The following is a 72,089-nucleotide window of genomic DNA, read 5'->3' on the forward strand; positions in this document are numbered from 1 at the left end:
CTTGGCAGATATATGACGGTTTTCTCCATTTATCGCAAAACACAAATCTTTTACTTGAGAACTTGGATTGTAATTGCGCTATCGTTATTATCAACTATATGTATTGTTTCACAAGATTATTCATATAGTCACTTTGAATTGGGACCAGCTGGCATACCAAGCTTCAGTGATGTCCAGTTGGAACCAACTGTATTCCTCATGATGCCCAATTGGAACTTGGGCCTCCTATCATTTGGAACAAGTTGGGTCCCGTTGAAAAATCCAACTGGACTCAATTTTTTTTTACTGGGACTCGCACGCAAAAGCGTCTGTGTATGCGTAATTTATATGTAGCTACTAGCCAACTGCAAATGTTTTGTCACAGTCCTGTTTCAGTTACCTTTAAACGCATATCGTTACTGCAATCTTCCTGGCATACCCATGCTTGTACTCCAAGTGAAGGGGTTTGTGGTCATTAATTTCTAGACCTTTTCTGCTCGCAGAAACTAGTGTGTTAAAACTGAAGCACGCTTGCACGCATGTTGTGTTCTAGCTGTACTACTGTCACACTTATTTTAGCATAACACGCTTCGTCTACAGAGTGGAGGGTCCAGTTTTTGTAACAGTACTTCTACGTATTCTATACCGCCTGGCTCACATTGCCAGGCTGTGGACCACATTTAAGTGGTCACAAATGAATATTATCGAATCAAGAAAATTTTGACAAAATTCTTACAGCATAAGAAAATAAAAAGCCTTTAAAAGCTGCAGTTGCAAGTGTATGTGAGAATGTCTGAAATTCAAGATGCTCTTCATAGATTGCTTCTGCGCAGCAACGGGTATATATGTACCCATATTCGCATGTGGTTTTCAGTTGCAGCATAATTTAGGCTGTGGTGTAGGAATGTTACGTTCCTTTTGCGGCATTTCAGGTGCATCACAAAACTTTCAACACATTTGTAAATGTGGATGAGAACACCACACTAGAAGACAACTGCATCATTAGGGTTCTTGATGTATGCATAATTGCTGACGGATCATCAGAGGAAGCCGTAAGCCTGTAAGTCAGCATGCATGATTTTCATCCTATGATTCAGTCAACTAGTGCTTTATTTGCTTAGCATTTGAGTAACTTAAAAATCTCCACATTTTAATATCTACTACACAAATTTAGGGAATGCATGTTCTCTTTCATTGCTTTCTCATTAATGCATGTGTCCTTTGCACATACCTTTTTTGCCATGTTCACATCTAGCTGAGTGCACAGTGTGTTCTATAACATAAAAAATGAAGCATGCTAACATTGGCTGTGCATTACTTACACCAGAAAAAGAAAATACTGCTATTATCATTGCTTTGTTACCTTTGCCAAACGATGCCTGCTAATGGGTGTTGCACCCACTGATGTTTGAACACCTTTGCAAATGGGCATGTTATGCACTTCAGTTTACTGCAGATGAGTGATAAATATTTACATAGAAAGGACTGGCTTGAAGGCCCACATGCGAAGTGGGGTGAATAGGAGTAAAAGGGGAAGATCACAAATAATGGTTGATCCCAACTTCGTGTGATCCCGCTCCCATAGGGAGTGCGGTGTCACGCAGGCTTTATTGTCGTTGGGCATTGTCCAGTTACAAGTCCTTACTTGATATATCTGTTGAATGTCTAAATGGTTTATACATGTGACATCTATTGTTCCATAATCAGGGGTGGATTTTCTGTTAGTTTCCACCTAGTGGACTGTCCATTTTGGCTGCTACTGAACTGCTGATTGACTACACAAATACGAGGGTGCTACAGCATTGCTGTTGTATTATGTGTATTGAGTAATGCTGTGTGACAGGCATGTAATAATTGGACTTAATGCCTTTCTTTTGTGTTGCGCTCACTTTAGGAATTCCTCGCTCAGTAGTGATGCTATCTCATGCAATGAGGTGACCACTGTGATCTCCAGCTCACAATGCAACAGTGCAAAAGGAAGGCTGCAGTTTTCCTTTCCAAAGACACCCGTTGATATAGATGCTCGTCTGTTCTGCTGCAGACAGACAGAGGTCCCAGAGAATCTCCGACGAAGAATAGTTGATTGGTTATGGTTTGAACTCTCTCAGTACACATTGTAAGTCTTTTACTTCATCTAGAGTTTCATTTATTTGCGCGCCTAGTTTGACCTACTCATACTTTCCTTGCAGTCTGCTTCTCAGAGATGTGAATTGTTGAAGTTAGGTTCTGTTCAGGTAAACGTGTTCATACCATGATTCAGGAAATAAATATGAACGAGTATACAGGCATTCACTGAGCCAAGCATGTGAGCGTTATCCTACTCGTCAGACAGCGCTTGCTGAAATTTCAACAAATGCATTGGAAACAATCACCATGTCATGTTGATTTCGATGCAACAGCACAGCTACTTAATAAACTGTCACATGCTTGCCTGATGTATGCAGACTGTCACACTGGAGTGCCACAAATAGAAATAAAACAAAAGGAAGCCTCCTATTTAGTTATTTCGCTAGTGTTCTAGAATTCACTTTACATATTTTGTCTATGTAAGTGGTATCAACAGCCCGCGGCTCCTCCTTGTTTTTGTAAGTGCTAAAATGGCCAGGAGACTTTGGAACACATTCTACAACAATCCACTTCAGCGATACTATCGCCTTGGCCATCAGCCATATGCTGATTAGCTGATTGAGCAAAATCGAATTATGTAGTGCTCAACCAACCAATCGGTGTGCACCTGATGGCCAAGGTGATAGTATCATTGAAGTGGATTGTCGCAGAATACGTCCCCTGCAGAAAATTTTGTATGAAGCCATTGTGTAGTTATTGATTGTGCAGCTTTCAAAAGGAGTGGCGACTTTTTTCAGGAGGAACTGATGTGTGATAAAACACTTGAGTACTGACAGATTTTGCATTACTTTGTTTTATTATTAGATAGCTGCTCACTGTAATTACAATGTCATGCCAGAATTCTTTGAACGTATACCCTCTTTAAGTGTGGCTAGTTCAAAACGCACACCAGATGTAGCGTGGCTTCTTGGTGTAGGGTTAGTTTGCAGGGGTAGCTCTTCATGCCACAAAAATTAGAGGTAGTGGTCACACGGTATCACAGACCACTGGTGCACATGCCAGTCAGCCTCGCCCAATAGTGCAGTAGTAGCCAACCAGTAGTCCTAGTTCAGCTTAGTCTAAGAATGTCCATGTCGCTTAAAGCTGGATGCATGCTGCATAAACCATCCTCTCCTCTTTTGCTTTGTTCTTTTCTACATTCAACATGAGATAATTAGCTTGGTTTATCACTGTTGAATCTGTCACAAGGTAGTGACCTTTGTCCTCTTTAAGCTTTCCTCCTATGTTATACTTTTGGCAAGATAATCACGATGTGGCTTCATCTACTATGCCAACCTAAGCATCAGTGACACCATGTACTCCCCACCTCCACACCACAGCCCCCATTTTTTTGACATACGGAAAAGCCTTTGCAAGCGAACCTTACGCCAAGAAATTTGGTTGCTTTCTCAACTTTTGACATCAAGTGATGCCATATTTCATGATTGGTTGCATATTCGTGGAGTTGAAGCCTCATGCAGTTATTATAGAGTCCGCGGTTGTCGAATAAGGAAGGAAAGAGAGACAAATGTTTGTGTCGGTGCTCTTTAAGGATGTTTAAGGTGTAGTTGCTCATCTGAACATTGTTTGCAGATCCCATTTATAGTCAGGCGGTTGCTGTCATTAATAGCACATTTCTGATATTTGTTGTAGCTTTCAGATGCCTTAAAGACTACATTGACCAGAGGACAAAGAATTGCTTTATGTTTAGCAGACTGCACTTTTCAAAACAAGTTGTGATATTTGCAAAAATAGCCCCATACCCAGTAATCAAGAATTTTGGCTATGGAGCTGCCACTTTGTACAGAACATTTGACCCATATCATAGTTACACTGTTAAAACTGGGTCCAAGTAGTAGTTAGCATATGCTATACTTGGCTAGCATTTATAGCGGCTTTTCATCTACTACCACACCCAGTATGACTTGCGACAGGCAAGCAGAGCTAACAGCTTAGTTTGAGACTACCAGGAAATCCGGCATATATTTCAAGTTTCTTTTTTCCTATTGAAACTGTGTGCTAAACAAACGACACAGAAAGAAGACAGAAGGAAAGCGCTCGTCCTTGTGTCTTCTTTCTCTGTTACCGTTTGTTTAGCGCAAGGTTTCTAGAATCAATTCCAACTAGGCTGAGTTGCAGTGAACTTTTTTTATATTTTAAAATGCATAATATCAGTAGTATATTATATACTGATACCAGAACTTTTCATGTTTTTCCCTGTTATAGTTTTGATTTTGAAAGGTGGTGCAAAGCAGTAGGAACCTATTGTCATCTGGCAATGTAACGACTATAAAAACTCAAAACTGCAAATGCTCTAGCCGCTGTGCCGAAAGATTTGCTGAGGTCTGCATACCACATAACAAGCTGACTATATCATCTCATTTCGCTGTTACTGAGCTACGCGGTGGCAGCACCATGGAGGCAGTAAACGGAGAACAATTTTGGCTGCTGAAACTACCAGCAACAGTGGGCATGGCGCAACATTTAAAAAACACAAGGAAGCGGCTGGGTCTGGTTGTGGTAAAAAAAGAGCTTTTTGCATGCAGCAGGATGAGACGTAGATTCTAAGAAAGAAGCCTTTCCTGAAATCGACAACAACTTAGCAGCCTACACCGATGTAAAGCAGTAATGCTCTCTTGTCTTGCAGTGAATTTCAAGCTACTACAGCGAAACGAACTATTTGGAAAGTGTAATGATTGTAATGATATACAACGTCTGTTACAATCCTATGTGCACGATGATACAATGTCACCTGTGCCAATCTTTACCACTGGATGGTCCTTTCCTTTGGTTGCTCACAAGCAAGCCACTACAGGCCTTTTAAGTACTTTTAGTATTGAACACGTGGTTAATTAGTGTGGCTGTTTCAACACTTTTGTTGTGCTTGTTCATGTGAAGCATCACAGCACCGGGATGAATGCCTAAAGCTGTCAAGCACTGCATTATTCATTTAGAGAGACACTAAAGAGAAAAAAGATTTTACATGTATTTATTGACAAAATTTCATTCTACAATGCCGAAAATGCCACTCTTGCTCCAAGAAGAGTTTCTGCACCAAAAAATGTGCACAAAGAAAAAATAGGTGGTGACGTTGCCTTGAAGTTTGCGCACCAGCTTGCCATAACATCGTAAATTTTGACACTGTTAGCTAGGGTCTAGCTAATTTATCAGTAAACGTGGAATACATTCTTCTCTAAAGGAGCCAAACGCTAGAGATCCCCAGTTGGTCAAAATTAATTTGGAGTCCTCCAGTACGGTGTGCCTAGTAATCATATCGTCATTTTGGCATGTGAAACCACAAAATTTAATTTACGGTATTTTACGGATTTTCAGGTACCCTGGCCATCTGTATGATACAGCTGCGAGGGAGCTTGTTCAGCGCTATCCTCAGCTAAGAGATGGCTTTGGTGATGGACATGTTCGTATTGATTCTTTGTCTATGATATTTGCTCGTAAATAACCTTAAATGAACAGATGTGCTTAAGAAGGATATAAATGATGAAACTACCATAAAGCATCGCTAGGAAGATGAATTGGTGTTTTAGTACACACTTTGTGCATAAAAAGTCGATGGCATACAGAAAAGCAGAAAGCGTGCAGTCTACTATATAAGGTAGCGACTAGTTGCCTTGCGTAAACTAAACATTGTTCTCTGTAGTATGTTGTAGATTTTATAGAAAAGGGAGGTTTATAGTATATTGGGTGTTTAAACAACAATGTGCAAGATTCTCAAAACCTCTTCAGTAGTGCTAGAGATAATTTGTTTTTCTTGTAGGCATCAAGAATCAAGTACTAATAATTAAAGGTGCACAAATGCTCAACTTTATGAATACAAGTAATAGTTATCTGTATTAAATTTGCATTCAGTTCTAGTATCCACTATTTAAAGCTATTCAATATTTGTTTGTTTGAGCACAGGCAATTACTGTTAGTCTTGAGTGAGAGAGGTTGGTGCAAGTGAGGACTGTTCCGAATAATGTTGCCACAAGGGAACTGTGGTTCTAGGGCAAAGGCACCAGTTCCTGAGCACATGGACGAGAGCAGATAAGTTCTCAATAAATTCCAGTCATTCCATGATGTACAGGCTACATATGAATTTGTTTTGACTTAAAGAAATTTACTTGTTAACTGATCTTATCATATTTGAATTACTTTAAATCAATGTGCAATACTGCTGTATCACATTTTCAATGAAGACAACACTTCACATGCATCCGGCGATGCGTTGTTCCCTTGTTTCATTGTCATGGTGCTCCAGATAACTAAAAGCACTCATTTTTTATTTACAGGCTCCTAGGTTAATCGTAGTTCCAGTTGCAAACAGCATTACATGCATGTATAGAATAATGTAATTAAGTCTCACTATTTTTATCGGACAAACTCAATAACTTTATATTTCACTTTCTTAAAAAAAACATATATTTCATTTGATGTGCAAAGGTCATTCTTCTCAAATCCTACTATCGTATATGTTGATTTTATTGTTAGAACAATGCTACCAGATTTGAATTAATGAATGAATAGAAGATTTTTGGCATAGGCATGCCCTGACCAGGAGTAATTTAAGCTGGCTAGCAATCAAATCAGTGGTATTGGCAGTACAAACATGCTAAAGAAGTAAGATGGGTCGCACTCATACTATCTGCATGTTCCTTCTTAACACTATTAAAATGAACCGTTAGCAACCTGCTCAAGCATCAACACTTGCGAGCAATTGCTGTCCATCGATGTGTCAAGTTTGTTGGCCTAAAATCACTTGCACTATTACTGAATATCACAAATAACAGGAATGCTTTTCAGTGATGATAATGATATGCATTGACAAGTTGCTTACTGCGATTGCTGCAGATGTCATGGCAGACAGCATTAAGGTACAAGGGAAAAAACACGCGCAAGAAATTGCCTGCAGGCATTAAAGAAGTGGACGAGCTGCGGGAAAAAGCAAAAAGGCGCAAAGCTTCAAGCACGTGCGAGGAAGACAGCAATACTAAAACGGCCAAGGTCCACGTAAGAAAGGTAACAATATTTAAGTTTGTTGCTGTATGTTAATCTTGTAAGACTCTTGGCATAATTTTTGTTCCTTGACTTTGTGCAGACACTCAGTGTCATCTAGCATTTGACAGTGCATGCCTATCATGCAAGTGGCATGAGCACTGTAGGTTGTGATGAAAAAGAGCCAAAGGTCAGCATCAGGATAAAACAAGATGTGCTAAACCTTTACTGTGGACTGCGATCTATTATTCTTTCCCCCATTTCACGTCGCCACAGAGAAGTTTGGTGTTGTCTTTAAGTTAAATCACAATGTATAATGTACCATTACATGTATACAGTATGTCGCTATTATCACGTACTGAGCTTAAAAAAGAAGTATGTGTTATATTATGCTATTAAAACCAAATACGTAGTGTTCACAGCCAAGTTGAGCAGGCGCCAGTAATTACACAACAAAGCTTTCTTTGCAAACCCTCCAGGCCTTTGCTGACCATGGCTACTGCTACTGTCTTGCTGAATAGCTGCATGTATCATGTTGCATAGCATGTGTGAGAGCACATATGTGCAATTTACCAGTTTTAATAGTTAATAGTCAACATTACCTCTGTATTTTGCATCCTACTTCTCTAAAGACACCTCTCCTCACTGTTCTCCCCTCAACAAGTATTGCCTTCATCTTTGTGGAATTGCTGTTGCCTTTTCACAGCATTCACTTACAGGATTGGCTGTTTGAATTTTCGCATAGCTTATGCATGATGTACGGTCCCATTCACTGCTGTATGGAGTGCATGAGCAGATAGCTTCAGTTACATGGTCAACTGGGAGCGGCTACAGAGCTCTACATAGCCAATGCTTACCCTGCCTAGGGGCTTGCGTGTAAGACACACATGTGTGAGACTGCAAATGTTGCTTTTCAAGAGCGGCGACACTTGATCACCACCTTCATCATGTCAGAACAGGCCACTTGTGTACTCGTGCAACAGTGAACAGTACTGTACAACACATGCATTGTGTGACATTTAAGTTGTGACTTGTGTGGTGCAAAAACAAATGTTTCATGAGATGGCATATTGCATACTATGACAATAACGGAAGTTCTATAAATCGCATTCCGTTTTATTGCACTTAACTGCTTTCCGAACGCGTTGCTTCGTATAATTGTAACATGTGCATTGTGTCTGCATGGTGTAAAAAATATTATATTAATGTAGGTAAACTGAAATTATTAATTCAGAATTAACCCAATTATGAATGTGTCAATTAAGAAGCTGTTGGCAATTAGAAGTACCATAGAACTATTCGCTTGCTTATTTTTTCTGCTAAGCAAGGACCTGCTACACTTGAAAAATGCCATGTGACTGCACAGCTATCCACGCCAAAAAGCATTGTCCTCAAACATGCTCACATGGAAGGGCTCACAAAAATAAGACGGAGAAATTTCTGTAAGAGCTACCACTTTGTTGCACACTGCATAAACTGCATGGCCTTTTTGTTGGCATGCCATGGAAAGCGTGTGCGCAGTCATCTTTTGGTGTTGTGATACCATTTGCTCAATAACCTCCCTGTAGGCTTGTCTGAAGGTGCTACTTTGTTGGTGCTGGTGGTTGTGCAGCCACATGGTATTCGTGTTCCCCAGAATTTCTTTTCTAGCCAAAAGAAACAAGCAATAAAACAGCATACCTGCTTTACACATCCCAATCAATTTTTTTTAATTGTCTACAACTTCCTGACACCTTCATAACAGGGGATATGTGAAATTTTGCAAGTACACCTTCACATGTATCTCATTTGACCCACACATTATGGAAGTTGTTGCCCTAGATGTGGGATTAAAGCAGGAGCGCACAAGCTGTTGCTACTATCTTATCTGCCATCTCTTTGCTACATCCTTGCTATTTGCAAACCTATCTTTGGCTCAATGGTACTGTAAGCAAGAAGTCAGTCATATGGTTCTTGTCAACCTAAGAGTGTGGAAAATCATACTTTCAGTATTTTGTGTATTTCCTTCAGGACAGTAATTCACATGTTAGATAATTTATCATAAATAAAGAATTCAATGTCGTCAGGTAAATATTTGGGTCGGCTGCTCAACTAGTCTGTCAACAATATGTACTTGCATTGTTGCACAGACATTGATCCATCTCTTTGAAACCTTAGCACACGAAAGCAGGGACATTCTGCATATTCCCAATTTCCTCATGATTGCATATAGACCGATGATTTTTCAGAAAGTTTATTAAATGTATGCTAGGTGTGTATGCCATTAATACCTTTATGTGATGTGTCATGCGTAAGCTGTGCACTTTGTCCATGGAATTTTTCTAATGTTACTTCAGCAGCAATTTGTTAGAACCATATTGTGATTTCAACAAATAACAACATGAAGCAGCTACATTCATTGTGGCAGTTTACTGGTGGCAGCATTTCTTTTCTTGCTTAGGTATCATGTAACCACAAAGCAATTTTAAGATTTAATGGTTTCTGTAAGCAAAGAAATGTGAATACTAGAAGTTTATGTTTGCTATAAAGTAAATAAAGCATGCTTTTGCTATCTTGTTGCAAAATGCGCCAAAAGTAGCTGCAGGATGTCACCTACATTCCGTCAGGTTCTCCTTCACTTGTCGACATAGATAATTTCGTATGACATTTATTTTGCGGAGAGGTACCGTATTGTATCAATATTTCCCAGCCTGCCCGCAACTGTTCCCATGTCCAGTGGCTATCACGGTGTCCAGCGGCCGTCACAGTTTTTATCTCTTCAAAATTCACTTGACTATGTTAATGCCACAATCAAACTCACCAATGTTAATCTAATTTATTATTGACGAAGCAGATACCGTTTCAATGCCTGTGATGTACTCATGAGTAAAATGAAATCGCGTGCGGCCTGCTCTGTAAGCAGCTATTATTGTTTTGTGGTCCCACAGTATGGCAGAGGCAGCTGCCAGTTGGTTGGCCGGTTGTTATCCCACAGCAAATGCGTTCCCATAGTTCTTGATGTGATGCTGTCTCTGTTTACATGGGCAACTGAAATTTGCATTGTCCATCTCAAGCTAGACCGGCTTGGCACATTTGTTGTGATGTGCCTTTTGAGAGAATTACTACATTTACACGAGATGCAGTATGCTTATAAACATTAATATGATACGCTTCTGTCACATTAGTGTAAACGTGGCTTGTGTAGCTTTGGCTGACAGTTAGGCAGTGCAATCCATATTTCATTGTGTTGTACCTGTTATGTATTTCTTTTTGTGAACCATTATCACTCTGCCATTCATTAGATTGCAATTCATTAGGCTCCTAACATTTCTGTACTGTAAGCAGCATTGCTACACATTTCGTACAGTTCCTTGCAAGAAATGCATGTAAGATATCAGTTGTGCTGCAACAAAGCTGCAAATATACTATTGCAGACAAAAAGATATACTCTAGAAGAATGAATTGTTGGGCTCGTTGGTCTTTCATTGCTGATGATGATGAGGAAAATTAACACAAAGAGACAACTCACACGGGAGGAAAAGATAGAGTAGCACTTGTCTTTGTCTTTTCTTCCTGTGTGAGTGGCCTTTTTGTTGCTGTTAATTTTCTTCTTTGTTATATACAATAGACTTCTGTTATTTTGACTCCAAGTAATTTGACTTTTTGGTTAATTCGATCCCGACTGAAAGTCCCGACCGGTGCCCATATTGATACATGCATATTGCGTTTTTGTGGATGATGCACGCGGGCACCCCGACGAAGACGACAAATGCTCGCTGGCTCTTGCGCTGTTGGCTGAACTGGAAAGTGCTGCAGTTATCCTCTGTAAATATACTTTGTCTGCAATTCCTAATCCTTTGTTCGCGTAACATCTTGGCAAAGGGCGCCGTTCCCTGTCCTCACCACGGAGCTCCGCAGCGGCTGCACCGTCCTATTTTGTGCCATGGCTCCTGGTGACGAGACCTTGTCTGCTTCTACTCCTGTGACCCCGACAACAATGTATGTTACGGTACCAATTCCCGCGATCCTGGCGATCCTGGCGATCTTGGCATCCAGTCATGATAATGTCGACGTTGAGGACCGGCTCAGCCTGTATGAGCGTGTTAGCCAAAACAACCGCTGGGACCCTACCATTATGCTAGCGAATGTCCTCTTCTACTTGTGCGGAACTCCTCATGTCTGGTTCCAGGCACACGAGGACGAGATTTCTAGCTGGGATGCCTTCAAGGAGAGGCTCAGCGACCTCTTTGGAAATCCCACCGGTTGGCAGCTGGCTGCCAGAATAGAGCTTGCTAACCGAGTTCAGTGTTCTACTGAATCGTATCTGTCGTACATACAAGACGTACTCGCTCTTTGCAGGAAAGTGGACGAGAAAATGGCCAAGGTTGACAAAGTCAGCCATGTACTCAAAGGGATTGCGGACGACACATTTAACTTGTTGGTCTTCAACAATGTGTCCACCGTCAAAGTCATTGTCAAGGAATGCCATTGCTTTGAGCTCGCCGAAAGCCACCACATCATTCCACAGTTCTTCCTGCTGCCTAACACGGCTGTGATGTAGTCTTCTGTCGACTTTACTGCTTCACCACCCTTAAATGAGCAAGTCACACATATTCTTTGCCGGGAGCTCGAGGCTACAAGTCCTGCACCGTTCCATCCACGGCCACTTGACCCCACCATTGACCTACCAGCCCCAGCAATCTCTCTCATTCAGGCAGTCGTGCAGCAAGAATTTCCAAACCTCAGTTTTCCTGCTGCCTGCTCTGTCTCCCGACCTGACGGCCGACCTGTGCTGACAGCTACGCCTCACAGCGATCTGTTTTCGCCTCCCAGATACCGCAACCCTGCCGAGTGGAGAACTCCGGACGGCAAGCCCATTTGCTTCCGTTGCCTCCGCATTGGCTCTGTCGCTCGCCACTGCCGCATCTTCTGGACATCACCACATTCGAGCTCCTTTTCCCCGTCTCCTTGCCCATATGCCAACCTGCGCCGTTACTCGCCTAGCCGTATGCCTCGTACCTCGGACGTATCCACCGATGACAGTCATCCTGTTTGCTCGCCGTCTCCTCAGTGCCATCGACCCGCATCGCCCAAACCACGCCGCTGTTCGTCGCTGAACAATTATGGGCCCTCCCAGACAGAAACTGGAAAGCTCCTGAGGGTAGTGCTGCATTATCTTCGTCGTGCTAAAATCCTCCATTGATGCACCCAATGAACCAGGACTTGATGTTCACCTCGACGGTGTCCCTTTGACAGCGTTAATAGATACTGGAGCCCAGGTGTCCATAATGAGTTGTAACCTCCGTCATTGACTGAGAAAGCTTCTCACACTTGCTACTACACGAGCCGTACATGTGGCTGATGGCAGCACTATTGACGTCACTGGTATGTGTACTTCCTGTATAAGTATCGCCGACCGCCACGTTCCGGTTATTTTTAGTGTTGACCAATTGTCCCCATGACCTAATCCTCGGACTCGACTTTCTTACGGCGCATTCAGCTTTAATCGACTGTTCTGCCGGTACCCTTTGCCTTGAACTTCCTCTACTCGCACATGTTTGTGCCGAGCTGCCGAACAACTTTAGTACAATTGCCTTCATCCGCCTGCTGCCTTGACTTTCATCTATTTGCTATCATCCTTTCCTGTGCCTGATGGTGATTATGTCACCACGCCTGTTCCTGATGTCCTTTTTATGCGCAATATCACTGTGCCCCACTTCGTCGTCACCGATGCCGATAGCCGGAGATACCTCCCCGTCGTCAATTCCGGCCTGACAAAGGAAGTTCTACTCCAAGGCATATCGGTTGCAGCACTGCGTGCTGTAGCAGATGACCACGTCACAACATTTTCAGTAGACTTCTGCTCAGATTCTTCACCATGTCCACAGGATGCTATATGCCCTGACGCAACATTTTGTCCCATGATTACTGCGGACCTATTGCCTGAACAAGCAGCAGCTCTGTGTCAGCTTTTGATTTCCTACCATGACATCTTCGACCTCAACAATCGCCAATTGGGCTGGACTTCAATTGTTAAGCATCACATAAATACTGGTGATGCCAGTCCTATTCATCGCCGGCCATATCGAGTTTCTGCTTCAGAGCGTAAGGTTATCCAAGATGAAGTGAACCAGATGCATGCCAAAGGCATTGTTGAACCTTCGTCAAGCACTCGGTCCTAGCCCGTGGTGCTTGTTAAAAAGAAAAATGGCACATGGTGTGTCTGTGTAGATTATCGTCATCTAAACGGCATTACCGAGAAAGACGTCTACCCCTTGCGTCGCATTGACGACGCCCTCGATTGTCTCCACAGTGCCAACTACTTTTCATTTACAGACCTTTGGTCTGGTTATTGGCAAATTTCTGTGGATAAAAAGACCAAGAGAAGACTGCGTTTGTCACCCCTGATGGTCCCTATCAATTCAAGGTTATGCCGTTCGGTCTATGCAATGCCCCAGCAATGTTCGAATGTTGATGGACTCTTTGCTTCAAGGCTTCAAATGGCCAACATGCCTCTGGTACCTAGACGACATTCTCGTATTTTCGGCTACATTTGAGACACATCTTGAGCGCTTATCCACTGTTCTTCAAGTTTTCCAAAATGCTGGGCTCCAACTAAATTCATCGAAGGGTCACTTTGGTCATTGGCAGATTAGAGTGCTGGGCCACTTTGTCGACGGTTCCAGTATTCAACCAAACCCGGAGAAAATTTGTGCTGTAGTCTTTTCCTGTACCTCAGTCTGTCAAAGACGTCCGAACTTTTGTAGAACTCTGCTCCTACTTCCGACGCTTCGTTAAAGACTTCGCAGCGATTGCCCGACCACTTACTGATCTTCTAAAGAAGGACGTGCCGTTTACATAGGGCCTCGCTCAAACTGCCGCATTTGCCCACCTCGCCAACATTCTCACCACACCACCTATACTGGCCCACTTTGACTTGCCTTCTCCTACAGAGGTGCGTACCGATGCCAATGGTCACGGTATCGGAGCTGTCTTAGCCCAGCGCTAACAAAGTCAAGATCGTGTTATCGCCTATGCTAGCAACTTTTTCACAGCAGCAGAGCACAACTATTCGATTACAGATCATGAATGCCTGGCTCTCATCTGGGCGGTTTCCAAATTTCGCCCGTACTTGTACGGCATGCACTTCTCTGTAATCACAGATAAGTGCATGCACTCTGTCGGCTTTCCTCACTCAAGGATCTTACCGGCCGGCTTGGTCGCTGGGCTCTGTGGCTGAAAGAATATTTTTATGCAGGAAGGTACAAGTCGGGCTGATTACATCAATACGCAGACTGTTTATCACGCTATCTAGTGGACAAACCACCCGCCGACCCTGACCACGATGCCAACACTTGTGTTTTCTCCGTCTCTGAGCTTCTACACATAGCCGATGAGCAATGTCGTGATGCCACCTTGCGCGCCATCGATGGCTTGGAATCTTCACCTTCTGATTCGTCCCTTCACCTGTTTGCTCTTCGGGATGGTGTATTATACCGCCACAATGTACGCCCCCGACGGTCCTGCCCTACTCGTCATTCCTAAGCACCTCCGGTCAGCTGTTCTCAAGGAACTTTTCACGATTTACCAACGACAGGTCACCGTGGCGTCTCCCGCACCTATGACCGGATTCACTGATGCTTCTTTTGGCCAAGCCTTGCCCGCTCCGTCCGGAAATGGGCTGCGGCGTGTGAGAAATGCCAGCGCCAAAAAACACCATCGGCGCTCCCTGCTGGGTGTCTTCAGCCGCTCAACATCCCTTCAGAGCCATTCTTTCGCGTTGGCTTGGACTTACTAGGCCCTTTCCCTCTATCACATCTGGCAACAAGTGGGTCACTGTGGCGACAGATTACACCGCGAGCTACGCCATCACCAGAGCACTTCCAACAAGCTGCGCCACAGATGTCACTAATTTTCTTTTACGCGACGTGATTCTGCAGTGTGGTGTTCGACACCAACTGCTCTCTGACCGTGGTCGGACATTTCTTTCTAAAGTCATCGCCGACATCCTGCAGTCCTGCTCAACCAAGCACAAGCTGACTATGTCTTACCATCCACAGACTAATGGTCTCACGGAGCATCTGAATTGCACCCTAACAGACATGCTTGCAAAGTATGTCTCGTCCGACCATACTGATTGGGACCTTGCCCTACCCTATGTCACTTTTGCATATAATTCTTCGCGTCACGACACTGCCGGTTATTCCCCGTTCTTTCTGTTGTTCGGCTGAAAACCCACATTGCCACTGAACGTATTCCTTCCATCCGCCGCAGCAGAGACCAGTGAGTATGCACTTGATGCCATCACCAGGGCAGCCCAGGCACGCGAAATGGCCTGCGCTCACCTCCTGACCTCCCAAGAGAAGCAACGGCGTTAGTACGATTGCCAACACAGAGATTTTCCCCGACGAGGACGAGCGCTCGCTGGCTCTCGAGCTGTTGGCTGAACTGGCGAGCGCTGCAGTTATCCTCTGTAAATGTACTTTATATACAGCCACCAGTTCCTAATCCTTCGTTCGTGTAACAATATATTTCTATGGGACAAATGTTTCAGTGTTCCAATGCTGAAATTAGCCTTTGCTAGATAATTATAACTTGGCTGGTCATCTTCCACGTGTCTGACCCCAATGGACACCACAGTAATAATTCCAACAGTGGAAGCTTCTATCTTGGTGGTGTTTAGGGTACAGCGAATGCGTCTATTATGTGATCTCCTGTCGGAAACACCTATTTTCGGCCTGTCCCAGAAAGATTTTAAAGTGAGAAAGGTAGCTCACAGTAAATTATTACATTATTACTTGGTTCTATCGTATGCCTCTTTTCTTTTTTTCCACACACGCACACAAAAAGATTTGCTCGAAAATTGCTTGGGCAGTGCAGTCCAATACAAATCCAAACCATGTTCAGAGCAACATATGTTAGAGCTAGCCTAGCTTGTGTCATCACCATTGGCATCAGAAAATGGGAAACAGGGATAGTGACAGAGCTGTGAGTTTTTGCATACCATGACGACAAGGACACACTGCTTTCAGTGTTACTACAAAAGCACTATAAAGCGATACATTATTTCACATTTTAAGCTAGTGGCAACAATTCGCATGATGTGCTCTTAGCATTTCAGAGAAAGCAAGTGTTGAGAAAGCAAGCAAGCAAAAGAAAATGTGAAATCCCGTGCTTTGGCAGAGCATGGTGCTTCAAGCGGCCATGTAATCAACTGAGGGAAGGCACGTGTTCTTGCCAGGAAAAGAGGGCTATCTCGACGCATTTATCTTGAGTTGCTCATGATTCAGACTAAGCCACACACTCCGAACAGGAGTGATGGCAATCTGCTGTGAGTGTATGCGCACTGTCTGTGTCACATGTTCAAGACTATTTAAATGAGCTGCTCGAACACCTTTGTTTAACTTGTGAACAAGGCTTTCGTGTGGGAGCCGAAATATCTTTGCTTTTAAATTTTACTTTGGCCCTGGGTTTTGTCTACCTTTTCACCACTCTATAGACCGTATGGCAGACATGTTGTAGTTATTCATAGACAGGGATAAAGTGCTGTCTTGAGATTGATAACAATGGGCATTAAGTAAATAATTTTCCATTCCATGAAGGTGAAGCTTGCTGGTTTCACCTTTATTTTCTTGTCAGAATCAGAGGCATGCTACATTTTTCTTGCTGAAAATAGAACTGTTAGGTGCACAGTTGATTTCTGCTTTGCTTAGGAGCTCAATGCCATATTTAACTTAGTTTTCTGCTTTGAACTCAAAAAGTGGGTGCAAGTTTGATTCAGGGACGTGTTTGAGTCAAGGCAAATACTGCCAAAGAAATTAGCTGTGTATTTTGATTTTTCTTCTGCCTCCTATTTAGTTCAACTTGCCAGATAATTCAACCCATTTCATCTTGTTAGGGTCAAATTTAAAAAAAGTTTACTGTATTATGCATTTTGTATCTTCTGAGCTAAGCTGCCTAAAACGTTAGCACTGGGTTAAGCTAGTATACTAGCCTCGAACAATAGTCCTATTTCATTTGCACCACGTAGCCTGCCCATTGTACATGACTTTCAGTCCAGAATGTATCGCAGGTAAACCAATATAGGTCAACCATTATGTATGGAAATATCCATGTGCTGGTGAGAGAAGCTTCAATGATAACTGGAGAGGTTAGCTGAGTGAAAGGCTTGACATGCTACTGCACGTTTAATATATGATAAGAAATGAAAGAAAGAAGACAGATGTAAAACACTCAAAAATGCACTTGCACACATTCATAAATGTAGGCAACAGTGAGCAACACAAAATGAACAAGGTGTAGTGGAGCTATGTTGCACTGGGACTAAATATGTTTGCCATTACTGACCCCCTTTCAGTAGCAGTCCACATCCTCAAGTTCTGAAAAAAACAACTGATAGCTTAGAAACTTGGGTAAATAACTTTTTACATAAAACCACTATGTCATATTTTTGTTCACTATTGCATATTTCACAAAAAAAACTCTCTTCCACCCAGCCATTTGCCACAGCTGGGCTACAGCTGGGTGGATGACATTTTCCCTTTCATGAACCTTCCACCTTCTGGGCCTCTGAAGGAATAATTTTGCTACAGTGTATTTCAGTTGTGGAGGGACTGCAGTTTCTCTAGAACCATACTGTCCGTCTTTTTCATAATTAGAGGCATTGTTTATTGGAGGGATTTGAAGTTTAATTTCATTTAATGTTGAAGTAGCTAGAGGAAACATTCATATATGCTACTATACAGTACACATATAAAAAGCATGCCAATTTCTATAGCTCATAATTTTAACGTATAAAAAGTTAGGCTGCCATTTCCAGCAGTTTTGCATATCATGATATTTGCTAATGACTGATGTTATGAAAACAACATTGCTGCTACTTTGCAGCATAGGACTTGGCTTACTTTGACATGAATGATTCTTCAAGTGCTATTACCTACTTCTGACTTTGCAGTCTTCTTTCTGGAACGGTGCTTTCAATGAAGGGGAAGACGAGAAGAGCACTGAAGCACATATTAAGATAATGAAGAAGGAGATGCGCGTGGCCGGTGGGAATGCAGACAAAATCCGAGAGTCTATGCATAAGACTTTCCGCAAGCGTAGGACTTTCATAGAAATGGAAAAGCCAGCCGTCACAGATTTGCTCCAGATATACCCAGCATTGAGTCTTGAAAGAGAGGTGATTAAGCATTTACCATACCTTCTAAAGCTGTCATTGTGGAATGGCCCTAGTTCTTCATTGTTATTGGTCTCCCATCAGTGTGCTACTGCTGTGTTCATTAGGAAGGTAAAATACCAATGCTAGATAGGAAGACAATATATTTGTTGTTCAGTGTATGTAGCAATACTTAAAAATACTTAAAGATATCTATAGCGGCTCCACAGCCACCGTAGTCCTCCATAAAGAAAGCAACAAAATGCCTATTAAGAAAGGCGTCAGGCAGGGAGATACGATCTCTCCAATGCTATACACAGCGTGTTTACAGGAGGTATTCAGAGACCTGGATTGGGAAGAATTGGGGATAAAAGTTAATGGAGAATACCTTAGTAACTTGCGACTTGCTGATGACATTGCCTTGCTTAGTAACTCAGGGGACCAATTGCTATGCATGCTGACTGACCTGGAGAGGCAAAGCAGAAAGGTGGGTCTAAAAATTAATCTGCAAAAACTAAAGTAATGTTTAACAGTCTCTGAAGAGAACAGCAGTTTACGATAGGTAGTGAGGCATTGGAAGTGGTAAGTTAATACATCTACTTAGGTTAGGTAGTGTACGCGGATCCGGATCATGAGACTGAAATAATCAAAACAATAAGAATGGGCTGGGGTGCGTTTGGCTGGCATTCTCTGATCATGAACAGCAGATTGCCATTATCTCTCAAGAGTAAAGTGCGTAACAGCTGTGTCTTAGCAGTACTTACCTAAGGGACAGAAACCTGGAGGCTTACGAAAAGAGTTCTGCTTAAATTGAGGACAACGCAGCGAGCTATGGAAAGAAGAATGATGGGTGCAACATTAAGGGATAAGAAAAGAGCAGATTGGGTGAGGGAACAAATGCGAGTTAATGACATCTTAGTTGAAATCAAGAAAAAGAAATGGGCATGGGCAGGACGTAATGAGGAGGGGAGATAACCGATGGTCATTAAGGGTTACGGACTGGATTCTAAGGGAAGGGAAGCGTAGCAGAGGGCGGCAGAAAGTTAGGTGGGCGGATGAGATTAAAGAGTTTGCAGGGACAACATGGCCACAATTAGTACATTTTTCTCTTTGTTCTCATAATGTCATACCAACTAGCCCCTCACCGTACGCTTCTAGATTAGTACCTGACCGGAGTTGTTGAAGTATGGGAGAGGCCTTTGCCCTATAGTGGGCATAACCAGGCTGATGATGATGATGATGATGTATGTAGCAAGACCTTTTAATGTGAAGACTATGGATTGATGTATTATAGTAATGGGTGAAACATAAGCAGTCTATACTTCAGGTGTCTTGTTAGTGCTGAAGGGTACTTGCATAGGGCTTAGGGCTAAGCTTTAAAATTGATTGTAGCTTATGTGATGCAGCCTAGTGATAGGTGGGAGTTCCTGATCGAGTCACTATTCATCTGGGCCAATATGGAGGCTTCTCCGACTGCTTGTGGAAAATTTTCAAAAAGATTTTAGATAAAGGCTCGACACAGTTGCAAGTAATGAACAGCACCTAACCTATCCTGGAAAGGAAGATATAATTTCTGCCCATTCTCTGAGAGGGCTGAAACTTTAGAGGTTGGTGAAGGAAGTTGGAAAACAAGCCTAAGTTTGTATGCATCCACTGGAGCATGCATCAACATAAGTTTGGTTGGGCATGTCTGGTTCTTAATTTAGACAAAAAAATTATATTTTGGTAACCAAGGACAACGAAGGCAATCTTGGTCAGAAAAGAAAATGTATCTTCATAAAAATAATATAGAAGCACACAGTCAGTTAAAAAAGCATTCTGCAGATTTTGCCAAATCTGCATTTTAGTTAGCTTTCAAAGATGTGTGGTGGCTACTGCTCTAAAATATTTAGTGATAGACAGCAAGTCAATGGCATTGATTCTAACCAATTACCACGTATCATCGCTATGACATCGAAAAAGAATTGCAAGAATGCAACATTGCACAATATCAGCCTAAGTGCTATATTTTTTTCATCTACAAAGAGCACTTTTCTAAATTTCTCAGTCTGTTGCCATGAAAATTACTCAAATATGATGTAAATTTTTCTCTTGTTGGCACGAAAAATCTACTGGAAGCACTCGAGTCTGGGTAGTAAATTAGTATTGCCTTTAAAAAATTTTAAAGAAAGGGCCATCCTTGATTTTCTGTAATATCTTCCAGATTAAATCAATTTTCTTGAGCTAATACTGTTGTCACTCTTTCTATACCTGTCAAGAAGCTGCGCAATGTAATTATGAAAAAATTGAAAAAGAAATTGCAACAGTGTAGTTCATTCATGGTTGTAGTCCTAAGTATATCTGGTGTTGCAGCTGTTCATATTTTTAAAAATTTTTGCAGCTTCTGAACGAGTTCCATCGGCTGACAGGTTTAAATGCAAAGGAAAGAATAAATGCGTTTGTGGAAAAATATGGCCAGAGAATCTTGGCACTGGCACCCAAGAAAAAACGCCCACTGGAAGAAGACCCGGACGACGCTTGTAAGTTGTACACATAACCTTGATGTTGAGTGGCTGAAACGCAAACAAGTTCACAGCCACTCTCACCTTTTCATTCTATGCTATGTGTTACCCTGCAGTTAATGTACTGACAGACCTGTTGGAAAAGTGTTGCATGCAATAAGCGAGTCTTCAGTCTTGCAGTTTTGCTCTGCTACTTCTAAGAACTCTTGTGTAATGCTAGACATAATCACGGATTCAACAGTAGTAGTGTTTACCAGCACTTGTAGCCTTTTTAACACTGCCAAGTGTTCATGCCACATGCAACCCAGATCATGAAATTACTTAAATATGGTAGTTGTTTTTCTCCAGCTGTATTTTCTACAGAACAGGGGCTTCATTTTAGATATGTGCAGTAAAGTTCAGGAAGGCAATGATGGTGGGTGGAATTCAAAACAGTTTTAGTTTGCATATAATTCGATGATGATGTAGCAAAAAACATCACATCAGGTTTCCTGCATTTGAACACAGTCACAGCAGCTACATTTTGATAGGGGTGAAATGTGAAAACGTTTACATGTTTGTATTGGTGTGCATGTTAAATATGGTCAAAATTAATCGAGTCCCCCAACCCACTGCAGCATGCCTAATAATTGTAACGTAGTTATGCCACATAAAACCCCAGAATATAATTTTTTACCTCTATTTGAACAAAGTGGACAGAACTATGCTTCTGTTATTGATAGTCAATGATTTGGAAAATGTTAACTCATACAAGCATTGTAGGACCCCCAGAAGCTTCATTTTTGAAGCCATTAAAGGCCAGTGGCAATAAAATTGTGGAGTGCATAAGAAAAGATATCTACACATAGAGCACCATCTGTGAAAAAATTTTCTTTGAAATGTAAGGACAAGTTCAGAAAAATTTACATTTCTAATACCGAAAGTTTTAAAAATATATACGCTGCTATTACCATTTGCCAGAAAGGATCCAAACCCTGAAATGTTGAGAACCAGCAAGGCACTTGGGTATGACAGTGCATGAAAATGTTCGAAATGATGTTCCAGCATCTATCTTGTCTCTATCAACGACCAAGTGTCTGTTATCTATGGACTATTCAGTTTGTCATTAAAAAATAAATTATGCAGATTCTATGCACATGTTGGAATCTATGTGAAGTGAAGCTTCGGTAACTAATGAAGAGTGGTTTGGTTTGGCGAGTTTTATGTAGGAATTGCAGTGGGATGAGCCCATTGTGGAGGATTGGCCAAGAATGGGCATTGTTAGATATGGAGCTGTTTCCTGCGATTACTTCGAGTTCCCCAAACCACTTCGAGTCGCAGCACAGCTAATTGAGGAATGTCGAAGCAGGAAAGCACATTCCAGAGGAGCGGCCGAACAAACAAGTTTAAGGCAACAAGTTCACGTGCCAACAAGTTCGTGCGCCGCCGGGATTAGCAGGTGGGCCTCGGACAATGGAGCATGAGCAGCCCTCCCCTTCTCCTCGTTAGAAGTGCATTGCCAGTCTGCGAGGCAAGACCGCACAGAGCCGCCAGGTGTGACACCGCGACACGGGCGCCTACCATTGGCTGAAAGTGGCGTCATCAGAGCGGACTCTCCCATTGGTCAAACATGACGTGACTTACAGTGCTCGAAGGGTTTATAAGAAGCCTTCCAGAGAGACCTGAACATTCTGGGACAGTCCCTGATTCCCTGATTCACCTCTCTCGAACTTCTTGCCGCGGGCCGCAGCGTCCGAGTTGCTGCCGGCCCGTAATGTCTGTACGAATGTTAATTGACGCTCACCTCTCTGTACATAATGTAGAATAAAACCTCCCAAGTTTGGGTTTTCATCCCGAACTCCGTCCTTCAACCCCTACATCTGGTTGGCAGCGGTAGGATCGCCTCCGAATGCATCAGCTGGTGGCAGCGCTACGGATAAACCTTCGTCAAGAGAGATCCTAAGGAACCGGGAAGAGCGACGAAGAGAGAGCCTTCGTCGAAAGAGGTCCGAAGAAACTGGGAGTAGCGAAGAAGGAGCGAGCCTTCGACCCAGGGAGTCCGGAGGAACCGGCAACAGCGGACGAATGAACCGGATGGCAGGGTGCTGTAACCGTAAGTGAGCGCGTGGTTTTTTTCCTTATGATTCAGACTCAAAGGTTGTGTGTTCAATTTTGATAGTTCTGGGAATCGGGAGTTTGATGCACTGTGTATTTGCACAAATTAATTAAGGAAAACAGTTTTAACCACCTGTCGGGGCAGCTGCCATGGATCTTAGAAGGTTGACGAGGTTAGACTTGTTGTTGGTGTGCGACGATTTGGGAGTTGAGGCGGACGAACGGATGAAAACGCCAGCTATCATAAAGGCGATTAAGGATAGTGGCAATGATGACAAAAGCATTGAACTTGCTTGGGAAGTGATACAGGAGCCACGGGAGCGCGAGCGTCGTGTACGTTTGCGAGAGCGTCGTGAACTTAGGAGTAAGCGTCAGCGTGAAGAACGCGAGAATGAACGGAAGCATGAGCTTCAAGAAATTACTCTTAGGTGTGAGCGTCACGGACGTGAGAATGAACGCGAACGTGAGCGAGAGGAAAAGTATGAGAGAGAGAAGGCAGCACTGATCAAAGAGATACAGTATTGTGATCAGTTATTGGCACAGAGAGAACGGCTGTCTGAGAATTCTGTAGGTAGTACAGAGCGAAAGAATGAGGAAGTGTCGAGCGGATTTTCGCCAGAAGCCGACGAGAAGAGTAGTGCCTGTGAGATTAGCTGCAGATTCATAAGTAAAGGGAAAAGGCTAGCTGCTAACGATGCCTTAGTGGCAACAGAGGCCGTTAAAGGCCGTAGTGAGAGCGACGAGGTGCTGTGCCAACAGATGACTGTAGAGACAGCTAGGCCAGCTGCGAACAAATTGGCACAGTTACCGCGTGTGTGCGTCGCTGTTAATGTTAGCGAGGTTACTAGCGAAGGAAAGGGTACTTCTGACCCGACAGAAGCGAGCACCCATGTAGAGCCAGATGTGCGTGCAGAAGTGAAGTGCGAGCTGGACGATGCAGTTGAGAGTAGTTCTCGGGATGGCGAGCTCCGTAGTCCACGAGAGAACAACTGCATTGTTCAGGGATCGGTGCGGCTCTCCGCCAGTCTAGATGGCCTAGATAGGGATGATTCAGTTAATCATTCGGACTGTGCGCGTGAGACAGCGATCGATACCGACGGGCTGTGTGCCGATGCACAGCGTGAGCTGGGCAATGTAGTAGAGGGCAGTTCGCAAGAGTGCGAGTTGTCTTACTCGAGTAAAGCCTGCTGCATTGTGCCAGAGTCGGTTGAGCTGTCCGCCAGTCGAGGCAGAGAGAATGTTGATTTAAAGGAAAATCAATCAGACTGTGCGGGTAAGAGACCGATCCGGGCCGACGAAATGTGTACCGGCCAGCACGAGGCACGAGAAGGCGACATGAAAGTGAGTGCGAAGACAAAGCGCCGTAAAAAGAAGCGCGGTAAAGACCGAAAGTCGGTAATTAATGTAGCGCCGCCAAAAATGGCGAGAAACCCAAAAGGGCAGGGCGCGAGGAAGAAGGTGCGGTCGTCTAGGACGATGTTGACGCATCCAGAACGTTCGAGCCACCGGTCAAAGGGGGACCGCGAAGAATGTTCTGCACGGACGCGGACAGAGGGCACGAGGCTGTTAAACTCCTCGTCGTTCCGTAGTTCTTTTCATAGCTCAGCGTGCAGTTCGAAGAAACGTAAGGTGGCAGGACGAGACCAGGTGGGGAGTAGCGACGCGGTCAATCGAGTTTGTGTTGAAAGCGGGGCGCGAGGACGCAAATTGGCAGGAGACCGTAACGTCTTGGGGGAGCTGATAGTTAGTCAGCCCTTTTGTTGTCTCTCGGCAGCCAGAGTAGCTTTCAAGCCGCGACCACCGCGAGGACGGCTCAGAGTATGAGTCAGACATAAGCGTTTGGAAAGGGAGGCGAAGAGCCCTTCCGTAGAAATGGAGTGTCTTGTTTTTTTATTTTGAGCATCGGAAAGTTTTCGCGATTTGAGACTAGGATTTCTTTCAAGGTGTAAGGTATGAGCTTTGTTTATGTTTTCGTTTGAAAAGCTCCAAGATTTGAAAGAGGCGTTTTATGTAAACCGGTAGTCTCGCGAGATGTTCATCAATAAGTACATAGGCATTCTTTTTTTGTGTGTGTGAGTAACCTGAAGGTCAAGGTTATCGTTGAGAGGCCTACCGTAACGCGCGTGTGTTATTTAACCTTCTTTATTTTTAAGTGTTGAATTTTCTAAGGTTAAGCGCATAGATTTTCAGTGAGTGCATGAGTTGCACTGAGAGGCGTTCTTAGTTCCATTAGCGCGTGTCCTGTGTGGACGGAAGGAAGCAGATTTATGACTGGGTTGCTAGTGTGTGTTGAAGGCAGCCGTATTCTGACTTCTTTGGTGAGCGTGCGTGGAAAGAGTTAGTAGAAGACGCATTATTTTAAGGGTTCTGCGGAGTGTGTAAGTCCCGCAAGTTTAATTGTTCGTTTAAGTCACGTGTCCTGTAGGACTTTCAGGGAAGAAACGTGAGTAGGCGTGAATGCAAAGTTTGCCTACAACGCAAGTACGCGTTTTGTTTAGTGACCACAAGGCTAGTGCGCTTGTGATTACGTACTTGCGAGGTTGACCAGATTGTTCAGTGGCACAATTACGTGCGATAAGTACGCCACTGCGATAGATTGGAAACATGCTGTTCGTGTAGTTAGGCCACTTAAGTTATGTTCGGCTGTTTTCATTTGTTGTTTGCATCGTCAACGACCCTTTTGTTTTGCAACAACAATAGTACTCTGGTCTTGTCGGCAATCGAGGAGAAATGCATAGCTGTTTGGAAGGGTGGTTGGAACTGTTTTGTCAAAATTGGGGAAATAAAAGATCAGGGTTCATTTTGACTCAGTAATAGCCTGGCGAGTCAGGGGTGAAGAGCCTGCGCTTACACGTGGGGCAGCGCTGTGTTGTTTGGTTTGTTTGACTTATGTTCTCCAGGGCCTAGGATCCCGAAGTTCGTCAAACGAGGCTCGACCCCAGTACCCTGCAGCTTCTTTCAGCGTTCCTCATGGCCAGCGAATTGAGTTCACCGGCCATTCAGAACAACCGGGGCGAGGACGAGCTGTTAGATATGGAGCTGTTTCCTGCGATTACTTCGAGTTCCCCAAACCACTTCGAGTCGCAGCACAGCTAATTGAGGAATGTCGAAGCAGGAAAGCACATTCCAGAGGAGCGGCCGAACAAACAAGTTTAAGGCAACAAGTTCACGTGCCAACAAGTTCGTGCGCCGCCGGGATTAGCAGGTGGGCCTCGGACAATGGAGCATGAGCAGCCCTCCCCTTCTCCTCGTTAGAAGTGCATTGCCAGTCTGCGAGGCAAGACCGCACAGAGCCGCCAGGTGTGACACCGCGACACGGGCGCCTACCATTGGCTGAAAGTGGCGTCATCAGAGCGGACTCTCCCATTGGTCAAACATGACGTGACTTACAGTGCTCGAAGGGTTTATAAGAAGCCTTCCAGAGAGACCTGAACATTCTGGGACAGTCCCTGATTCCCTGATTCACCTCTCTCGAACTTCTTGCCGCGGGCCGCAGCGTCCGAGTTGCTGCCGGCCCGTAATGTCTGTACGAATGTTAATTGACGCTCACCTCTCTGTACATAATGTAGAATAAAACCTCCCAAGTTTGGGTTTTCATCCCGAACTCCGTCCTTCAACCCCTACAGCATATACAGATTGACTAAATCAAGGAAAATAATGCAAATTAAAGAATTCGTTACAAATAATTCACTGTTCCCGTGACAGATAGGTGTTCTTTAGGATACATGTGGGCTGACATTATATGTTCAGGCTTTATGTAGGAATCGAGTTTCTTGTTGCATAAAACAGCATACTTTTTCACCATGCAAGCATTACATAAGCCATTTGCAGGCACTTTCATACAACCTTTGTATTTGTATCCACAAATATACCCGCCGATATAGCAACCGACCCAACAGCCAGGCAGCTATGCCAAACCTGGGAAAGTAGGCAAAGAAGCTTTGCTTAATGAGAACTACTAGCCCAGATGCATTGATGCAAATTCATAGTGCGGAAACAAGACAAGTACAGGAAAATTATAAATTAACAAGGGCAGCACTTGTTATCATTTACATTCTTGTCGTCTTTGTTTCTGCACAGTGAATTTGCATCATATATCTTAACTACCCAGACCACATAGTGCTTTGTTTGTGCATACTACTAGTCATTCCAAAGTGAAAGTGAAATTTCATTGCAATTGGCCTCTGTGTTGGTTGGTAAGTGGCTGTGGTAATAAAAAAAACAAGTTGACAAGGTGTTCATACTTTCCTACTTTAAAGTGCTCATTAAATGTCAGCCGTGGACTTGAGCTTTTTTGTTACCATGCCTCCAGCATTAATTGGCCACAGATATTTGCATGGTGAAGCCAGTGATATTCGAGGAGTCCCAGCAGTTGCAGAACTCATTTAAACAAGTCTTGAATGCCGGATACCTTTGTACCATAAAATATCATTTCGTTTGACGAATTTCACCAGCCTTCTGTAGCTTTGTTTCCTTGCCTCTATGTTCCCTCTTTTTTTCAGATTACTATACTGTATTTGTGCTCATGTCCCTGCCTCGTTTGGCCAAGGAAGACCCCAGTGCCATAATTGCACAGCTGGTAGGCACACATTTTCGTAGATGTCTAGCCTCACTTCAACTATTTCTTCATTCACGTCTAACTTAATATGCTTGTAGGTATTCTCCAGCATTCATTGTTCTGACTAGATCTATTTCTACAAAGCACATTTCCATGAAGTCACTATCCTTACACGTCATTCTTTTTTGAACTTTTATTTTGAAAGTACTATCTTTACCTTGGCCAGAAACAAAACTGCTTTTTACAACATGCTTTTAAATGGTATTTGAGCCAACTAATGTAGAAAGCAAAACCTACATTCACAAAAGCATTCTAAGGTAGTTTATTTTCTTTTCAGTACATATTTTAAATGGCAGCTGTCTTAAACAGGACATTAAAGCTATAACAGCTCCAGTGTGTTGCACGCCTGACATTTGCATCATGTTGAAATCCTTAAATAATGATTTTAGAACACATGTTGCATTGAAATAATTGAAGTTGCTTTCTGCTAACGCACATGCCCTTAGTAGAAATTTTAGACAAACTAGTTTTAATAATTTCACTGCAAAATCTTGTGGCCAAACAGGATGTTTGATGAAATGAGCCCTCTTCCAGGTTGTTTGACATAATTATTGTTGTCCTTTTAATCTTGGCCTCTGTTCTCACCTTTTATGCCCAGGTGCCTGGGGAAAGCCACATGTACCAGAAGATTTTACACTCTGCAGAGCACCCGGCGACGTCCTCAGCTCTTCTTGTTTCATTTGAGACATTGCAGCTCACAGCTGTGGACGTGGTAGATGGGTTCGCCTTGCTTTTGGCAGTGTTCTGGGCTTTTAATGTCCAGTACACGCCAAAGGGAAGGCGAACTTGTCTTCTGTTGGAGGCCCTGATGGGCCTTGAACCCACCGCTGTTGCACCTAGCATCGTGCAGGTAGCAACCTCAGTCATGCGGGAAGCTAGCTAAGTGCCGTATGGCTCAGTATGGTTCTCATTGTCAGGGAGTGACAAACTTTTTGTCAGGGAGTGACAGAAATATTTATTTATTTATTTTTGTTCTGTATTCTGCAATAAAAGAAATATTTGTGGAAATAAATATGATGTTATTTTAGTCACACAGTTGTTTGGTATCACTTGTGTTCGATTTGTTTAAATGTTCAAGGGAAACTTATTAGATAAAGTTGAAATGTGTCAAAATCTTGCTTAATCTCGTATCTCTTCTAGCACCATGCATGTAATTTTGGCCCTCAGTAAAAATTTTGCCCTTTTAAAAAATTATTTTATGTAGCGATTCTACCACTGTAGTGCGAAGTACCCCACCAAAGCAAGTGTGCTTGGAACTCATTTGTAAAGGTTTAACTAGGCCGGTTATGCAAATAGTGGGGCTCTTTAATGTAATCAATGTGTGCACTGCTGCGACAAAATACTGGCATTCTGGGAGGAGTAACAGCACTCTGTTAAGAGGACTAACAGAACTCTGTTAGGAGGAGTAACACCACTCTGTTTGGGGGAATACAAGTACTCTCGGAGGAATAATAAAACCCTGCCTGGGAAGAGTACCGGTACTCTTTTTGATGGAGTGCTACTACTCTGGAGGAGTACCCAGACTCTCTTTGGTAGAGTACTAGTATTCTTGGTGGAGTACTGATACCCTGCATGGAGCACTGCTACCCCCTTCGGGGGAGTACTAATAGTCTTTTTGATAAGAGTACTGCTACTCTCTTTGGGGGAGCACCAGGGCTCTGTTTAACAGGAGTTCCATCACTCTGTTTAGGAGGAGTACTAATACACTGTCCGGGAGAGTTGCTGCACTCTGTCTGAGAGGGAGGTGTTTTACTCTCGAAAAGAGAGTGAAATATGGGACAAGCGAGTACTCCCTCAAAGGGAGTGCCCGGCACTCTCTTAGTTTTTAGAGTGTGCGCCAAAGCCCGCAGAAGTAGAAACGGCGGCAGCGTCAAAGATACAAAAGGTGTCGACTGGTTGAACGAGGCCTAGGCATTCACCGTGAAATAAAGGTAAAGGGCAGGCCGTGGGATTGTCGACGACTGTTTTCGTGACGCCACTGTGAAGAGTAAGGAGAGCTAAGGGCAGCGGAGAACATCGGCGGCGAATGAACACCTCAGAGGGCGTAAAGAGAACTGTGCCATCAGAAATAGCGGCACACGACACCAGCACAAGCAGGGAAGAGCGTGGAGGGACGGCATTGTCTTCGGACAGAAACAGTTTAGCACTAGAAGGGCCGTTTTCGATAGTCTCAAGGTCGGGAAGTGCAGAATGTTCGAGTTCGGCGTGACAACAGTCACTAACGGCGTTATTATTTGCAAGGAAGTCCCAGCCTAATATAATGTCATGGGTACACGAGCGCAGCATGACGAATTCGACGGTATATAGTAGCTCTTGAATCAAGACGCGAGCGGTACAGGCAGCGAGAGGCTTAATATCGTGAGCGTTCTCGGTTCGAAGAATGAAGTCGGAGATAGGCGTCAAAACCTTTCGTAGTGTGAGGCAGAGTTCGGAGGAAATTGCGTATACGGCGGGTCCTGATAAATAAATAAGTAAATAATAAGGCGAGTTTCGTGAATTCTTCTAAAAAGATCAACGCCATAAACATAAGTTTCGCTTGAGAGATGTCATAATTGAGGGTTTTCTCTCAAGTGCACCAAGTTTCATTAAAATAGGCCCAGGGGTTATTTGAGAAAAGCACTTCTGCACTTTACACGTATTTCAATAGACGGCGTTGGAGTAGGGGCCGAGGTAAAGCTTCCTCTTAATAGGAATTTCCAACGGAAATTCAGGCGTTAGCATATTCTGCGGCCGTACCATTCTCCAAATTGAACCGTGACCATCATTTTACGTGCCGATAAGAGGCGGCCTAAGATATAAATAAAATAAACGCAAATGATTGAATATAGCACATAGCCTGGCGCTTGGCTGCATCAAGTGATGATAAAAAATAACATGTCAGGACTGTCTAGTTTATTTTTTCTATTTCTAAGTATAATAAGAAACACAAACAACGTCGACTGTGCATATACCGGCATGGTTTGTATAATAATTACGCCAAGTGTGCTAAAGCTGACGATAGTTTATTAAGAAAAAGGAACTCTTCCGCAGCGTACAAATATTGCGCACCCGTAGAGTTGCAAGACATCTTGACGGAGCACTATATGGAGCAGGCTACGCCCTCTGGCAACTTGAAATGAACACAAAGTAAAAATGTGAGGAGAATGCTGCCCTCGCCAGCAAGGAAAAAATATGATGACGACAACACGACAGCGAAAAGGACGACCAGCTGTTTTGGCTGTGCGACGTCGATCACTGACGCAGACTGCACTGCTTCGGTAATCGGCTTGGTTACGACTGCCAGATTTTCCGGTACTGAAGGAACATTTCTTTACCTGGAGCTCAAAAATGTTACGCTCCAATCTTATGAGGAGTGGCATGCTTCAGGGAATTGCAACGTTACAGAGAGTAAAGTACAAAACCGCCATCATCGGAGAGCTCGATGCCAGATGAAGATGAATAACCATCGAATCGAAAATTCCTGCCATCACAAAGGCTACTGAGAGTAGTAATAGAATGCTGAGTGACCTGGATCGTAACGGTTAAGGAATATGTGTCATACTTGCCGAATTACGTACACGAGGTAAAATTCACTGTGGTGATTAATAAGGAAAATGTCTAATGCAATATGCGTAGGAGTTGCTTCAAAGCACGCTGAATTGAACATAAAATTGCTGCGAGACAAAAGAAGTCTGTCGCCTTAAACCAGCTTCGGTGAAAAAGACGTAGCAGTGACAATTGCAACGTTACAGAGAATAAAGTACGAAACCATAATCATCAGAGGGCTCGATGCCAGATGAATATGACTAACCATCGAACCAAAAATTCCTGCCATCACAAAGGCTATCGAGAGTAGTAATATAATGTTGAATGACCGGGATCGTAACGGTTAAAGAATTGGTGTCGTACTTGCCGAATGAACGTACACGAGGTAAAATTCACTGTGGTGATTAATAAGGGAACGGTCTAATGCAATATGCGTACAAGTTACTTCATAAAGCACCCTGAATTGAACACAATATTGCTGCGAGACAAATGAAGTCTGTTGCATTGAACCAGCATCGGTGAAGAAGACGTAGAAATGGCTCCTCACCATATTGGCTGCTGTGACTCCTCTGCTGCTCGGCTTATTTGTAAATATTTGTAAATATACGTGTTTTGTGCAAAATTTCTGATGGAGGTGCGGGGTACGCTGCCTGTTCATCATTATCAACCCAGCACGGAACTCCAAAGTGTCCCCCACGTTGTTCCCTCGCCGATGGATATTGAAGCACTCACAGCGGCGGAGCCTACCACGCCGCAGCCTTCCCCACCGTCTGTCATCTGATCGCTTCCAAAAGATCCAGGCACCTTCTACGGCACAGATGACGTGGACTATGAAAATTGAATTTCATGGTACGAGCGTGTAAGCAAACAGAGCAGGTGGGACGCTACCCTTATGCTGGCAAATCTGGTATTTTCTCTCAAAGCAACTGCACGTGTCTGGTACAAGGCGCCTGAGCACGATCTCACCAGCTGGGACCTATGATAAGAAAAACTGAACGGGTTGTTCGGAAAGCCATTGGGTCGTCAACTAGACGCTACAAAAGAACTTCGCTCTCGCGAGCAGTCATCTACTCAATAATAGATTTCGTATATTCAGGATAGTCTAGCGCTTTGCCGCAATGTTGACGGTGACATGTCCGAAGCGGACAAGATCGAGCACATACCCAAAGGTATCGCCGACGACGCATTTAACCTCTTGGTATTCAGGAACTGTGCTGCTGCGGATGCCATCGTGAAAGAGTGTCAGCGATTCGAACAAGCAAAATACCGCCGTATTCCGCAGCAAATCACCACCCCTCCCCACCCCCCACAATTCTACCGCATCGTCATCATGCGAGAGAGAGAAGCTTTTATTGACAAATGATTTACGTGCAGTGGTCGGAGACCCTTTAGTCCAAGGCCCCGCTGACCTCGGCCGCCCGCTTGACATGTCTTATACAGGATTGTTGGCCCGCCAGGTCTGAGCTGGATAGCTGTGCCTCCCATTGCTCCATTGTGTGGTGTGTTTTATAGAACGAGTGTAATTCACAATCCCAAGTAATGTGCTGTGATGTTGGTATGCCTCCGCACCCCGGGCAGTCGGGCCTGTAGCGAGTGGGGAACATCGCATTCTGGGGAATACCCCAGTCTAGAATTTGCACCAGCTGGCGGCTTCCTCTCCACTGTGTTGTGGGTCAGGGGGAGAGTATTTTTTTCTGGTTGCACGCTGATGAGCGAGAATCTCCCAGGCATTCGTTGGATTGGGGTCATTACAGTGGCTACCTGGGAGCGTCCCAATCGAGTCGACCCGGTTAATAATACCTCGGGCTAGCCAATTGGCCAGTTCGTCCCACTCAAGGCCTGTATGACCTGGACACCATAGAATCCGGTGATGACAGGCAAATTGCGTCGGTATTATTGAGTGACATCTTTTGGTCTCGTGGCCCCTGAGAAAAAGGCGACATGCTTCTTGTAAGTCTGTTATTATGGGGACGCTCTTTTGCGTGCGTTCTGCATGAACGAGGGCCATTGCCACGGCGAAAGTTTCGGAAGCCGCCGGACTACCTGCCTTGACGGATGCCGTAAATTGTTCCTGTGCTTTCGTATCGACGATTGCCACTGCGTACCTCCTGATGTTCTTTTGGGCATCACTGGCGTTCGAGTGTACGTTCGAATACGCTGCTGCGTCCGTGCATATTGTGTTGGACGTGGGATTATTTTCATACATTGTTCTGATATGTTGTGCGCGTACTTTTCGCCTTGCCTTATTGTACTCAGTGTGCATGTTTTTGGGTACCTTGAATGCGAAGAACCGCCTCAGACTTTACAATCGCCTGCTTCGGACACTTTGACACGTATCGTTCGTCATGAAATAGAAGCAATGTCACCATCTTGTGCACGACGTCTCGACTGCTGACCAACCTACGGTTTCCTTGATTCAAACCATGGTTCGACAGGAAGCCGTTAATCTGTGACTCTCCTCTGTCTGCACGGTGCGTGTCCCACCAGTTCCAATAGTCACACCATCAGTTCCAGAAGTCGCACCGAGGGGCCAGCCCCTCTATTCGTGATATCACAATCCCGTCAAGTAGAGGATGCCAGACGCTCGCCCACTATGTTTCGCATGCTCTCGAGTTGGGCATATTGCGCCGCACTGCTGGAGCGATCGGACATCACCGACTGGCTACAGCACCCACAACCCTTGTTCTAAAGGCTACTCTCGTGCAACATCGTCGCTCTCTTTACCGACGGACACGCCCGATGTCGACACTCGCACTAATCTGTATAGCAGGTCGCCATCACCGCACGACCACCGATCTCGCTTGCCGCAAGCCCGGCGATTCCCCTCGCCTTCGCCGCAAGCACGCCATTTTCCGTCGCCTGCAAAACCTGGACGCTACGCACCGGAAAACTAACCAGTGCAGCGCCCGGAGGTGACGCAGCATTCTTGACTCTTCTTCCAAATCCTCGTCTTACTGTCCCTACCCGCTCTTATTTGCTTGAAATCCAAGTCGACGGTGTTACTGTTACGGCCCTTATCGACACGGGTGCACAAATCCCTGTGATGAGCGCTGGTCTTCGTGAGAAGCTGAAGAAAGTCCTGCAACATGCATGCCGTGCAACATGCAGTAAGAGTCTCCCATAGAAACACACCTACCGTTATTGGAACATGCACTGCCCGCGTCACTATATCTGGCTATTGGACAAGTGGTCTGTTTAGTTTGCTTGAGCAGTGGCCCATTCGACGTGATCTTGGGCATTGACTTTTTAACCACATTCAGCCCTTGTCGACTGCGGCGCCAGTGTCTTTCAACTCGAACTGCCTTCTGTCCTCGATACTATTGCTGCCCGGCCTACGCAACTGTGTACTGCCGAGTTTGTGCGACAGCCGCTGCAATCCACTAACGTTGTTTTGACGCCCTCTCCTACTGTCGCTTACGGGGATTACGTTGCATCCCCTATGATAGACGGTTCTCGAAATTGTCGACAAAGAAGCTTATTTCTCTGCGCTCAAATTCGACTTACCCGCACATGTTCTACCTTCCGGAATTCCGCTTGCAACGTTGTCATCCCTAAACGACTGTCAGATTCCCAACCTAACATGCGAAGTCCCTTCACGTCCTACGAGCGCTGCAGGAACCATCAGCTTGCCCACCAGTGAACTCTCCTATATGATCACTGCGGACCTTTCACCTGCACACGCTGCTGATCTTTGCCGTGTGTTAGCGTCGTAGCGGTATGTTTTGACTTGGACAAGTGCCCCCTTGGCCAGACAACGGTTGTCATGCATCGAATCTACACCGGCGACGCAAACCCTATTCATCATCGCGTCTCTGCTGCTGAGCGGGCGATTATACATAAATAAGTAGACAAGATGGCAGAAAAAGAATTATAGAACCCTTGAGTAGCCCATGGGCATTTCCTGTTGAGCTCGCCAAGAAAACAGACGGCACTTGGTGTTTCTGTGTCGATTACAGACGCATAAACAACATCCCTAAGAAGGACGTATATCTGTTGCCTCGCAAAGATATGCCCGCGACTGCCTCCACTGAGCGATCGTTCGTCCATCGATCTGCGGTGTGGTTATTGGCAGGTTCCCATAGATCCTATGGAGCTCGAAAAGACCGCATTTGTAACACCTGACGGGCTATACCAATTTAAGGTTATGCACATCGGTCTATGCAATGCGCCAGCCACATTTGAGCGCGTGATGGATTCGCTCCTTTTAGGATTGAAATGGTTGACCTGCTTACGTTACCTGGATGACGTTATTCTTTTTTCAACGACATTTTCCAGCTATATTCAGCGCCTGTTGGGCATTCTCCAAGAGTTCCATAGCGCCAGTCTTCAGCTCAGCTGGTCCAAGTGCCACTTTGGTCGCCGCGAAATAAAAATGCTCGGTTACCTTGTTAATGGCGAAGGTATCCGACCTGACCGTGAAAAAAAATCGTGCCGTGACACATTTCCCCCTACTTTCCTCTACCAAAGACGTTCGCTCCTTTATTGGCTTATGTTCTTACTTCCGTCGCTTGATCGAAAATCATGCTGAAATTGCACGCACGTCCACTCACTGAGTGTCTCAAGAAAGATACGCCTTTTTCATAGGGCTTTCATACGCCGTTCTCATACGCTTTCTGCGCTTATCCGCCTTCTCACGACTTCCGCTCTGTTAGCGCACTTCGACCCTTCTGCTCCTACGGAAGTTCGGATGGGCGACAGTGGATATGGAATCGGAGCTGCCCTTGCCCAGCCCCAGCATGGTCGTGACTGCGTCATAGCGAATGCTAGCCGCCTACTCTCTGCCCCGGAGCGATTTTACTCAATTACTGAGCGTGAATGTCTTGTCCATGTTTGGCCCATCTCCAAATTTCGGTCGTACCTCTTTGGCTGTCCATTCACGGTAGTAACGGACCACCATGCGCTCTGCTGGCTTTGCTCGCTGAAAGATCCTGCAGGCCGTCTTGGACGCTGGGCTTTGCGGAATAAAGAGTACTCGTTTTTCGTCGTGCACAAGTCTGGCCAATAAAATCAGGACGCGGACTGCCTGTGCCGATATATCGTTGAATCGCCCGACAACACCAACCTTGACTCCAATGCCTGTGTTTTTTTTTTCTTTCTCGGAATTTCTTCATGTTGGCGCTGAATAGCTGCATGATCTGGCGTTGCGTTCCATCATCGACTGTCTCAGCTCAAGGGCCTTTGACGAGTCGCTCCGGATATATACTTCACATTATGGAGCTTTGTACCACCTTGCGTACTTGCTGATGGTGCCCTCCCACATGCGTTCTACCGTACTCCAGCAGCTACAAGACGATCCCACAGCGGTCACCCTAGCGTAACGCGCACTTATGACCGCGTGCGGCGTCGTTTATTTAGGCCGCGGCTTTATCGCTCCGCGCAGAAGTATGTTGGCAGCTGCGAACAGTGTCAACGACGCAAGGGACCACCGACGCTTCCTACCGGCCTTCTTCAGCCCAGCGATGTCCCAGTAGAGCCGTTCTACCACGTCGGCCTCGATCTGATCGGAGCTTTCCCTACATTAGCATCCGGAAACAAATGGGTTGCTGTCGTTACAGACTATGCCACGCGCCACGCTGCTACACCCGCGCCTCCAGCCAGCTGTGCTACCGATATAGCCGACTTCCTTCTCCGCGATATATTTCTGCATAACGGAGCTCCTCGTCAGCTCTTCAGCTATCGCGGTCCTTACTTCTTGTCCGGTGTCATCTATGACCTCCTCCGCTCGTGTTCCACAAAACACAAGGTCAGCACCGCCTATCATCCTCTGGCAAATGGTCTCACCGAACGGCTTAATTGCCCCATAACCGACATGCTCTCAATGTACAATGGCGCCGACCACCACAACTGGGATGTTACATTACCCTTTTTTACCTTCGCCTATAGTACGTGGGGCCCCGATACTACACGTTGTTCCTCGTTTTATTTTCGTTTTGGTCCTGAACCGACACTCCCCATGTAAACATTACTCCCATCAGCTCCACAAGAACCATCGGAGCACGCGCAAGGTTCTATTTTAAGGGTGAACGCTGCACGTCATGATGCTACGGAACCGCCACCACAGTGTGGCTGCACTGAGGAGAAGGAAGACGATGTGGCCACCACTTGATATAGCGTCGCCATCATTGCCACCGTTCGTCTACGCGTAAATATATTGTAAATAGACTCGTACGTCAGCTACACGTAACATTAATTTGGTGGAGGTGCGGGGTAATGGCGACGTAGGTCGGGGCTGCAGGCGGAGACGGTTGCGTAGATGAAGCGCCGCCAGCAGGAGCCGAAGTTGCACTGTCGCCGTTGCCACCGCTGCGAAGCTCCATGACGGGTACGGGGAACGTCCACCTCCACCAAATTAATGCGACATGACCGCCTTAAGATATCTCAGGCATCACAGAAGTTGCGTTACAGTTGTCGTCATAAGGATGTATATTATGCTATAGGACCCTTAGCGCTTCTCCCGCCCCCAACTCGACGAGTTGGTCTATCAGCGAAGCTTCTACAACGCCACAACGGTCGTTATCGCGTTCTGCGCCAAGTTACCGACGTGCCGTATGGTACTGTACCAGCAAAGCCAATGTTATGTTCTACGCCGGTCCAGATTGTTGTAGTTCACGTTACTCCGCTAAAGCTGTATAACTCGCCCGTTGCTGCTGCAGTCTAGCCTACCTGAATGGAGCGAGTGTTTTCGCCTGGGAGGTAATGCCACGAGACATAAGTCTGTTGCATTAGGCTGGCATCGATGAAGAAGACGCTGCTCCTCACAATCTTGGCTGCTGTGATTCTTGTGCTGATCGCCTTATAAATATTTTTAAATATACGTTTATTGCAACATCTTGTGGGCCCGTTTCCGCGATCCTCCAACGGTAATCGTTGGATTATTGTATGTGTGGACCACCTGAGCCGTTATTGTGAGAGGCAGCGCTGCCATTTGCAAGACCTGCAGACGTTTCTCTTTTCCTGTGATATTTCATAATTCTCCGGCAATGGCCTCGTCGTATTATAATCAGCGATCGTGAAAAATAGTTTACCGCAGACGTTGTCGAAGAGACCCTTCGTTTGTGTTTAGCTAGCTTCTAGCATTCGATGCCATACCATCCACGAACTAATCGCCTGGTTGAACACACAAACAGAACGATTACCAACATCCATGTATGTTGATTCTGCACGTTATAACTGTGAGTGTCCTCCTGCCTTTTGTCATCTATGCCTTCAAAACCACAAGACACCGATACCATCGGTTACTCACCGTTCTTTTTTATTTACGCTCGTGCGCCTCACTACACGCTCGGTACCATGTTTCCTTACTTCTCTCATGACAATGACTCTATTACCAATGTCCAGTGTCGAGCACAAGAAGCGCAATGACTTGATCGGGTACTCACCCTGGCTTCGCAAGACCACTCAAAGATCCGCTACGACGGCCCTCGCCTACTTGTATATTTTTATTGTTGTGATCTTGTGTGGCTCTAGACGCCTTTACAGAAGCGCGGCTTGTGCCAAAATTTCTTGGCCCACTATCTAGGGCCACACGTTATACTCAAACGCCTCAGCGAGGTTAACTACCACTTTGCACGCCTCAAAAACAGTAGACGATACTCAGCCAAAACCAGTCTGAGTCAAAAACTTTGTTTTCGCTCATTCTGGCCCATAGGCTTCACAAGTTGCCTTTGTAAAGTAATGCAGAAGATACTGAACAGTCGATTGTAATGGTGGTGTAGAAACGCGAATGTGCTTTTCGACTACCTGACAGGGTAGCGAAAACGGTGATGTACAATGGTTGCTGTCTTTGGCATTGTCACATGCGTCTAACGGGAAGGAATTTGTGGAAATATAGCAATCGTAGTATACTTTAAGAACCACACAACATTCAATAGTGTAAGTGGAAGTCATGTGCATGGTCTTGCTACATATTGGAGCTTAACCTAAGTGGCTGGTCAGGATTGATGGATTTCGAAATGTTTAAGTGAAATGGTAGCATTTGTACAGAGAAATGGAGAACAAAGAAAACGCTACAGTGTCATGCAGGACGTCCCAAAGGGCAGTCCGTTTCTCTTGAGTTGCACAGTGAAAAGCCTCCCTACTGAAACTACCACCTGGTTGGCTGTATTCACTGTGCGCATATGACGTCATTATTGTGTATAAGTCAGATTCAATCGACGTTGCAATATTCAGCCTTTTCACTTTCCTAATGGTAATTTTAATTCGAATTCTCTTTCTTATCCCACAAACCTTTCTCAAACAAGATCTTCGAGCCTTGGGTTAGCGTTTAAATAAAAAAGATTATCTTGTGGTTTTCAGGAGAATGAAAGCATGCCGGGACACATTAAAACGCACAGCTATAGCAAAAACAGATACACAGACATATTCCCAGGCATTACATGAACCTAGAGCTCGAAATTAGGGGAATCGAGTGACATAACCTTTCCTAGTTTTGTATGGCAGCTCATTGTGACCTATTTATAACGAATTCTGGTCAATTTTTTCTTAATATCGCTGCAAAAACAAATGTGTGTAAGATTCTTTCTTGTTTTTACTGTGTTTGTGATTAAGAAATAAAATAACTAAAGAAAAAATAATTGTGTTCCACGTCATTGTACCTAAGCAATGACGTGCCCTAGCGATTACTCTCATAAAGTGAAAAAGGTGGTGTCCCTTATGTTCGCATAAGTATGCCTCCTGAGTGCATAATTTTTGTTAAATTTAAACTATCTAAAAAAGAATGAAATAATTCTGCTGGCGCACTTCCTGCCGATATGCTATTGTAAATAAATAACAAGTCTTCGTAATATTTGTTTAAAAAGCAGAGAAAAATTGAGCACAAGGCACCTGAGATTGTCTACTCAGAAAATACGGCAGCAAGATTTTATTCAACCAAAATACTTCCGTGTGATGCTGGGTAACATCTGCAGCTCGTGGCCCTTTCGCTGTTGGGCTGTACCCTGCGTTACACTCTTTCAAGCTGTTGGTCAAACACTTTCACCTTTCGATGAGTTAGCAATAAATTCAGTTATCAGGAAGTATGGTTCATCAGGTTTCTCTGCGGCACCATAGTGACTCATGCCTAATATTACAGCTTCTGTGAAGTTATGCACCGTCTTCTTATAGCCAGCAAAGCCGTAGTACCCTTGATACGGTTTCCAAGGATAACGAGGTGCATTTCTGTAGTCATCTGCGTACGTCCAGTTCAACCTTCCATAATAATCTCGTTGGTTTACCGATGGAAAAAGTGCGTCCATTTGTCCGTTGTATAACAGCACTCTAGATTCGTTTAGCACATGTTCATTGAACACGCTGATATCTCTCAAGCTGTCGACAACAAAAGTCTGTAGCATAATTTCATTGATTATTTGAAAAGTGTTGTTCGCCCCAGCATGCAGCAATACTTTGGTTGCGCTTTGATTTAAAAAAACCGCACATTGTAGCATTCGAACTGGTCTGTGGGTGTACATTGGGCTTGCGTGATCACCGTATAGGGTCAGATTCTGAAACAGTGTAGGCGACGTATCATTTATAAATAAAGTGCTGGTGAGCAGCATCAGCGCGTACATCTTATCGGTAGTATTTTCAGACGCTGCCAGCTGTTTCATCTTCTGAAACCGTTGTTTAAATTCTTCCCGTCCTTTCGAGTCGACCATCGACATCTGGTAGAGGAAGTCGCTGGAGTCGGCTAAATCAAATATAGGGCCGAGGAATCCATTGCCTCCAATCACCCCCTTGAGGTTTAGCTTTGACTCGTTCAACATCATCTTGTTCCAATAGTAAGCGACAGCGACGGAATACCTTGCTGGAAATATAAAAGATTGTTGGCTTTGATTAGAACAAGTATGTTGACTACGCAGCTTGTAAAGCTAATCGCATAACAAGATATTTCGCAGAAATTTTTTAGCAATACCTTTGTCTCTTAAACCTACACTTTAAAGGATATATGTTATTTCAAATTAACTATATGCCTCTGCTGTGTTGGATACCATTCATGCCTAATTTACCCTTGCCATCGAAGATATTCAAAACTATGCAACCGACCCTAATGTCTCATTGCTTTTACCATGGCGCGTATCATTCATGAACTACACACTTAAAAAGACACTAAAATCAAATACTAAGTCGACGTGGACTGTCTAAATGTTTTTCCAGAAACCTCGCTACGCTTATTTCGCGCAAAGAAAAGTCTTCGTTTACGTGATAGTTGTATCTGAAGAATCCGAATACCTTTTTTTCGAAATTAAAATCTCCCTCCACACAACCGGGGATTTGTGACGTTGCATACGACATCACCGCCCTTTGCTGCCGTCGGGGAATGGAACGGCATCCGACAGACGGCCGCACCGAGCCAAGACAGAGCGGTGGATTCGCCGCTCCAGCTGCTTTTTCGTCAAGTGGCGTGGACTTTTCGGGCTTCCCGCGACGTCACATGGAAGTTTAATTGTCTGCTACTTGCAATTTCTGTTAGTTTCGCGAGCTAGGAAAACCAGCGTAGCACTACGCGATCAGGAAAGTACTGAAACCCAAAAGCGTAGGCTGCACAGAGTTGAAAAGGAACCTTTCGACCATTCGCGTCGTTGTCAACGGTAATTTCAATGAGTTTTTTTTCCTAAACATGAACTGGAACTGGAGAAGTAGCATTTTATTTCATCTTATAATACAATACGAGGATGTTTTTTTTTCGCAACGAGTAGTTGCGTGCTGGTGACAGAATTTACCTGAATAGCGCTTCCGTCATCGGGCAAGTGCTTGAATGTCCCGGGGACGTCCCTAATCATATCTTTCATTTACCTCGATGTGTCGATTATTAAGACTCTGTTCGGAATAATATTCACGCCTTAGAGGTTCTACAGCAGTAATCTATCACTTTAGCTTGACTTAGTGTTTGTCTTTATTGCCCCTAAACAAACCTTTCATGACATCGCACGTTCACTCCTTTTTACCATTTTATAAGACCTACTACTACAAACTGATAATAAAACGTAAGCTCTCTGTGCCACATTCCTACATTTCTCGCTCAGATAATCAAGCACGCATACAGTATGCAGTTCACGTGCAATATTCTTGCACAAAATGCATCATTCTTCATCTCTTCGACGCAAGTGTGTAGACTGGAACCATGTTCCTGAACCTCTCACTGCCATTAGGGAAACTAAGTTTGAAAACAGCTATTTACCACCCCCCACTCTTAGCCTAACGCATTATGCTTTGACATAACTTCTGTTGTTGCATTTAATCACTTTTCTGTTGCACCCACGTGCTGTGAAATTATGAATAACCAATTAAATAGACGAAATAAATAAATAACCTAATATGTGATAAAGAAGAGGGGCAGGCTAAAAAGCCCCGTTGCGATCACGCGGCACATACCCAGTTCGCTCTCTGGCTCCGCCGTACCTGCTGGTGCTGCGTTGGTCGCTGCTGCTCTACGACCCGAATAAACCCCCTTTACAATTGGTGGAGGTGCTGGGTACAACAGAAATTCTGGAACTTCGGAATTGGACACTGCATCCTGTCTTCATTATACCGGAAGAAGGACCACCGCAACCGCAACCCGCTGCCCGATGACTACCATGGTCTGCCTCGGCTCGTTGCGTCAGCGCGACCCACCCATATTGAGCGCTACCCAAGACAATGACGTAGAAGACAGGCTCTCTGGCTATGATCGGGTGAGCATCCACAACTACTGGGACGGCACCAAAGAAACTGAATTACGTGTCGTTTCATTTAAGCGGTGTCGCCAGCGTGTGGCATCGCAACAATGAACGTGATCTCACGACGTGGACGGCCTTCAAAACTAACGTGACGGAGGTATTCGGGTGCTCCGCCGTTCGCAAGCTTCGCGCCGAGCAGCGTTCGCGTGGTCGTGCCCAACAGTGCGGGGAGACATTAACCAGGTATATAGAAGATGTCGACCTCTGCAGCCGCGTTGATGTCATAATGGCTGATGCCGAGAAGATCCGCCATGTCTTAAAATGCATTGAAGACGACGCCTTCCAGATGCTGTTGGCGAATGATCCGTTGACAGTCTCTGAACTCGTCAGAATCTGTCAAAGCTTCGACGAACTACGCAAACAACGCATAGCCACCCTCCAATCTCCTCCTCAGGCGACTTCAATGTTGAGCTTGGCTGTTGCCCCGAAAAACACGTCGCTGCTGCTACAGATCAAGGAGTTCGTCCGTGAAGAGGTGGCTCGTCAGCTTTCTCTGATTCCACTTACACACGGCCAGTCGAGTTCTCCATTGGCGCCCGCTCTCCGATCTGTCATCAAGGAGCAGGTAGCCGACCAGATTTCGCCTTCTCTCCAGCAGGCTCTCACTGCCGCTCCCCTGACGTACGCCGAAGTCACTACGAGGCCTGCAAAACAGTCCTACGGTCCCCTTTGCCCGTCTTTGCGCCCGCCGCTATCCCCTCCCATCCGGCCACTTGTGCAGTATGCACGACCTCAACACCATTTGCACACGGAAGACAATCGTCCGATTTGTTTTTATTGTGGCCATGCTGGACGCCTAGCGCGTCACTGTCGCCTGCTTACACCGAACGTTACCAACAATGTGCGTCGATGCGCCACGTTTCCAACAACACCGCAACTATTCGGGCACTTCTGAATCTTCTGCCGTCGAGACCGCATTCTCCGCTCGCCGTTCACCTTCTCGCCGCCGCGCCCTTTCCCCCATGCACCGTCGGCGGAGCTCTCTGCGCCAGGAAAACTAAAAATTGCAATTCAGGAGGCGAGAACTGCGATGTCAGCGAAATGTATAGGGCCTCACATATCCCCGAAAAATGTTATTGAAGTCGCAATAGAAGGAACATTGACGCTAGCACTTGCCGACACCATTGCTGCACATTCAGCGATAGATGCCCGTATTTGCCGCAAGATAGGAAAAGTGACGACGCCGCTTTCTGGACTGTCTCTTCGAACTGCCAACGCGCAGCACATCGAGCCATCCGGCACCTGCACAGCTCGTGTCGTAATTCACGAGGTCCCCTATATCATAAAATTCATCGTGTTGCCGTCATGTTCCCACGACCTCATATTAGGTTGGGATTTTCTCTCCACACATCATGCTATCATTGACTGCGCCCGCGCGGAAATCAAGCTGTTTCAGTTTTCGAGCGCTATAATCACTTACCACAAGAACACTTGTCGCAAAATCGGCATTTCTGAACACACCGTTATACCTGCCTGGTCTTCCGCTCCTGTCAGTATCTCTTGTGACTATGTAGATGACGGAACAGTACTCTTCGCTCCATCTGAACATTTACTTCACCGCCGTTCACTACCACTGCCGTTCGCCGTCCTCGAGTTCAAAACTGGCACCTCTCATGGGCGTGTCAAATCCATCGGCCGAACCAATTATTTTACGCCGTCGTGAAAGCCTTGGCAGAGCGGAGCCCCTGGCCTCATCTTGATTATTTGACACGATGGATGACTCGAGTTATCTTGCCGCTCCGGAGGCATCGCCTCCTCACTCACTGCCGCGTTCTTTTACGCCAGCTATTGACTGTGACCTCACGACGACGCAGCGCGACGAACTTCTTCACTTGCTTGAGGACTTCTCTTCTTCTCTACACTGCCAAGCAACGTCACTCGGCCGCACAATGACTGTTGCGAACACTATCGACACTGGGAGCCATGTACCCATTCGGCAGTGTCCCGACCGAGTATCGCCAATGGAAAGACGCCTTATCAATGACCAGGTGAACGATATGCTGAAACGTGATGTCGTTCAGCCTTCTAGTAGTCTCTGGGCTTAACCAGTCGTCCTAGTTAAAAAAGATGGCACCATACGATTTTGCGTTGATTATCGAAGACTTAACGAGATTACCCGAAATGATGTATACCCGTTGCCACGTATCAACAACGCTCTTGACTGTTTGTAAGGAGCGGAGTTTTTTTTCCTTCTTAGATCTCCACTCCGGCTACTGGCAGGTGCCCATGGCTGACGCTGACTGTTCTAAAACCGCGTTTGTAACACCAGACGGCTTGTATGAATTCACTGTAATGCCGCTCGGTCTGTGCAACGCGCCCTCCATGTTTGAACGCGTGATAGATGGCATCCTGCGCGGTCTGTAGGGGAATACTTGGCTCTGCTACCTCGACGGCGTTGTCGTCTTTTCCCCTGATTTTCTTACTCATCTTCGCCGTTTACATCAAGTTTTGACCTGTCTCCGGAAAGCTCGTCTCCAGTTTAACTTTAAAAAGATCCTATTTTCAGCTCGGAAACTGACTATATAAGGCCATGTTGTCTCCAAAGAAGGCATTCTTCCTGAACCTGCTAAACTTCGCGCTGTATCCCAATTTCCGAAGCCCACTAATTTAAAAGCGCTACGCAGCTTCATTGGCCCATGCTCCTATTTTCGATGTTTCCTTCGCATTTTCGCTACTGTGATCGCACCACTAAACCAACTCCTACAAAGCGACAATGAACTTTCTACTTGGTCGGAAGCCTCCGAGGATGCCTTTACGACTTTTCTTCGTTTACTCACGTCTCCTCTGATCTTGCGCCATTTTGATCCAAGCGCACCTACAGAACTTCACATTGACGCCAGTGGTGTCGGCCTTGGTGTCGTACTCGCACAACTTAAGAGCACTAATGCCGAATACGGGGTCACTTATGCCAGTCGTTCCCTCACAAAACCTGAGGCTAATTACTCAGTAACAGAAAAGGAGTGCTTGCTTTCGTATGGGCTCTTCAGAAATTTCGCCCATATCTCTATGGTCGACCCTTTGACGTGGTGACGGATCATTCCGCTCTTTGCTGGTTGTCTAACCCATCGGGCCGCCTCGCTCAGTGGGCCCTCCAAATCCAGGAACATGATATCCGTGTCGTCTATCGCTCTGGACGCAGACACTCTGACACCGATGCCCTTCTCGCGTTTACCACTTACTTCAGACAGCAGTGCTTCTACCTACAGACATGATATCTCACCACTTGACATCCTGGACATGGCCTCAGAGCAACGAAAAAACCCATGGATCGTCATGATATTCGAGTTTTGCCAAATTCTCCGCCCAATCGGTACCTCAAGCGTTACGGTGACAGGCGCAGCATTTCACCATCCGCGACAGACTTTTATACCGCCGAAAATACCACAATGACGGCCGCACAAGGCTCTTAGTAGTGCCCCGTCACCTTCGACAAGATTTATGCTACTATACTCCCTCTCACCCTCATTGTGGTCACGGCGGAGTGTCAAAAACCTACACAGGGCTTCGCCTACGATATTATTGGCGAGGTATGTACAACTTGGTCCGCAAATACGTACGCTTCTGCATTGCCTGCCAATGCTGCAAATGTGTCTCGCATTTCTCCGCCGAACCTCTCCAGCCACTTCCCTGCTCAGCTCAGCCATTCGACCGTATTGGCGTTGATTTGTACGGGCCTCTTCCATCTACTGGTGCTGGCAATCGATGAATTGTTGTCGCCGTAGGTCATTTGACACGATATGCTGAAGTCACCGCCTTGCCTGCCGCATCAGCAAAAGACGTCGTCTCATTCATTCTGAGCAACTTTGTTCTCCGCCATGGTGAACCTCGTGAACTGCGCAGTGATCAGGGTCACGTATTCCTCTCGGACGTCCTGCAGTCACTCCTAACCGCACTACTACTGCTTATAATCCATAAACCAATTGCTTAACAGAACGATTCACCAGAACTCTTGGTGACATTCTATCAATGTCTGTTGCGTCTGACCACTCCAACTCAGATCTCGTACTTCCATTCGTCACATACGCCTACAACGCTGCCTCTCAAGCCACTACCGGATTTTCACCATTCTTTCTGCTTTACGTCTGCCTTCCCTCCAGCACCATTGATACAGTTCTCCCATACCAGCCGCACCCTGCTTAATGCTCACCTGTTTCTACGGTCACTCAGTACGCCGAGAAATGCCGACAACTAGCCCGTTATTTGACGTCTGCTCAACAGTGCCGCCAAAAGAGCGCCATAACCTCAGCCCACCCCCTCACTCCTTCCCTATCGACTCACTCGTGCGGCTTTGGGTCCCAGCTGTTGCTGCTCCTGGCCTTTCGTCTAAACTCCCCTCGAAGTACCACGAGCCCAACCACGGAGTTGCTCAACCATGACCAGTTAATTACGTGGTCGAACCCGCATCACCATCTCCCGATCTGCGTCGTCGGGGGCGACAGACTGTGCACATTGACCGGCTGAAGCCGTATTATGATCCGGTCACCTCTTCCTAGGTCGCCAGAATGGCTACTCTTCAATGCCGGAAGTGATTATGACGAAGAACAACGGCAGCCTAAAAAGCCCCGTTGCCCATCGCGTGGCTCGTAGCCAGTTCGTTCTCTGGCTAGGCCCCACCTGCTGCTGCCGCAGTGATCGCTGATGCTCTACGAACCGAATAAACGCCTTTACAAAAAATTGATTATGATAGGGCTTAACTCTATTCGTTAAGCACTACCTCTGTCTCCATCTCCCCCCCCCCTGCATCACACGTCTCTCCTAGCCGACATAAATAAAACACAACTAGGTCAGAAACTAAACTTCGCAGCTATTTTAATCGTACTCATTGTAACCATGACTAGACAGGGGTCACTAAAGCTAACCTAGATCGCCTGGTAGCTAGAACATAACAGCGGACATCTCATAGTAATATACAGAGTGTCCCAGCTAACTTGTACCGAGGTTTTCAAAAAACCTATGCGTTTTTCAGAGCAGAAATTGCGTGGATGTTGTTAGCGTTTATCTAAACTTACAGTACCATGCTTTGCTCGTCCTTCCTTTGAGTAATTGGCCGAGATAAATAATTAACATTTTACATATAGCTTGAAACGTTGAGGCGTCAATGGGAAGTTGTGGAGCTTCACAAATATTGGCCAACTCAGGTATTTCCAACGAGATAGACTTAGCGTGGCCGCTTTTATTCGGGAAAAACGAAAATCCCGCGGAGTTTAAAAAATACTATGTCACAGCGCGCTCTGTGCGCCAGAATGCGCCATAATTACAGCGCTCTCATGAAGACCTTATTTTATCTTTTTTTTTGTCGTTTTACGTCGGCTTTCGTCGACACGCCTTTTTCAGCTTACGAGAAAGTCAAAAAGCACGTATACAAAGTGAAGCATGGAAATGACTTTGCACAATGTGCTACGAGACTCGCGTAGCCGATTCCATTATGACGGATTCTGTTATCACGTTATCGACTGAGTGGTGTTTGAATGACAGATTAAGAGAACACGCTCAAGAAGTAAAAAAAATATAAGACAGACAAATTTGCTCGTCTTGTTGCACATGTTTTGTTTCTGTGGTAGGTGTTGACTACGGTTTGATTAAACGCGTGTTCTCGGCACAAGCATTAAATGGCCGCCACATATGGCCTAAAAAGCGGCTTTTACACGTAACAATAAGCACCAGTGCATCACAGAGGCTCCGGACAACAGAAAGCTGAGCTTAATGGTAAGAATTCATAATGCAAAGAAGACGTAAGGCATACACGAACATAAAAAAAGAGAAGTGGACAACACGAACTCTGTTCGTGTTGTCCACTTGTGTTGTCTTGGGTCCGTGTCTGCACGTCTTAACCCTTCTTTGCCCAGAGTCTTCTGCAAGAAATGGTCTTGATCATGTATTGCACATGTGCGGCAGTCGTCTATATTAGGAAAAAAACATTTGGAGTGAGTGCTTCTCGGAAAATGAGGGCTGTCTTTTCTGGAGGTGTATTTGTGTGTGACTTCGTGCCTGCCTGTGAGCGTCTTGTGTTGCGCTTGACAGCAATGTTGATTACCAACGAGCCCAGCTACAAGTTCTTTTAAGGGATATTTTTCTAAAAAGCGCACGATCCACATTTGGAGCAAATTGTTTGAAAGTATGCCACGGTGACGCTTTATTTCACGGGGCCCTTCAAACGCTGAAAAGGTGCAAAGATAAAAGTTGCACAGGGCAAAAAGGTTTCATATGTGTGATAAAAATATAGTATTCACACATTGACCGCTAGTTCAGCAGTTAAGAATAGTTATATTTCTTAACAGAGAAGAAAATAAAATACCGTGAATCTTTACTGCCTACTACCAACTAGGAGTTTGTTGATGTGTATAAAAAAGCGGGCGCCAGATACGGCAACCTGCGCACTGCAAAAAAGAGATATATAATCTTTGAAACGTGTATATCGCTAAAATTTATGCACCTCTAGTGCCTCCGCCACTTAGTGGCAACTGGGAATATTTTTAATTCGCACTAGTCTTTTCCTAATTTTGTCCTCGGCAGAGACGTCTATGCTCCAGTTAGGGGCTATGTCGGAATCGAGTGTGATTAATTATCTCACCCGTTAAAGGCAACTGCGCTAAACAGTTTCATTTTCGAAGTGCCTTAAAAGCAGACTATAGTCAATCTCCCGGAATGTGGACGCTTTGTTCAGGGAGATATCGCCATATTGCCCCCACTCTGAGTTACTGTCTGTGGCTGCCAGCGATTAGGCAATGCTTATGCGTGTGGCGCTACCATGTGCTCGGCTGGAAGATCCGTGCCGCATTGCCAAGCCCTAAAGCAAGAGAGCCATTAGAGCCCAGAATAATTTATTTCTACGCATTAAGGCAAGGCACAAGAGTAACGAGAGAAACGAAAAATACTGACCTCCATATGACTCTCCGGCGAGATAGAAGTCCCGATTTCCATATTCAGAGAAGACTTTCATGAATTGTGTCAAAAATTCCTTCACGTGCAATACTATGTCCTCGAGTTTTGTTGGGTAACCGTTTTTTTCGTCTTCTGTGAAGCTGAAGCCAGCCCCCACGGGAAGATCCAGGTAGAGAACGCTCATGTTCTTTTGTAAGGTATTAGTTCTGGGGCGTATGTCTGGGGTTTCGTTTGAGTAAAAACCAATAAAATCTAAGGGGCCATTCTCGAGAAACAGACCAAACAGTGCTGACAGACCCGGGCCACCTTGAGTCCATAGTAAGAGGGGTGCATCAGATGAGTTGCCCTAGAAATGCATGTGGGTGTTAGTCTCCTATAACGTCTTCGTCACGTAGAAAAGTACGAATCTCATTTTCACCGCAGAGTCTATCGCAGCCAATTCATATAGCACCTGTCTTCTTCTTTAAGTTGGTCAAATTTTGTTGAAATAGCATCTTACAAATACTGTCTTTCGCTTTGTCAAATGGAATAATGCAAGACGCAGAAATTACCTGCATAACAATAGAAATATCTGGATACGTGAACAAAAAGAATCCTTAATTACGTATTTCATTATTCATGTAGGCGGGACATCTTATTCCGACATTGAAATCAAGCAGTTGTGAGGTCATGTTTACTAAACAGGAATTTTAAGATTACCACAACTTCAGAGATATCCGGCCTTAATTTGTTCTACAATGTACATTGGTGTTTCAGGTTACAGCTTCTCGAAAGCGTGAATAGAGCATGGTAACTCACTTCGCTCAATGACTTTGGCGACAGAAACCTCAATAGCAGTGTGTTTGAACAGAACGAAAAAAATAATCAAAGAAAACGATAGTTTTCACCGGGATGAAAACGTAACTGAAACGTTATTGATTATTTTGTTTCCGAGTGAAACCGAATTATTTTTTATTGGTTTTCGGTTAAAGAGGAAAGTCGGCAATCCGAAACAAGCGGCGTCAGGAAACGTCCGCATAAGCGCGTATCTCAGGCAGCGATTGTGCGAGCGATAGCTGGTTGAGCTGTCCGCTGATCTAAACCTACCGTTCGGTGCGCTTGCTAATCAGCCTCGTGGCAAAACCCAGAGCTGACACACTGAAGAGCTTATCGTTTCGTTTTCTGCGAGTACAATGGTTTGTCACCAAAGTTTTATCATTCGTTCACGTCGTTTAGGTTCGTTTTATTGGAACAGCGGCCTCTCATTCTAGCGAGTACAATCGATGACATGCGGCTTCCGAGAGCACTCATGGTTCCTTGACTCAAGGCACTCAACATGATCTCAGAATTCACAGCTCACTTATAGAGAAAAATAACTACTATATTTATATGGTTACTTCGCTCCGAACATTTTTCCATCCGAACCAGAACAGCTATGGACCCTTACGGATAACCACTTTTTTTACATTACGTAGCAGAAGCGGGATGAAACTTTTTTTCAGTGAAACGAAACTAAACCCAGAACAAAAAAACACTTCGTCTTGACAGTCTAGTTTGAATGCACATAAATATACTACTTTCTTCAAAACAGAGCTAGTCTCAAAACTTTTTTTATACCATCTTATTCGGGCCATCATTACAGCGCTCTTTCCTATTGGGGAATAGGTCATGGGTCAGAAAGAGATAGGGCAACGAAGTAAACGCAGATAGGGCTGTTTAATGCCACTAATTTGAGCACGTGACAAAGGTAGAGTAGCAATCTTTGATATGTGCTCGCTAAGGATGAATCTTTAAAATCATATAATTGTAGTGAGCTATTAAAAATAATTTTACTAATTTTACCCACTTTCGTGAAAAGTATTACGTATTTTCCGAATTTATTCAACATGGCACGCTTGTGTAGAGTAGAAAAACATGCGCAGGACTTACGTACCTGTACTTCAGTCAGGAGAAAGAAGAGATTGCTTCGAGTAGTTGCGTTCAGAGTGATGTAACCAGAGTAAGCAGTAACACCGAACTTCTCGGCATATTGTATTTTGCTCTTCTCTCTTGCTTCGTAGTAGGAACAGTTGTCAATGTATGGAGTGAGAAACAGAGGCTCGGGATCTGGTTGGCTATACAACACAAAATAACCGTAAATGTAGTTTCTTATCACGACCACTTGGCAGAGTGCACAGCCGTTTCTTGTAAGCAATACGATATAATAAAAAACTGTCTGCTTGAATATGTGTTAAGCTCTCATTTATTAAAAGACAGCTGCTCAAACCGTTCGCGAAATGATTAGGATATATTCAAATGCTTTCTTGCTAAAGAGGACGACATCTATCAGTTATTGGAAGAGCTATCTATTTTATTTTCAAACTACCAAGCGTACTTATATTAAGGAAGCGTGAATTTTTGAAATTGCAAAAATATTCTTAAACCGATGTATTAGAATTTATGAGTCCTAAGGCAGTCCTTTTTTATGTCTACTGTTTCGAGTCCGCGCATTATGCAGCGATAGTTGCAGATTGGAGGGGATAAACAATACTTGAGGTACTGCAGGAGTCGCATCAGCGCGCAGCGGGAGTCTCCCACTCAGGGACCGACAGGGAGTACCTGGCGGTCACTACGTGGTCCTGCTGGACGGCCCATCGCTGGTCTTGTAGTAGCTGGATTCGCAGCGTCTTATCCCACTCGTCCGAGGTAGAGTCGGGCGGAGCGTTTCTGCGATCCCAGAGCATGTGTGCGAGTGTCGCCGGGTCGCCACACGAGGGGCACTCGTCGTCGGGGTAGACGTCTCCGTAGATTATGTGCAACGGGGAGGGTTGTCATGTGTTTGTAACTAGCGTAGCATTAGCCCTGCGGCCTGTTTAGTTTGGGGTGCGGGGGCGGAAAGAGACGTCGTCCCTGGTAAAATGCTTAGTGATTTCACTGTACGTTACAGGGGCGTCCTTGTTCGCCTCCAACTCGTCGAGACGCACTTGCCCGGGGGTGACGGGGCGGTCGGTAAGCGCCCACGCAGTGTCGTGGGCTGTCTCGTTAAGGTTGGAAGTGGCACCCGGGATCCGACCCGGTGAGCGGTAAACAAGGTAACGGCGTGGTGCTTGAGGGTGCTCGGATTAGTGCCGTGGAGGACACGCCACGCCTGGTCAGAGACGACTCCTCTCTCGTACGCTCAATATTACCTCTAGCTTGTAGTCGAGCATTACCAGGGTTATGGCCCCTTGCTCCGCCACCTTGGGGTCGTGTGTGAGTATTGCTATAGGCTCCGCTACGAGGACGAGACTGCGACCGCGGCAAAGGCTCGGTTGCCGTGGTAGGTGGTGGCATCTATGAACGCGACGTCGTCCGCTTTCTTGTCCATGCGCTTGAGGAATGCGCTGGCCCGGGCGAGCCCCCTGCCTCAATTGTGATAAGGATGTACTTTTCTCGGAATGGGTGCGATCGGGACCAGGTCGTGGAACTCGCGGGGAACCAGCCCAAACTCCGGTGGATCCTGAGTGGTCGGTGTGAAGTAGCCGAGCTCGCACAAAATGTGGTGGCCCGTCGTAGTGGTCGTCAGCCGTAACACCTGCGCTTTCTCCTGAGCCTCAGCAATCACTTCGAGCGTATTGTGCACCCCGATCTCAAGGAGTCGATGCGTCAGCGTGGTGATCGGGAGCCCTAGGTCCCGCTTCACTAACTTTCGGATTGAGCTCGTCACGCTCCGATTGTTTCAACTTGTGCATTGCTGCGACATAGGTAAAGTGACATAGGATGAACGCATGTACGAGACGTAGCAGATTGTCTTCTTTGAGGCCGTGGTGACAGTTGGCAACTCTGTGTATGAGTCGTAGCACGTTGTCCGTCTTTGTAGTAAGCTTGTGGACCATTTGAATGTTTGATCCGCCTGCCTCGATTATCATTCCCAGGACTCGGATGCAGTCGACCCTGGGGGTGGGGCGACCGTCTCGGCTGCGGAGGGTGATGTTGCACTCGGTCGTTGGTTTCCAACCCTTGGACCTGTTGCCTTGTTGTGTTGGACAGTACAGAAGCAGCTCCGATTTGGCGGAGGAGCACTTCAGGCCCGTGTGGTCGAGGTAGGGCTCGGTGGTTTCGACTGCCTCCGGCAGAGCGGATTCGATAAAACCATCCGACCCCGCGGAGCACCAGATGTGGATGCCATCCGCGTATACCGTATGACTAAAGCTTTCTATCTTTGAGAGGCGTTCAGTGAGCCCCATCATCACCACAGGTTGAACAGCGTCGGCGAGAAGATGGAGCCCTGGGGGTGCCACGCTGTCCGAGTTCGATTTCTTCCGACGTGAGGTCTCCGGCAAGGAGCATGGCTATGCGACGGGTTAGGAAAGAGTGAATGAACTCGCAGAACCGGCTCCCAAGACCTAAGTCCGCGTTCACCTTAATTATTGCCAAGTGCTCGATGTTATCGAACGCCTTCTCCTGGACGAGGCCGAGTATCGCTCAGGTGCCACAAGTTGCCCCGGCGTCTATGCTCTGATGTTTCAGGAGTAGCATCGTATCCTGCGTCGAAAGCCCGCGTCGGAAGTCGGTCATGCGATCTGTGAAATAGTCTTGGTCTTCTAGATACCGGCTGACTCTGTTGAGTACGACATGCTCGGCCACGCACGACATGCTACACCGACGCACGACATGAGTGAGGTGGGGTGAAGGTTATCGGCATCGCCTTCCCGGTTTTGGAATGAGGATCGTGTGGGCGAGTTTCCAGGCGTAGAGTAACTTGCCCCACCCTCACACGCCATTGATGGCGTCCGTGAGATACACGACCAAGGGGTCTTCTAATTTTCACAGGATATTGCTGGCTAGGCTGTCGAGGCACGGGGCGGAATGGCCGTTGAGTTCATGGAGAGGCCGCCGCACCTCTCCGACGGAAAAGTCGGCACCGAGGAAGATGTTGTCAGCACCGGTGTAATCGGGATGTAGGGCCGGTGGGCCTATGAGTATCTGTAGGTACTATTGCGCACGGGTTTTGGCGACGTCATCCGGCCATGCGGTCCCTTTGGCCTTGTGAACATGTATGGTAAGTGAGTGGCCCTGGTTCGTGGCGGTGTTGGTGTCGTCGAGCAGGTATTTGAGGAGGTTCCAAGTCTTTTTATTGGCCATCTGTTCGTTGAACGAATTACATATCTCGTCATACTCCTGTTGAGATAGGGTGCTGCAGTGTTCCGTTGTGGCCTTGCTAAGTTCTGCAGTTCGTTTGCGGAGCCTATGGTTGAGACATTTGCTCTTCGATTGGGTCAGTAGAGACTGGCCTCGAGCAAGTGGTCGAGGCGGCTGTCCATCTTCTCAGTGGGCATATCCGTATTGACTGTTTTCATGGCCTCACTGACGTCGGCCTTGAGCTGAGCCATCCAGGTCTCGAGGAGTCATGCGGCGCGAGTCTTGCGAAAGAGGTCCCACTCGATCCACGTGTACGACTTGGGCTCTCTAACGACGGTGGGTAAGTGCATGGCTAGTATAAGATCGTCGCTGCCAAGATCCTTCACGAGATTGGGCCAGCGGACATCGGCTGTTCTTCATGGTGCAGAGATCCGGGGTGTTGTCTCCGTGCGTGCACTAGCCGATGCGGGTGGGGAACGCCTTGTCCGTCACTAGGGTGAGATCCAGGTCGTGAGCATGCTGCCACAGCGTGGTACCCTTGGGGTGTTATACACATAAGCCCAGGCGTGATGCGCAGCGTTAAGTGGCCAGCAATCACGAGCATGTTTGAGCCTGCAATACGGATGGCTCTCTGGAATAGGCGTTCGAAGCGTTCACTTTTTTTGTCTGGGGCTGATGCACAGGTTGAGGATGTACACACTTTGCACGACGCGTCGCTTGGGTGAACCTTGCTCATGACGTTGTCCACGTCGTACGTGCCGAGGTCGTACGTGAGGTGAGGCATGTCAGCTGTTTAGCGACAAGCGTGGCGGCACCATGTCCTCCCAAGGGGCCGGGTAACCAATGCTAACCAATGAACGAGTGAATGAGTGTGTGTGTGCGAGTTTCTTCCAGTAGGATTACGTAAAGCTGGGCATCGTGACTGCGAAGGTATTGCTGCAGGGAAGCTTACCGCGCAGTGAAACTCGTGCAGTTCAACTGTCAGATGCGGAACACTTTATCTGGCCTGGCCATCTTGAAGCTTGTGTGGGTGGGCCCGGGCGCGCGACAGTTGGAAGTAGGATAGTTGTTGACGTATCTATTTAATTATGGTAGCATCACTGCGATGTATTGCCACCAGTAAAATGGCACGTTTGCGTGTCGAGGAAGTAGTACCCTGAGCTATAACATGGATGGCCCAAGTTGTTTTACCAGCTCATCTGGAAAAGCACATCAACCACATTTCTACCACGTCTATGAAGTTGAAGTATTTTTTGTCATGGAGCACTGAAGTGAGTGCAACCTAGAGCTAGAGATGCAAAACATCTGAAATGCTTGAAGATGTGCAAAAATCATCATTACGGCGCACTCTTTCCGAAAATTCCTGAACACAGGGAATACCTGCTGAAGTGATAAGACAAACTGTTAGCGAGAGTCCAATTATTCTATTTTTGCTGCTTACAGGAAGAGATCGACATTGTGGAATACGTGTCCCAAAATTTCCCTTTATTTAGAGGTTTGCTGTGCTTTTCAGAGTCGTCATACGCCGACAAAGGAAAACTATTTATATTCGTTAATCATTTATTTGCAAAAATCTAAAAAAACTGCGTTGTTGTCTAAAAGACTGTTTTCGCACTTTGAAACAAGTTTTCTTTTGTACGAGTGTTGAACGGGCAGCACATTAAGGGAGCGAAACATTGCAGCTTTATTAGCATCGTAAGAGGCATTCATCTTATTGTGATTGGCTTTTTTCTGCAGGACTAGTATCTTATCAAGATTCGTTTGGGAAGTGGTTCCCCATGCGAGGTTGCAATAATTATTATGAGGAGCAAGAAGGCTGTTGTAGAAGAAAAGGTTAATTTTAGGGGGTAAAACATGCTTCAATTTGCATGGTATGTCACAAACCCTGGCCAAAGACGTTGAAACTCGCGGGACGTGATCATCCCGCAATAAATGCTTATTAAAAACTACTCTAAAGACTTTACTCTTTTTACAAGCTCTGCCCACTCTGCACCGAGCTTTAACATTATGATCCTGTCAATATTTTTCTGAGGTGGAGAACACAGAATAGCTTTTGTTTTCGTAGTATTAACTTCCAAGGAGTTAATTTAGCTCCATTTAAGTAAACTACTCAGGGTGTCGTTTGCCAGGTTTGAAAAGTAGACCAGATTTGGCGATTAGAAAAACAAACTGCTGTGGTCGGCATAAATTATGAAGTGCGTTTGTTCGCTTATACGAACAATGTCATTTATGTGGATGTAGAACCACGGCCGCTCGATCCGAAAGCACAACGTGCTTTGCATCGAGCGGCCGTGGTAGAACAATGTTGGTCTAAGAACACTGCCTTGCGGAAGTTCTTGCAATATTTTTGAAGGGTTTATTGGTGGCATTTATTTGAGACGGACTGCTTTCTATGTCTCAAATATGACTGTATAACTGCTAATAAAGTGAAATGGTTAATACGGTCGAACGCTTTGGAATAGTCAATAAAAACTTCAATTGTTACATTTTTCTCTTCAAAACCTTTAAGAATGAATTCCTTTGGTGATAGTATAGCAAGCTCTGTAGACATTCCTTATCGAAAATCAAACTGTTGCTTCGATATGATAGAATGTTTCTCGCTAAATGATGTAACCTTTAAGAGATAATTTTTCTAATCCTATTGAATTTACACGCAATACTGAAACTAGTCTGTAATTTGAAAATTCCTTTTTGTTCCCGAATTTTAACAGTACAGTAACTTTGGCATGTTGCATTACTTCGGGAGAGACTCCAGTATATAAAGCAATATTCAATATACGAGTGAGGACAGGTAACAAAAGATCGAGAACAAATTTAATGGGCGTTATTTGCAGCCCATCACTTTGCTGTGTTTAAGGGACAGAAAAGCTAAGAAAACCTCTTCCGGAGACGTTGGCTCAACAACGGCTGAATTTTTATTGGGTAGTATACCCAATAACTCAATTGCTGTTTTGCTGCAATCGCAAAGCAGTCATTAAAGCTGTTTGCTAGCTCCTCGCCCCTTAACAACTTGCCACCCACAGTAACTTCCAACTCAACTTCCCGGTCTGGTCTTAAAAGCTTGTTAAGTTAAGGCCAGACTGTGTCGCTTTCAACGTTTGCTTGATTAAGCCGCTGTTTAATATATGTACGATTTGTGTTTTTCAAAAGTTTAGTTACACCCTTGCGGCATTTCTTGAATGCTGTGGAATTAGTGGCCTTCGTTTTCACGAATTTAGGATATAATGAATTTTATCGCGAATAATTTTGATACACTCATTCGTAAGTAATGGCTTCCATATTTTAGTGGAACTTCTTACTTCTTTAAACGTAAAACAAGAAGTATATGCTTCCTCCGGAATGCTAACAAACGTATTAAGCGTATAAACGTAAGCGTTGTGTGCATCACTTTATTAAGCAGCGAGCTCCAGTTTATATTTTCAATTTTCGCGCGAAATTTCTCTAATAATTTGCCATTGATTTCCTGCACAAGAACTGTCTCAGCGTGACGTGTATCTTTAAAGCAGTGATTAAAACGCCAGAACATATAAATTGGTAAATGATCACCTAAACTAGTGATAATCACTCCCGAATATGTACAATGTTAGCACGAAGAATCCCGGAAAAATGTTAGCACGAAGGCTCCGGACGGTTTGAGATCAAGTGGAAGCAAAAAAATTCGCAGCGGCTTAGCTCGGCTAGGTCAGGATAAACATAGCGAAAGCTAAGGTCTATATAGCATGGTTAGTCTTGGTTAATCTTGATTGCAAGTCCAGGTTAGTCTGCTTGTCTACCTATGATGCTGTATTTAGCCAGTCGTTCGGCGCGCTGGGCAATTCGTTTGCTCTTCCTGTCGTTCCGATGTCTATTCCAGGCCTTCTCCTGCTTATAAGAATTGTCGCCGTCCATACAACCGCCTCAAGTGTGGTTGCGACGCAAGCGAGCCCTCCTTTTCAATGCTCCGACATGTTATCAAGCATGCGACGCACCTGGCGAAGCGAGCGGACGCGAGCGCCACGACGAGGAACGCGCTGAGGCGTCATACCAAACGGCAGCGGCGGAACACCTGTGGGTCGGTGCTACTAGTGGCGCATGCGCAGTAGTGACAGCGAGAGAGAGAAAAATATCCACGGCGAGGCACGCGTTGTGATGTGATGTGCCTCCTCGGAGTTCGCGACCAATAAAGCTTTCGCTTTAAAAAACCCCATGGTGCCCGTTCCGTAAAGAATGGACTTGAAAACCATAGAAAGCTAGGTGAGGCCATCAATAGCAATTTACGTTAATCGTAAGTTTGCAAAAAGAAGTTTAATGTATCACTGGCGAAATGTGTTAGCTCTTTATTATCGCTTGTATTCCACCTCGGTGTAAGCTACGCTAAACGTGTTCTTCCTTAATTCCAATGCGTAAGCATTTCCATATCTACCCAACGAGAACGAACGTTTGTCCGTCCGTCCATCCGTCCGTCCGTTTGTCCGTACCGTCCGTCCGTCAAGTGTGATGATTCCTTTCAAGATTGAGCCCGCAGCAACGAGTGAGTTGACCTTCGTGCAGCTTCTCACTTCAGCGCTAACTAAGCGGCGAGAACACAGCGTGCACGAAGCTATCAGCACTCTGCGTACAGCGTCCCCATGGCAGATTGCTTTCAAGATAGGGGCCCGCGCAGCCACGGCATATGCAGCCGCCGCTGAAGTACAGTTGGACAGCGTTGATAATGGTTCAAAGCACTAAATGGATGGATAAGGCAGCAAAATGCGATAACAGCTTATAATGATCGCTTGCAATGCCGCCTTCGGTAGTTCGCTTCCCTCACCCATTCACCTTGCGCCGCCGTCTGCAACAATTCGTGTCGCCGCATCGCTGTCGTTTATACTGACGGAATCAAGTTTCATGAGATTTAGGACGACACTGAGCTGCGTGAAGGTGAGCAAGTGACCCAAGGCTTACGCATACTCAGACAACTCCCAGAAGTGTTTCTGCGTGAATGTTGCAGCGACACTGTTAAGAGCTAGTTTCCCCAGGATCGTGTCGTAGTGAAGACATAAAATCCCGAAGGTGGTGCAATACCTGGCCGACTCGTGGCGGAGGTGAAGCAGGCGTTAAGCACTCACCATAAGCGGGCCGATCCCGGCGATAGTGCAATGCCGGGTGGACCCGTAGGTGAAGCAGGCGGCGTTAAGCCCTCACCATATTTAACACTGTTGCGCAAAGAAACGACGGGACAGGACATAAGCGAGAATACAACACATGACACCAGTCTGTGTTCTTTTATCGCTCACGCCCTGTCCCTGCGTCTCTTTGCGCAACAGTGTTAATTATGTCGAACCAACTCGCCCACTGCGGAATTTTCCTTAATTACGCTCTCCATATGTGGGCCGATCCTGAACATAGGGCAATACCGGGCCGACCTGTGCTGGAGGTGCAGTTCGCCATTAAGGGGCTCACATACACCGCTTCGCTGGTCAACCTTCACTGAGTGGGAGGGCACTGAGTTCCTTTGTGAGCAACGGTAAATGCTCGCGCTCAATATCTTGCGACAAAATGTGCAACACTGAGGAAACTCTGTGTTGCTTGACATAAAAATGTGAACTGGTTGAAAGAATGCATGGCATAAAACTTTTTGTTGAGAAAAATGCATGAATAGCGACGTTCACACATTTTTGTTTTATCGCGCTTCAACGGGTAAGTTTTGAAAATATTCTTAAGGTAATTTCCCACACAAAAAAATTTCACCGCGACTACTCACCCTCTTCATCTCATCCCCCCCCCCTCTTCGCTATCCCTATTCCTTGGCATTTGTATTTTCACGAGCCCCCACATCTCTACGTCGCGCGCATGTCTTGTGCCGTTCTTAGCTACGCCTACGTTTAGTGGTTTCCGCAGTTGAGGCCTAGTACGCGCTCATTGCAACCGTCATTCGCTAGATGCCGCTACGCGAAATGGCATAGCTGATGCAGCACATAGCTGTTAGCGTTACAGCTTTACGTACATGAGCGCAATAAACTTTTGAATTTAGCTTGTACACCAACATGAAGCAAGCGTACGCCACTTGTATAAGGTCTGTTGTGTCGTATATGTCGAGTTGCTTACTGCGTTTTTTGATTCATTGGACTTTTTTATTCATAAAACGTCCTCGTGGAGGATGCACAAAGAAAATAAGGCAGCGCATGCTTTTTTTACCGCAACTATTTGAGGCACTGCTGATGTCTCTATTATGATCCAGGGTTCAACGCCATTATACGATGAAGAATACTTTATATTAGTGCAATCTTTGCGCTAATAACTGGGGAAACAACTTTGACGCATTAGTAGACCTCAAGAGTTTTGTATCTAAATAAACTTAAGTACTTGAAGCATCATCTGTATCCACGATGCATACTGTCACATCGCGGAGCGCTTTTACCTGTTTGCTATTATTGCGACAGAACTGCTTGTTGGCATGGTTGGTGCTTGCTAAAAGACATGTTTTTTGCCGCAAGTTAACACACACAAAAGGAAGACACATAAAGGCAACACGGGCGGCTGTATTTCGCGGTTGTATAGTGGGTACTTCAAGGAAGGGCTTAGCGTCATTATAAAACGTAGAATATTCAGAAATTTTGAACACTACTTTCATTTCGCAACACTTTGTTCTTGGTGGTGGCCAGTAACATGTGGGGGCTATTCACCAGATTCACAGATTTCCTCCTGTATAATTAACTTTAAACTTTGCAATTATGGTCCTCTTAATCTAAATTGAGCGTAAAACATACCTATTTGCTAGATCTGCTGTGCCAACTGAACCAATTTTGTAAATGCGGTGCCACAACGTCCGCCGAAATGTTCAGCTGTTCTGGCTATGAATTATCATATTATCCAAGAGGGTGCAATGATCATAATTGTTCACCCGAAGGTCAATATATTTTGGCACACTGTATGAGGACGTATTGAAAGACAATACCCTATCCGAAATCAAAGATGTCACTAAGGTAATTCCAGTAAGATTTAGTGGGTGATATGATGAAGGTTAATCAAGCGCAAGAATGACTAATGGACGAATGTACGTGAAATCAACTTTCTTGGTTTATGTGAACACCAGATAATCAGCTAAGAGATGCTAGGAGGACGTAAATACTATCAGAGCGCGATAAGGACTTAATCAGCAAATATTGCACAGGCTTAAAAATGACAAAATTTTGAAACTCCCGAAATACGCCAACTATCTGCTACCGCGTCCATAGATATCCATCGAAGGTTTCTGCTCCATTCAGACAAATGTGTACAACTGTTTTTCATTTGTAAAGCAGACCACCAAGGTAGTGAGTAATTGGGATCGTTATGCAAGCGAGTGCCAACGCACAAAAATTCTCGCACTTATGAAAATTAATCCAGAAGTCAAGGCGAAATAAAATGTGAAGAAAGGGAAAAGTATTGTGCTATCTAATTTTAGAAAAACACCTAGAGTAAGCGCCGTATGTATAAATGAGCGCTCTAAATAAACGCAGTTGCATCCAGCGGTTCATAATTGTTGATATCACACATGAGCGAATAGGAAGGAGAAATAGAGCGTTCATTTCACCATAAATCAGGTGTTCTATATGTAAAGCTTTAATTTTGAACTGATTCAAACTTCCATAAACGAGACCTTCCCATTAATAACATAGCTCGGGAGTAGATGAACAAAATCATTTCTTACTTTATAAAGCGCTAAGATCAACCTTCCAGTACTGAGCCGCAAGTTCGGCTACAATTTTTTAGGAAAGTCATACGATTTTTTTGTAATCATGACGCTGTCTTTAATATTATCGCCCTCATAGCGTCTTCCACGTGATAAACTCCGTGCAGCAACACTTCGCAACACAGTGGTTCTGTTTCATTACACGTTGTACAAAAAAAATAAAACATCGACATTTAGGTGAAACAAATTAAGTGCAGCAAGCTTTATGTTAAAACCAAGAGAGGAGACATGACGAAACAGAGGACGTGAAGGCAGTGGCCCTGGAAATAGTTCATTTTCTGCATGGAGTTTGTTTTTTTCTGCCGTTATTAAGTGACAGAAGCGTATCTTAGGGCACGTATGGTGACCCTTTTATCAATAGTACATCCTGATACATTTATGTTGAACAGCGTGGCAGGTTCTCATATGCAACTGTTTCACTTGTAAAATGCTAACTTTGTACTCTCCAAACGCCAAGGTGTCGCTTCGTAACCATGTCATTATGCTCACCTGCCCGCTGGTAAGGCCGGCTGTTGGCTTCCACTCGCAACGTCATTAGATTGGGACCTGAAAAAGTGAAAAAAGTTCTTAGCGACATCAAAAACAGTGTCAGAGCAGGTACAATCAGATTCCCTTTCAGAGGTCTTCATTTTTTCACTTACTACGAAGGTTATTGTTTTTCTTGTGCTCAAGAAAGTTGTCTATTCATGCCTTTTTTCCCTTACCAGGCGTTTTGACGGCAGTTGCGTTCCTAATTGAAATTCCTGCCTAATATCCGTTTGTGAATTTCCCTCTTCAAAGATTTCTCATATATAAACTGGTCATGTTATTCTCGCTCTGCTCAGTCGGCCGAAGCTACAGATTTTCTTAGCGTTCCTTTTATTTCAATTGTTTCAGCTTAGTAACGACCACCACTTCTGCATTTTCACAACGTGCTGACGTCTTTCCATCTCATTGCGTCAGCATTGGCTCGCATGCCTGGTACGAGCGATCACGATGCCTTGCGCATGTCAATTTATGGTCGTTCTACTCAGACAACCAGGCACACTAAACGCATCTGAGAATATGACAAAGGTAATATTGATGTTATTGTAGAAGCACCAAAGAGTCAACGCGCCGAAAGATGAGACAGAGCTACTGCCCTCGCCATCCACGTTCCTCCGCGTTCACGCCGGTTAAGGTGAGTCGAGCCGCTCCCAGCCGGCGCAAAAGACTGGAAAGCATAACCGCACCTTTACGCTACGTATATCCTGGCATAACTGCGCTAAGCCACTGCCAATTTCTTTTCTCTCTCTCTCGCTCCCTCGTCACTACTGTGCATGCGGTACTAGTATCACCGAACCACAGGTATTCCACCGCTGCGCAGCGACGCGCTATTCCGTGCACGTTTGGTATGACGTCACACTGCGTTCCTCGTCGTTGCGCTCACCTCCGCTCGCTTCGCCAGCTGCGTCGCATGCCTGATAACATGTCGGAGTATTGAAAAGGAGAACTCGCATGCGATGCAACCACAGTTGAGGCGGCAGTATGGACGGCGACAGTTCTGATAAGCAGGAAGAGGCCTGGAACAATGCCTCCTTTACTAGATGCCTGCCGCGTCGCTAGTCTTCCGGTTGGAGCGGAGGTTCCCGTTGTTGAGGGTACTCGCGGAGAGACGGCGCTCGCAGCCGACCCACTTCCTGTTGCAGAGGAAGTGACGATTACTAGGCTGGCGCGCGCTCGACCAATCGCTTGACCAGAGATTGTGGTCCTGCCTCCGGGATCGCAACAGACACCGCTAAAATTTTGGAGGCTGGGCTACGTGATTAAGGTTTGCAGCGGCCACCGCAGCTAGCACTCGCAGCCGACCCGGGTTAAACCGGGCGGGGAAGAGTAAAGAGGACAGGGGCGAGAACCAGCTTCTCGGCTCACGCGGCAGGCATCTAGTAAAGGAGGCATTGCCTGGAATCGACATCGGGACGAGATGAAGAGGAAACGAATCGCCCAGAAAGCAGACGAATAGCGCGCAGAACGATTGGCTAAACGCCGCAACATAGGTAGACAACCAGACTAACCTGGACTAGCAATAAAGTTTAACCAAGGCTAACCATGCTATGCCTTAGCTTTCACTACGTGTATTGGCATAGCCGAGCTAAGCCACGGCCAATCTTTTATGCTAGTTACTGGCAACTTCACTGGAATGGAAAGGGAGCCGTAAGAAGCACAATAAACAAAGGCATGGCTCATGGTCATGTTTGTGTTATAAATTAATGTACTGGTTTACGAAAAGAAAGCAGCGGGTAATCGCACGTTGAGAAGATCGGTAAAGATACAGTGTGGCGCAACGTGACAAATAATGATATTGAAACATATAAGAATTTAGAAGAAAACAAAAAAAAGGTTGAATCGTCGCGACGGCACGAAATTATTTTTGAACAGCTCTGATAGCCTCCACGCAACAATGGTTGCTTGGGTACTGTCAAACGCCCATATTGTGCGTCCTAAAACTCACGGCATGGTGTGAAGATCCGCTCCAAGCGAAAGGAAGACATCGCTCAGCGAAAGTCCGGCCACCAAGAATATGTTGTTGCGTAAGCAAGCCGCACTTAACGAAAGCTGAAGTGATTGATTCAGTCACGCAAAAAGAATCTATAGCGACGATCCGGGCCATAACAAAATTTCGTCCATATTTGTACGGCCTGTCCTTCGATGTCGTTACCGATCACAACGCACGTTGCTGGTTGTCGTCCCTTAATGGTTCCTGCGGCCGCCTAGCCTGGTGCGCACTGACACTCGAAGAGTACGACATCCGGATTGTCTACCGTTTAGGCAAGAAGCACGCCGATGCTCATGCTCTTTCGCGCTCGGCTATCCACGCCGACATTGTCAGTGTCCACGTCCTAGACGACCCACTTCCACTATCAGCTTCTGTCGACATGGCTTTGGAGCAGCGCAAGGAATGAAATCATTGATATATTACCTCTCTTCATCTTTGATATATTCATCTTTGATATATTACCTCTTTGATACGTCTGCACATCCACCATCCCGAGCGCTACACTGAGAAGCTTCGTATTTCGCCATCCGCGACGTAATCGTCTATTGCCGTAACTACTGTTCCGACGGCCGCAAATGGCTGCTAGTAATGCCCCGGTATCTCCACGCTGATGTATGCGCCGCTTTTCACGCCGATCTTCAGTGCGCACACGCTGGTATCTTTAAGACCTACACGAGACAACGTCATAGGTTTTATTAGTGCGGTATATACACCTTTGTGCAAAAGTGCATTCCCTGATGAACAGAATGACAACGCCGAAAGCCTGATACTTGCCGCTCTTCCAAACCAATGCAACCTTTGCCGTGACCTACGCGATCCTCTCACCGGGTTGGGATAGACCTTTACGGGCCTCTGCCATACACAGCTGCTCGCAATCGCTGGGTCATTTTGGCTATATATCACCTCACCAGATATGCAGAAACGGCCGCTTTGCCAGCGGCGACGGCTCGTGACGTTGCCTCCTTCCTGCTTTAACGCTTCGTTCTACGTCACGGCGCTGCCCGCGAACTTCTGAACGACCGAGGGCGCATTTTTCTCGCCGATGTCATTCAAGAACGTATCCCTGAATGCCACGCTATTCATCGCGGTTCCGCCGCATGTTACCCACAAACAAACGGCTTGATTGATCGTTTTTGTCAAACTCTTAGCGACATGCTTTTGATGTATATCCCCTCCAACCATACCAACCTCGTCCTTCCCTATGTCACGTACATGTACGCCCACAATACGGCACTTTGAGCAACGACGGGCTTTTCTCCCTTCTTTCTCCTATGTGGCCGAGAGCCGTTATCTCCCATTAATACTATTCTGAATTGAAATGAATTGAGTTGACTTGTGTTAGAATTTATTCAACCACATGGCAGGTACATAAACGTGTACATGGACGTGGTTAGATTTGATGGGAAAAAAGCCATCCCGAATGGTCAGAAGCTACACCGGTTTCCGGAGCCACCCCGTATGCAGCGTAATGTCGACAACCAGCGCGCTCACTTACAACGCAAGAACAAGCGCTACAGAAATTTCGTCATGACAACGCGCGCCCCCACCATTAGTTTTCGCCTGACGCTCTTGTTTAGTCGTGGGTGCCTCCTACTTTGACCCCAGATGCCTCCTCCAAGTTTGTCTCCAGATACCACGGACCCTACTGGGTCCTACAACAAACTTCTCCGGTGAACGGCGTCATTGAACCTCTGACGCCCCCTACGGACTTGCGTCGCCGAGGCCGCGAAACTGTGCACGTTGATCGCCTCAAGCCATATCACGAGCCCTTCATTCTCACGACGCCTTGGGCCAGCAGTGTGGCTCCGTCTTTAACGAAGAAGGAAGATGTAAAGTGCGCCATGCAGACCTCCAAAGCCGTATCGCCAGCGCTACCCAAGTGGGACACGGGCTAGACGTTGTTCCTGGTGTGACTGATTAAGGCTACGCTGTTGCGTCTTCCAGTCGGCGTCATTCGTGTCATCCATAGCCGTGTCGGACTTCCTTGTCATAAAGCTATTGTTACGGAAGAAAGTCTGAAACAACGCGCTTGGTTATACAGAAGCTAAAGACATAGTACCTCTTGGTAATGCATGTGTCACAATATGTTTGATACCATTATCAGGTAAAAAGGTTCAATATCGTGTCATGCCTGTCAATATTCTACCTTACGATGCTGTATACTCTAGTTATATCTAGCTATATATATATGAGCATGGCCTGCAATGTCCCTGCTTACAATGTTTATGCGTTTGTTTGTGCTTATCTGTCATGATACGTGCGCTTTGTCTTGTCTCCCATGCTTTCTATGTTCGTGTGGTTGTGGCTGTACTACAATGAATTAGAACCTGTCGTTTGGCAATGTGTCCACAAAGAAGGTGTGTTCTGTGGCTAAAATTGCAACGAAGGCCTACGTAATACGTAATTCATAGGTAATGAAATTGTGCTATTTCTATATGGCAGCCGAGATGCTCAGAAAAAGGCGGTGAGCTGTTACCATCGCTATTCATGTGTTAGAGGGACAACTGTTTTTTAAAGCAAATGTTAAATATATTTATAACGCCATTCTCTCCAGTTCAAACAACGTCGTTATTTTACGCTACACTGTAGCATTTAAATTCTTGTGTTCTTCTTCTCTAACTTCTCTACTTCTCTACCCAAACTTCTCTACCCAACGCAGCTGCCCAACCCAAGTATTTTTCTTTCCCTAGATAAAAAGTACTTTCGTCAATACAATATTGCTACGGCAAGAAGAGGTTTGTGAAAAAATGTCACCAGCCAATCGTCAAATGATAGGGTGCTTGGCACCATTACTGACACAAAACAGTACTCATGTGCCACAGGAGATCCTTTTTTTTGTACGTTTCTTTTGCAAACGCGAAGACTAGCAGAAAGCAGGGGTAGCGCAATGAGGAAGTCGCTTTGCCTAATTAAGAGTGCCGCCGCACAGGGGCATCAACAGGGCAGGGAGGGAGCTGTGCTAGTTCGAAAATTGTGGCTAATTTGTTTGTCGGTGCCAACAACACAAATTTTGTGTTGTTTGTCAACGCCAACTTTTTTCTCTTTCGCAGAACGGCTTTAGTATTGTGATTGTATCGGTTACGTTGACATCGTTTTGATCAAAGTTTCAATCCTACTTGTGCCTGGCCAAGTAACTTTCTCGCTTAACGCTGCTCTGCAAGAGCACAATTGGCATTCACCCGAATCGTAGCACAAAGCTACAAGGAAACCCCTGCGGGCTCCTCAGAAAGAAACATTTGCACTTGAAGAAAAATTTGTCCTGCTCCGGGACTCGAACCCGGACCAATGCTTTTCCGGGGCGGCCGCTCTACTATCTCAGCTAACTAGGACCCCAGGCAGTGGGACACTGATTATGGCAAATGACTTCAGCGGAAGCCCGCAAGGTAGAGGTTAGCACAGATGGTAGAGCGTGCGCCCCGTAAAGACTTTCGTCCCTGGCTCGAATCCCAGTCCAGGGCGAAATTTTATTCAACTGCGAGCCTTTCTTTCTGAGAAACTCGTATGGGTTTCCTTTGTAGCTTCGTGCTATGATTCAGGTGGATGTCAATTTTTCCCTTTTATGTACTTTTCTCCACCTTGCGGGCTTCCGCGGAACTGATTTAATGAATAAGCGCTGCTATGTGACCTGCTTTAAGGAAATCGGCATGGAGTATCCAACGTGACTGACGCATTTTCTAGCTTACAGGTACTGTTCACACTAAAGGTTGAGAACTGGTTGCCGTTCTGATTGACTGTGTTTCTTTTACTAGTGCCTTATTCACACTTAAGCTGGGGCTATCTTCAGATATAAACATAGGTTAAATCCAAGAATGTGCTAAATAAGGATCAGGTGCCATAATAAATATACATTCAATACAACCGCAAGAGAAGGTGTAAGATGTATACGAGCTTGCACGAAGAGATCTGATGGATAATTATTAGGGTAAGCCTTCTTGCATTTTCTGTAATAGCACTGTTATGTGGCGCATACAATAAATTTGAAGCACTGTAGCTCATACGCGACAGGAAACTTTTTCTTACCCAGGTATAAGTTGGACGACAGCTACAACAATGAGGGTCCATGCAGACGCCGATATCATGCTGTTTTTTTTTTAGATGTCAGAGTCCGTTCGTCGCAGTACGCAAATGTGCTGGTGATTGACGTACTTCAGCCTCTACAAGGTAGTGCACAATGATGGCCTGTAAGTTAACAAAGTTTTCTATTAAAGAGTTTCACAGAAGCTTTCAGGCATGAAAGGAATAACAGTGGCAAACAAGGAACATCACTGATGCCAACATTTTTGGCAAGGGGATTTTTCTTGGAGACTTGGCTTTCATTTTTCTTGTAGTATTGGCTTTGTCTAAAACATGTATACATGCTAGGGTGCGGTTGCTAACTAAATAACATGAGTGCAGTTGTAAGATTAATCAGAAGGAAGGAAGCTCTTACATCAAGCTGCTAACGCTGGCGGAGTCAATATTACATATTCAGACCGTCCACGCGACCTCAAAGAGATATGTCCACACTTCTTATCGCATATAGGTGTTGCCATGTTTGTATCAAAGCATTTCGGAGAAAATCCGCAATGCAGAGGAAGTTTTACCAACGAACACATTGTCATCCACCTGAAGCTAGCGCAGACAATAGTACTGTCGGGTGGATGAAAATATTGCCTTTCATGATATTGTTACGGTGTAGAAGACCGAGTAGCAGTTAGGCACTCATATAACTTCTTTGTTGAGATCGAGACCGTAACGAAATTTTCAGCTTAAACACTGAAGCTAGTGGGGATATGCCTTGAGCGCCGCTTTTAAGACGGATGATGATAACACGCGCTGGTATACATAATTTTAGGGTCTCATCATGGCGTTGTGCATCTGCTTACCTGTGAACACCAAGACCCTCCTGAAGGGATCAGCGGCGCTTCAGAATAGCTTGGAGTGTGCGCGAATATAAATGAAAAATTTGTTCTTTATATCGTTTTGGTCCCGAACATGAAAATGTCAAGTAATCAATCAGCACCATGGTTGAACTTTCGTGTTCAGACAGCGCCCGTATGACAGTAGGAGGGTTCCCTCATTTTGATTGAGCGTGTGACGTGTTTTCTGTATCTGGAACGAGTCCAGGTGCAGCGGTGATTCCAAGTTTACTTGTTTACTGACATTTCTTGAGAAAATACGTCATACGCTAGATCTAAAGGAACAAATCCTCCCCCCGTCGTACACACGCTGCATACGTCATGTGCTGAAGAACACATAAGCTTCCAGGGACTTTCCTTCGACCCATTGTGAACAAGGCTTCCGTGGCGAAGCCGAACCGTCCCAAAGATTAATTCATTTTTAGCATCCCTATTAGTTGGTGTTTGTCGTTTAATTGCTTTTAAGTTCTTGAGTTCAACGGCACAAATTACCTAGCTCTATTGTGTTCAAGGTTTCATGCGTTGTCTCGAGGCCTGACACGCACTAAAAAAAACTGGCGAACCATGTCACTTCGTTAATTTTTAACAGAAGGCGGCGCGGAAAAGAAGAGGTATTGAAAGTTTGGTGTTCATTTTTCGTGATATTCCTGTAGATATTTAAACAAATTCGGCAGATACACTTAAGACTGCTTATGTGTGAGAATGCGAAAGCATGGTACCGTTCGTAGACCTTGGAACGCCATAAACATGCTCATTTCGTACACTCATAGTGTGGAACCACGTCGATCCATTGTCTGCGCCGTCACGGGGCCCACTGCCGCACGCAAAAGGCACATCTTTAGTCAGCCAGACCCGTGTAGCCGCGGCGACGTCTGAGAAATGTGCTCGCCTCGCACCCCGCAGGCCCGGATTCGATTCCCACTCAGAGCGAAATGTATCACACTTCCTTTAATTTATCTTAATTTGTTTACAGGAACCTCCCTGAAAATCTTTGCGCCATCGGCCATTTTTGGTTCCATCTTTCGGTCACGTAGTCTACGACGAATCTTCACTCAATAGGCTTATAATGTTTTCGCATTAAAACGAAATCACAACATCTTAACTTCAATATAAAATATTCAGGCGTAGTTTTCTTATTTTTTTCAAGTATTAGGCGCGCTAACGTGTTTTAAAACTTAAGATTCCTAAGTTCCCGGTAATACTTACACCTTGCACTTCTAAATATGCTGTACAAATGGAAACAACGTTTATTCACTTCAGCAGCATGAAGTATCGTGAACGCGTGCAGCTGTTCTAAGCTTAGCTGAGATTTAGCTGACGTATGCACCCTGTGATCTAAGAATAATTTCAGTTATAATAGTATACTGTTTAAAGGAAGCAGTGATAGGTTTTAGATCCTTCTTTTTTTGCGAGAACATGTTGTTGGCGTCCGACAAGGCTTTGACCCTTCAAGACACTTGCACTATCAAGGCTAGTGCACTAGCTGAATAGACTACTTTTCCACACCGGCGAATAATGAACGTGCACTTTAGCCACAACTTTATTTCAGGCTTTCGAAACCTCTTACTGGACCAGGGTTCCCTATACACGTTTTACAGTATTCGGCATAGTGGTGGTTGGTTATAGGAAGTGTCACAAACAGAGGTAAGCAAATGGTGGCTTTGAATAACAGTCAGTTCATTCTTAACGGTACCGCCCATTTTTCGATGACCGTGCATGGCTTGAAGACTATTCCAGTACGCTATATTTAAATCTGTGGCAGTAGGGTTGAAGCGACGCGAAACTTGGCATAAAAGATTACGGCTGTCTGGCTCGGACATTTTCTTGATGGCTGCGTATGTCGGAAGGCACGAGAACCATTGTTTAGAACGTCTCATGGAGATTGTCATTATTACTGAAATATTTCCGTGGGATACGTGTGCAAATTATGTTGCCGAACGCAGTGGGTTTGTTAGCAAAACGTGGCTAATCATTGTGATCGCACACTCTGACAGCCAATTTTCAACATTCTTCTTCTTTCAGTTGTACTAGTGCAATTTCGCTACATTTTACCGTGTTAGACGAAGCTCCGTGGGTGACTCACGCTCAATTCATACGCAGTACAGAAATGTTTGAAGCAGTAGAACAGCTTGAGTATTGCTCAACGGCATTATGATCAACGAAAGGGTAACTTTTTTAAACGTACGGTTACTCCAGCTGACGCCGACGAGAACGGAAGAGGCCTGCATGTAGCAGCAGAATCTTTTTCCATAAATTTGACTTCTTTCGTGAAAGACGCCCTTGGTAAAACAGTCTGGTAGATCACACACATCGTACAGCTTTGAGTGACGTTTCAATGACACGATAGAGAGGGATAATTGAAGGGCATCTTTGGTAAGGT

Source organism: Dermacentor albipictus, chromosome 6, assembly GCF_038994185.2.
Source record: "Dermacentor albipictus isolate Rhodes 1998 colony chromosome 6, USDA_Dalb.pri_finalv2, whole genome shotgun sequence".
Classification (NCBI taxonomy): domain Eukaryota; kingdom Metazoa; phylum Arthropoda; class Arachnida; order Ixodida; family Ixodidae; genus Dermacentor; species Dermacentor albipictus.